The sequence below is a fragment of the Xiphias gladius genome, chromosome 15 (assembly GCF_016859285.1).
Source record: "Xiphias gladius isolate SHS-SW01 ecotype Sanya breed wild chromosome 15, ASM1685928v1, whole genome shotgun sequence".
Taxonomy (NCBI): Eukaryota; Metazoa; Chordata; class Actinopteri; order Istiophoriformes; family Xiphiidae; genus Xiphias; species Xiphias gladius.
In genome coordinates, this window is record NC_053414.1 from 24,643,776 (window position 1) to 24,715,057 (window position 71,282).

Genomic DNA, 71,282 nt, shown 5'->3' on the forward strand with positions numbered 1-71,282 from the left:
TTCCATATCAAGGAATGGGCCGAGCTTTCATACTGATGTGTTTACAGTATGTCTGACTTTAATACTATGAAGTGGTAAAAGCTATGAAACAGTGGCTTTGGCATTACGCTTGGGGGAAAGAAAAGTGAATCCGATCTATGAAAACAGGAGTGGTTTTGTTTTTATTCCTGTTTGGGAGGAAAAAAGTGGAAGAAACAACACTTGGATGTCACTCTCATTAAAAAGTTAGCTCTCATGTTTAAGATGGGATCAGTTTAGGCAGGGCTTTCATACCAACATGTGACTGTCCTCAGATCAGTGTTGAAGACTGTGTCGAGGGGAGGGCGACTGGGACGGTTGTTATCAGAACTCTGGCAGATGTGTGTGCCGTTCAGTTTCCTGTTGACTAGTGAGTGGAAGTGGCATGCTGCACGCATTTGCACATGTGCATGACAACGCACGCATACACACACACACACACACATACTGTAGGCATCTTTCTCCCCCCTCTTCGTGCCCCTGAGCCTGACAGCCTGGACATGGGAGATATCAGAGAGAAGGAGAGGCATGAAAACACAGACCCAGCCTGTGAGTTAGATCAGTGTATAGCTGTGAAAGTGCATTAGTAGGTGACAAAATGGCGATGTCAGAACAGCTAGAAACAGAAGAAGGTAAGTTTTTCTTGCCAACCTTTTCCTTTTTGTCTTTCTCTCTCGTTGTTCATATACAAAAACCAAGAGGTCAAACAAAACACAACAGCTGAAAAAAGAAAATATTGTTTTTATGTATCTCTTGGTTTGTTGATGTCCAGAGAAATGCTGTACAAGTCTGGCCCCATCCTTCTTTTACTGACTTTGACAAAGGTGAATTGAACAAGTTGCACTTGTAGGTTTAAGTGTAAGCTTAGTGAAAACATCACGCTGTGCACTTTAGGGAGTTTATTCAGCCACTGCACGCTCCAGCTTTAATCACGTATTATACATGGATTTATGGCTTTAGGTGTGAATGTGTGACTGCAAGTGGGGAAATGAGGCAAGCTGGTGAAGTGAAGGTTAGGCGGCGGTGTGTGTGTACTATGTGTGAATGTGCGTGTGCGTGTGCGTGCGTGTGTGTGTGTGTCTCACTGGTTGGGGTGCTGGTTGAAGATAAGGCCTGCCCTATGCCTGAGAGCAAAAGAGCCGGTGTGTGTAAGCCCTTCAAGCCTTATCCTGACACACCTCCCACCCCCAACTCCTCTCCATCACCCCACCACACACACACACACACACACACACACACACACACACACACACAACCACACACACGCGTGCACTAGGGATTAACCCCGTCATGTACCATTTCAATGGGCTGGCTTTGGAGACACACACACACACACACACACACACACACACACACACACACACACACACACACACACACACACACACACACACAGGATTAACCCTTGTGTGTCCATTTCCATGGATGATTCTTAGCCTCTCTCTGGTTGTGACAGCATTGACTGCTCGTGTTGCCATGGCTACAGAGGCCAGTGAATGCAAGATAGGCAAATCCACATAAGTCACCCACAACAGACACTCTAAGCTACTACTGACTACACCTCCCCCTGGTACTAGACACACAAAGATGCTGCCAAAAGACTGACAGGAGCCTCGTGAGCTGTGAAGTGCTCATGCCACAGGCTTTACCATGGTCAAACCAATATACATAAACTCAATCCGAGCATCTTTGTTGCTGGTCGGGTGAGAGACAGGCCTTAGAGAGGCTTATCCTCTCTTTAAATGTCTGGCTCTGGGAGAACCAGCACTTCACCATACTCCAGATTTCATACATCAGAGTCCGCAAAGAGGTCCGAATTTGAGTTGCCATCTGCAGTTTGTTATGTTGAGTTGTGTTCAGAGAGTGCATATCCAGACACAAAATATCCGCAAATGTGTCAGAACAGAGTGACTCCCTCTGTCACAAGATAGCGGGAAAGTACAGCAGACATAGCTGGAAAAAGACATGTGCAATGAAGGGTCATTACACCTGGCTTCACTGAGTCAAAAATGTCAGAATATTGGCGATGATGGAGCAAACGGTTTGATTATGAGGCCGATGAATAAACAATATAGTATAAATTGGAATGGCGGATGTAGGAATGACATAATCAGATCAATAAGTTGGTTTCCATTATGGATATTAACTTTGATACAGCTGAAATGTTAACTTTAATTGATGATGATGATGAGGACCATAAGGATGATGATGATGATGATATATAGTTCAATGTAGGCAATCAGAAATTCATCTTGTGCACTTTTGGAATAAAGAACATAAAAATCCCAATATATCAGGCTCACAATATTGGAATCCTCAGCTGCAACACCTAGTGGAACTGATGCTTGAAATGAACCCCGGACCATCTTGTTCTGCACAGTAGAAATATTTGACGACTTCACAGCTATAAAATCCATTTTGTTTTAAGCTGTCTTGGATCATGATTCTCCTTGCAATCACTGTGGACCACACATTTTTGAATTAGAACAAGACTTACATATACATTAGTATACATGCTCTATCTCTGGGTCGCACTGTTTAAAGTTGTGCTCCTTCAAAATAATTCGACTTAAACCAAAATAATATTGAATTATGTTGTAACTGTATTACCTATCTGCACCAGTATTTAGTTGTACAACAGCCTCTGCGAAAACCTGTTAGCTTTCCACAGAGCGGCTCACAAGAGCAGCTTGATTAGTGAATAAATCATTTATGAAACACTGTGTTTTCACTCCCTGTGTACATGAGGAGTGTATAAATCAGAACCATGTACATGCTGGTGGCTTCAACATCTTTAAATAATCAGAGGCCGGGGAAGGTACTTCAGTGTTTGAAAGGCAAGGATTTTTCAAAGTATGGGATCATCTGTCAAAAATGTTAGAAACTGCACTCATTTCTTTCCTTTGGGGATGACTATGTCAAATTAGCAAATATTATGACATACACTTGCAAATTATATGAAAAAAAACCCTCCTGACCTAATACAACTTGTTCTTTTTATATCCCAACTTTGGCCATATGGGTGAGTCCTTGCTGGCTGTGATCTGAATATCTGATTATAATTTGAGGCGATTTAAGCAGATTTAGAGGCCTATGGGATTCTCCTTTTGGCTTAGGGCTTCCTGTGTGTTTGTGTGCGTGTGTTTATGTGTGTGCGCACAGAGAGAGAAACAGGGACAGAGGCAGAGATTCCCAGTGGTAATGAATTTACTGGCCTGCCTTGGGGACGGTTCAGTGTAGAAACTGAAAGACACAAATTAAATGTAAACAACTCCAGTCTGTTGTCCTTACATGAAAGTTCATTTACAAGATCTTAATCTACTTCTGTCTGATCAGGCGTGTGTGCATCACACTGCATTAACCCACTGTATATGTTGCATATGACCAGGGTCTTGGCTGTCACTGTCTGAGTTCAGTGGTTTGCAGCAAGCTGATGTGCTCTAATTAGGCATCATGAAAACCACTTTGCAGTCAGCGTGATCGTTGTTTCCACACACATTTCCACTCGGCTGCATTAGGCCAATTCTCATCTGTGTCAGTTACAAGGAAAGGATGGGATGCAGGGAGGAGGAAGGAAAAAAAAAATGCTTACCAGACAACCTTTATGTGCAATTGTGCATTAGTGGGGGAGGAGGAGTAGGGGGGAGAGGGCGGCTGGCGGTGCTGGGCAGAGGAGAGAGGAGCAAATGCATTGCGGAGGAGGAGGAGGAGGAGGAGGAGGAGGAGGAGGGCCTACAGCTATTGTTCATGTCCTCCCGTGAACAAAGAGCTCATCGGGGTCCGTATGTAAACCCACAGCAGGCTTCAGCCCACGGACAAGGCCTCATGCGGGACAAAACACAACCGACCGACTCCCGTAATTTAGGCCTTATTCTGTTTCAGTCTCGGGGTTTGAGGAGATTTCTTTATTGATCCTATTCAGGGGGACGTATTGTGTTGGTACGTTGCGTCCAGCCAACCGCCGTCTAGCGGGCCTATCCGTTTTTACGCACGGAGCGTACACACGGTCTATCATCACGGATCTGTAAACATCAATTTTCTGATTGGACTTCTTTGCAGGTAAAGGGTCGTTTTTTCGCAAGCACACACTTTGACCTCAATGTCTAGCTACTGTAGCGATTAAATGTGGTTGACGAGCTGCGGCGGTTGTAATTTGGCGTTTTATTTTCGGTCATTTCTCGTTGAAAATTGATTTAACGCTAAGGCGTTAGCAAGACGGCTAACGCCAGCTAACTGGTTACTAACTGGGTTCTGGCTTGCTAATGTTAGCTTGCCCTGCAGGCCTACTAGACAGTGTTGTAACGTTACACAGTCAACGTTTTGGTGGTTGAATATGTCGAGGTCATTTATCGTGTTTAGTCTATTTACATGGTCGTCTTGCTTGTTAAAAGGACTGATGGTTGGCATCATGTAGGGAAGTCCACTCGCGTCCCGAAATCACCTGTTTAATGTTTCAGCCTAGCTAACAGCTACGTGTTAGCATTATGCGCTTGCTGCCTCTAATTGCCTTTGTAACCAGACAACTCCACGTTAAATGTGCTTTGACTGCTAAAGTTATGAACTACACAGATGTTTTAAAGGGCATTTAAAGTGTATCTTCATTTTAAAAAAAACAAAAAACCTTTCAGATTCAAGTCGTTTTTTGTAAAAAAAGTTTGCTAACGTAGGTCAGTGCTTCTGTATAGCCTAGCTATCCACTATATCCCATTTGGGTAGTTACTTGTCCCTCTAGTAGAAATCATGGTGGCAGTCTGGAAAGCTACAAAACCACGACAGGTTAATCGTATATAGGGGAGACTTGGTAATGCTGGATAGACTCTGGAGTTCATGTAATATCCAATGTTAACACAGTATTTGGCTTCCATCACTTCCAACATTTCAGATAAGATTTGCTCTGAAGTGTTTGCCGACCGTTACTCAAGTCAGGAAGATATGTGCACGTATAATGTGTGTATGTATATAGTGTACGGTGTCTGCTTATAAGGGAGAGGAGAACATGATTCCCACTGGAGGAAGTGGAGTCCAGCTGATGTGATTGTGACTGCCTGTCATTAACCGCTAACAGGAGAGGAGAGGAGCTAATGGAGCTCTCAACAACTAATGGACACATAAACATCGATTATTTATTTATTTATCAACCCCATTTGTTTTCCTCTGGTGCTGCATCCACCCCATAGCATAGTGTTGATGCTGGCTCACCCAGTAAACAACTTTTTTTTTTTTTTCCCCAACACAAATTGAAGGCAGGGTTTCAAATTGATACAGGTTTTATGCTCCCCCACCATGTACAAGATGCAGATCTTGTTTTGATGATCTGTGCCCTTCATTGAAAACTTCTTGTTGTTGTTTATTTTACCTCCAGGTATGTTAGAGCTATAATAGGCTATGTGGCTGCTGTTATACACATTAGAAACCAGTAGTGATGTTACTGCTCTTATTGACGATAGGATTGATTTTAAATGTATACCCGCATTAATGACTTATTTAGTAACACCAACTTGATATGTATGGCTGTCTCCTCGAAGGTTAGTCTTGGGCTGGGCTGTGTGTCCATCTCTCAACAGTGTATCCGTTGATACCTGCATGTCTGTTTCTCATAAAGAAGCGGTTGTTATAGTATTCAATTGTTTTTCACTGTATACCTTAATTATATTTCACATCTCTGCTGTGGTTTCAAGTCATAATGTCCCCTGTTTAAAAACATCCGGTTAGAACAATTTAAGCTTATTTCTCACTGTTTATGCCTCTAGATATACATCTCTTTTTAATACACACACACACAGTCAGAGAGATGTTTAATATGCAGAGACAAGACAGAGAGACATAAATGAGGCGGGGCTTCACCATGGTGACGGTAGGGGTCGTGACCTAGAGGCCCCTACGCCTGGATGGCCTTTATGGGAGAGCTGGGCAATTAGACTACAACAAGGGCTTGAGGTGTGTGTGTGTGAGAGAGAGAGAGATTCATCTTTTTTTTTGTGTTTGTGAATGGAGTCAGTATTGGTCCTTTGGTGTTTGGTATTTGATAGTTATTTAGGAAGAACAGATGAAAGGCAGTAGGAGTGTAAAAGGAGCGCAGTGTTTACGGGAGACTTCCTGTTCGTCATGTTGTTGTTTTACATCTTCATGTGACGAGTTTGTTGTATTGGGGATGACCTGTGAATGAGTGCAGCCAACTTAAAAATGGGTCATACTGGCCAGTTTAGGCTGCATGTGCCCCCAAACCCACGATACACTAAATTTTTGTCAGTGTCACTCTGAAAGTCAATAACTAACATTAAAAATACCACTGTAGTTTCAAAGGGTGAAGCAACTTCAGACACTATCTTCATTGTTCTTTCTTTTATGTACTTTATTTTTTTGGCTTATAATTTAGATCTTTATTTGCAGCTCCAGCTGATCTAATGTTCTATATGTGTTGAAAGGGTTGCAGTGTCGTTTATTAATTTTGTGGATTAATAAATACAGATGTTGTTCCCAATTTTGACACAATAATCATGTTAGGTCTGCTTTAACTTTCACACCAGAGTTTTCTTTTGCCATTATCTGGAAGCCCTAATAACTACCCCTTTTAAGTAACCTCTGAAGCTATAATATAAGCATTACACATTACATTTATGTTCTAATAGTTTTCCTCACCTCTCCTCCAGGCTGTTCCTCCAAGTCATTCAAGCTGTACTCCCCCAAGGAGCCCCCCAACGGTAGCACTTTCCCCCCTTTCCACCCCGGCACCATGCTGGACAGAGATGTGGGGTGAGTTTTATGTCTGCGTCTTCTGTGTGTTTAGAAGTCTACTCTGGATGAGGAGCTCGCAGTTTTAGCATTTTAACAACCTCTACATGTGTTTGTATTATTGCGTACCATTTTTACACAGCTTTGTAAAGTATCACAAGATCAGTTTCTGGAGAAAGATGTTTGTCTGGAAAACATCCACTGATAATTGATTCAGCTTGGCAGCTGGCAGGCTGACCAATCAACAAACTGTAGGAAGTGGTTTAGAGGACAGTCAATGAGAAACACTGTATTGTGAACTTGAATAGTACAGAGAGTGACTGATTGTATTTGTTCAGGAGATTCACAAACTTCCTGAACAAATACTCAAGATGTTTAGCTGTACATTATGTTTTGGAAGCTGCACAGCCTGTTTCTCTTTTCAATCTTACCAAGAAACTGATTTCAGTGAATAGTTTAGGTAAAGGTTGATTGTTTTCACAACAGCTGCTATGTTTTACCAGTTAGAAACCTGAGGTAAAATCCAGGTACAGCTGAAGTAGTATTGGGTTTTTCCAGTCGGGTGCACTTGGCTGCAGGAAGGTTTATTGGTGATATAGTAGCAAAGGTGGGCCCCTTGTCAGTCTTTTGTCAGTTGGTGTAAAGCTGATCTCACAGCCTGTGTAATGGTCTACTAACACCACCCATTATCCAGGTAAATGCCTGTTGAGCTATAATGTCTAAAGTGAAGATAGTAGACCAGCTTAGAGAGGCTAATGTTTAATGGTAAAATTGATTTAGCTTGACTTGTGTGGCTGGGTAAGGTTAGGGATTGTGCCTGTATAGAACTGTGTGCAGTATTTCACAGCTTGTCTTTATGCAATAAACGTATCCGCTACAGTTGATGTATGTGTATTTGAGAAGTGTTGTTCTTTACTGTCTCCTTGTATTATCTAATTTGTGCCATGTTTGGCTTGCGTCCCAGTGCCATAAAGACAGACTAGCTTCACGAGGAGGTTATATTAGCACCGTAGCTGAATGTAGTAATCTCTCTTTCTCTTGTTTGTCTAGTCCCACCCCAATGTATCCTCCTACATACCTGGAGCCAGGAATAGGGTAAGAGACTGCATTATTCCCCATTATCTCCAGCTGCTGTGAAAACGGCAATAATCACACAAGTATAGATAAGGTCATGGGCAGTTATGTTCTTATCTCGCTTAAATAGAGCTTTTGCATTTAGTCTGTGACAAGGTTCAACTAGGTGGTGAAACGGCCCTAAAAGTACAGAAGCCATGACAGTCTTACCCTCAGAGTAATCAGGATGTTTTTCTTTAACTGACATAAGTCTTTCATGATAACATTGACTAAATGTTCTCAACCCCTGTCCTGCTTTTTTTCCCTCTTCCCTCTGTCTTTTTATGGTTTTCCAGGAGGCACACACCATATGGCAACCAGACAGACTACAGAATATTTGAACTTAACAAACGGCTACAGAACTGGACAGAGGTTCGTGGGCACACACACAACCACATGTTGTATGCACTCACAAAAACAATCCACAAAAAATAGTGTTGGTAACTGATCATTTTTCTCCTCCTCACCCCGTAGGAGTGTGATAACCTGTGGTGGGATGCATTTACTACAGAGTTCTTTGAAGATGATGCCATGTTGACCATTACTTTCTGTCTGGAGGATGGACCCAAACGTTACAGTAAGAATTCACATGAACATATTGTCTCTCTGTTCCTGTTTCGTATTATCCCCTTAGTCCTATTTAAGTCCCATAGTCATAAATGGACTGTACAATGTGCCAATGCTCTAGCTTGCTTTTTATAATTTTAAAATTATTTTAACCCCTTGTCTTTTCTCGCACCTCACCAGCAATTGGCCGGACGTTGATTCCACGGTACTTCCGGAGTATATTTGAGGGCGGTGCCACTGAACTCTACTATGTGCTGAAACATCCCAAGGAGTCCTTCCACAATAACTTTGTCTCCCTTGACTGTGATCAGTGCACCATGGTCACTCAGAATGGAAAGCCCATGTTCACACAGGTGTGTGGTTGTTTGTGCATAATGACTGGACACATAAGAGAAACCCCTTTTTTTTTAAAAAAAAAAAAAAAACGTGACAAAATAATATTTTTCTGCATGGCATTTAATTGCTCTGCATTATATTAGACAGGTGTTTCCTGAAATATGTACGTCCCCTGTATGTTTGTGTATTTCTTGATTTAATAATATGACAGAAAACCTCTCTGTATTACATAGATGGCATCAAATAAATATCAGATGCAAACTGCAAAGAAATAGGAAACAATACTTTTTGAAGAGATGACCATGGGGTTGTCAAAAGTTTTAGCTTGTCAGTCTTGAAGTGAAGCGATGCACACTGTCAACTCCTCATAGCCTGCAATGAGATGAACAGTTAAGACGAAGAATGGTTTGATGTAATTTTCTAAGCAACCCCTGGGGCCTACAATATTTACCTTTTTCACAAGAACAAAGCAAAGAAACCTTGTTTGAAACAAAACGAGTGCAAAAAGAAAGTTTTAAAACCCAAACACTCAATGTAAATGGTTATTAACTTTCCTTCCATGTTCGGAGGTTTCAAGCCACTTGAAAGAATAACAATCTTGTAATCAGTCTCTGTAATGCAAAAAAAATGAACCCCTACTGTTAAAGGATGGGTTCACATGATTTAAAGTGTATCTTGATATAATACTCATATGCCCATAGCTTCAGCTGTAACTTTTGCCTTAAATCTGTGTGCAGAGATGCAGTTTGTCCGTTCCCTGCATAGATATCAGGGCTCTCCTGCTGTATCCTGACCTCAGTCCTCTGTATTTCTGTAGGTGTGTGTAGAGGGGCGCTTGTACCTGGAGTTCATGTTTGACGACATGATGAGGATAAAGACATGGCACTTCAGCATCAGACAACACCGTGAACTCATCCCCCGCAGTATACTGGCCATGCATGTGAGTGAATCCACGTGGTGTGTTTTTTGTGTGCGCGGGTGCACACTCTATTTAAATAAACAAATAAATAAACTGTCTTCTATTGATGTCATAGGCCCAGGACCCACAGATGCTGGACCAGCTGTCCAAAAATATAACAAGATGTGGCCTGTCAAACTCCACCCTTAACTACCTCCGAGTAAGTCGAGCACACATGCCACATTGTACCTTCTTAGAATGACCTGTGTCTTGAAGGTTTTTCTCTTCCTTTCTTTTAATGTCGGGATCATGGTCAGGTCATAATTTAGTAAATCTTCTTACCTAGTACCCTGCTGGCTTTCAAACTGTAGCTGCACCTGACTCAAAATTTCAAAGTTGATTCTCATTTTGCAGTTTCATATGTTTCAATTACTCTTCATCGTCCAGCATAGATGTAATCCAAAACCTTGGTTTTAGGATTAAAATGTGTTGTAGTTGAGAGTAGGTGGTGTTTTCAGGACTTTTCCTGCTTTCAAGAGATAAACACACATCATGATTGTAATTACTGAGTATAATTCGGTACGTGCTGTCCACTACGATTGATTACCTACGAGCAAGTTTCAGGTCTGTGCAAGTTGCTCAGGTTTATAAATATTGGCATGGATTGTCTTTTAAGATGCGCAAAATGAGTCCAAATCGTGGACTTTTTATGTTTAGGCATCAAAAGATACTATCTATAGAGTTTCTGACCAATAGTGGTTCTATGGAGCAATGTTTTGATGAGTGCGTCCCCATTTTTCTTGTATCTCATGTTCATACACACACACCGAAGAGATCAAACTGGAACTGCAGGTCCAGTGTTCTGGTTTATGCTTACGAGTCACAACCACTTTTTGGCAAATGTAAAAGTTGTACCTATCATCTTTTCAAATTGGCCTCACTACTACAGAATATTGTCATATTCCTTAATGCTACCTGAAATTTCAAAAGTAATTCATTATATCATTATCTTGCATCTGCATCTTGTTAATTGCCATTTCATTAAACAGCTATGGCCTTTTTACTCTCCAAATAGTAGATTGCTTTTTGTCCCCTGCCTGACTGTTCGAATGATCACAATCGGCCATCTTTGTGACACCTGTTTAAGATACGTGGCAGTTCACAGTTGCTTGTTGCAAAACCAATTCAATCAGCACAATAGCAGCCGCAAACCTGGTGCATCTTGATTCAAAAACTAGATGAGAAACTGTGCGGCCAAAGGCTGCTGCTCAAAATGTAATTCAGACATATTGCCTCACACTGTACATTTTAAGGGCTGATACATCCAGATAACAGTCCCGCTTCTCTTAGAAAGCAATGTTTTAAATGTTCTGTTGGTATGGTAACAAAGGCCTTAGTGCTCACCAGATACTAGCTCTCCAAAATTACTGTCCACCTGTCTGCATCTGGAGTTGTACATGGTTCAGACGCATTCAGCAGCACCACCTCAAGTTCATGTGGGGACTAATTGGAACATAAAATTCTTCAGATGCTTCTGTCATGGAGATTTAGCCCAAATAATATGGCTGCGCAGTGAGAAGAGTCTTGTTTATTTCCTTTATGGTTTTTATGAACAGTGTTTCTAATCTGAGGATTTCAAGTCCCACAGGGATGTCATTTGTGCTGAACACCAGCCAATATTAATGGCGCTCGATCAATTGGAGCACCTCTAATAATCTTAAACAATGTGTGTAATCTAACCCGTTACCTCTCTCTGTTCCCTCCTCCAGCTGTGTGTGATTCTTGAGCCCATGCAGGAGCTGATGTCCAGACACAAGACATACAGCCTCAGCCCCAGAGACTGCCTCAAGACCTGCCTCTTCCAGAAATGGCAGAGGATGGTGGCACCACCAGGTAGTTGAACAACACACACTGACGCAGACATTAACACAGTTATTTGTAACTATGTGTATTTGTAACTCACTCTTTCTCTCTCCGCTGTAGCTGAGCCATCAAGACAGGCCCCTAACAAACGGCGGAAGCGCAAGATGTCAGGTGGTAGCACCATCAGCGGAGGAGGAGGAACTAATAATAACAACAACAACAAAAAGAAGAGCCCTGGCAGCGGCTTCCCTCTGTCCAGCCAAGTTCCAGTGAGTACATCACTGCCATCCAGTGTCAGCATTCTGCTACTACACCTATGATCATAGCTAAATTGCTCAATTGATTCATTCAAAAAAATAATGCTACAATAAAACAAATAAAGTTGAAACCTGATGCAGGGTTGAAATTGGGATCCATGCCAGTGCAGTTCGATGACAATATGTGATACAGTGCTGTGTATGAACAGTGCCTATAGCAAGTAGTCCCTCCTGGACTTTTTTTTTTAATTTAAAGTGAAAGCTAATCTTTACAAATATTAATAATGAGATATATTAATTACATCATAAATTACTAGTTAATCATCACTTTTGCAGCCACTTTTTAAAAGTCAGATAACGGAGATTTCCTGACTTTGATCAGGGTGTCACAAGTGATTTAGGGATTAATACAAGTTTACCAAGAAGCTCTAGCCGTTGGTCGGTCAGTGTCCTGTACATAAAGAAGACAAAGGCACAATATAAACAAAATAGGCACTGTACATACAATGTACACAAAAAGAGATCAGTTCACCCTCTCCTTATCACGACAGTTGTTACACCCGTTCCTCCCCACTCAAATAATGTATTAATTGTTCTGCCGCCATTTTGCATCTCTGCAGGATGTAATGGTGGTGGGAGAGCCCACGCTGATGGGAGGGGAGTTCGGTGATGAGGACGAGCGTCTGATCACACGGCTGGAGAACACACAGTTCGACGCGGCCAACGGCATCGACGACGAGGACAGCTTCAACAACTCTCCGGCGCTGGGGTCCAACTCGCCCTGGAACAACAAGGCCCCCTCCAGCCAGGAGAGCAAGAGCGACAACCCCACCTCACAGGCATCGCAGTAGAGCCCAGAGCCCCGCAACCTCAACACAAACCCCTGTCTGTCACTCCTCAGTCCCCGCCCCACCCCAACAGCCACAAGTGCAACAGCAAAAGTCCATCATCTGCTCTCCAACTGAGACATCACCGTAGAGCTCAGAGTCATCGCACACAGGTAGCCCGAGGGAGGTCAGTCTGTCCTCGTCAGACAGTTTCACCAAGCCAGAGGAAGTTTTTAAAAATGTCAATATTTAGGCACTGTGTCCCACCTCTGTCTCCCTTTTCCTCATGTCATACACAAAAAGTCCCATCTGCTCTCGCTAATTTTCAGTTTGGACAGTGACCAGGTAGATGTGACCAAGAAGGAGCGGCGATTTAATCTAGGGGAGAACTGTGCACACTGAACTATCCACACTGAAGTTTACATGTAGGAAGGGGGGGGGGGAATGGTGGCAGCGGGGCTTGGCGATGGTGGCGAGTTGCTTAGGGACGACTTGTCCACCTGTCCTCTAAACATGGCTCTCAGTTCTGGTCTGCTCAGTTCATGCACGTCACTCGTAATGTTTGTTAATAGAGTATATGTGTGTGCGTGCGTGCGTGCGTGTGAAATGTTTGAAGAGTGAAAAGAGGCAGTGTGAGCGTATTTGTGGCTTTGCTGAATCAAACAGACCAGAATTTAGAATCAGTGTAGAAAACCATTGAAATTCACACACTAATAGGAGAGCTGAAATGTGGCACTAGGGAAGCATCACACACATGCACAGACACACCCAGACAAACATAATGATTGAAGGAGTTTGAGTCCCGCAGTGCCCTAGCCATCTCTGATTAGACTACAGTGAATGCAGTCTTTCAAACAGAGAGCATTTACAACACACACATGCACATACACACAGTTACACATTTTAAGAGTTTTTATACAGTATATATTTCCCTAGAATGTTTTTTAATTTGTATTAAACGCCTTCATTTCAATTGTTACTTTTTTATTTTCTACCAATACTGAAAAGCTACAGACCAAGGAGCAACACAGGACTTTTATCCCTCCCCCCTCTAAAATATATTGTTTTTATCTTTTATGTTTATAAAAGAGAAATAATTTAGTGTGGATGTTTTTATTTTGTCTTTTTGTTCCTTTTTTGGAGATTTGAATTTTTGTGTATTTGTGCTTGTATATTTAAGGTAGTAGCAAAGTTCTGTCTGACTGTAATAAAATGTATTCTTACTTAGATTTACCTAAAGCCATCCCGATCTAATGTAAAGAAGCAAAAATAGGAAAAAGGAGAAAAAACAGTCATGAACCCGTCCCCTCTATCTTCCCACCTGCTCTCTTTCCCCCTCCCCTTTTTAAAAATTGTGTAAATTAAATTACAAAATCCCCAGGGGTACAGTGGCACCATGGAGAGATGATTTTACTGTTTCAGTTTTTTTTTTTTTTTTTTTTTTTTTTTTTCTAATTTATTTTGGCAGAAATTCATTCATGTTTTTCATCTACACAGGAAGTGATTTTCCACTTCCCATTCATCCGAATTTTGTGTACTGCAACTTTCAGCTTCGATGGCAAGTGAATGTGCTCACTGAATTTTAGTTAACCAGTGAATTTCATGTTTTGTCACTGGCTGCGACTGAAATTTTTCAAAATTAATTTTTGTCTATATTGGTCTTCGTTTGTATGATCTCTTTCATAACCAACAGAGTTAAACCATCAGTCATACACAGATCTTCTAAAACCAGCTTAACATTAAGTTCAGTCGGCATATTTGGTAGCAATTCTGAGTCTGAGTCTGACTAAAAGCAGCTGAAGCTCTGGTATTGTTTTGTACATTTCCATTTTGTTACAGTTTACTAAAGCAACAGTTATGATTGAGTTTGAATGGTGACTTGTACCTTCTCCAAACCCTGTAGAAAAATCATTGTTTGATATATATTTTTTGATTTGGTTAGTTTCTGCCCTTGATAATTAATGTATGGTACCAATAAAAAGATACATTTTCACTTTAAAAGATTCTGCGTATTTTTTTATTTTTCATTTTTTTATTTTATTTATTTATTTATTTTTGTTACTGGCTTCTGGTCATTTTTGAACAGTTGAAACCATGATTTTTAATTTTGCTATGTAGTTCTGATGCTTCACTGACTCCAAGGATAGGTTCACATTTTTTTCTGGTCTTCCAGTCTCGCCAAGTTCTCACATGAACACTGAAACAGGTTCTGCTTCAGCAGTGTGGAGTTAGACAATTCAAGTGGGTATCATCCATGGTTTTAGTCTTTAAGTACCAAATTCCCTATTTTTGTTTCCCCAGACAGGGTTTCTATGGTGGGAATGTTTCTAAAAAGGTTTCAACTTATTACCCACTTGACTTGTCTAACTCAGACAGCACAAGCCTCTTCTTATTAGCGCCAGCTGAACTTTGGAATTTATTTTTGCTCAGAACGAGGACGGTGGATTGGGTCCCCACCGCTTACGTTGACGTAACTCTAAGAAGGAATCTTTTTATTACAGAAAGCAAAACCTATTTCAATATAAACATAGGCACCTGACTGTTGTTTGAAGACAGGCTAGAAAAATGTGAATCTGTCCTTAAACTACTGGCATTGACAGGTATTTTCACTGTAGGAGAAAGCTGGAACACCGCATTATTAAGGGTTCCCTCTGCTCCTGGAAGTTCCAAGGATGAAGATTACAGCACTGTTGAGAAGCATGAGCATAAGAGCATGTCTACTGTCTGTGGATTCACATATTAAGAAAATTGAACTTATTTATTTCTGAAGGCAATATAAAGTCCTTTAAATACGAGAAGCATTAGTAACAGCGTGACTACTTTGCTTAAATGGCATAATTTGACCTTAAACCACCTGTACATAGGTGAATACTCCCACTTTTTAAAACTAAAACAGATACAGCGTTCTTTAAAGGGCTATATTGTATATTGTTCATAAAGTTGGTGGAGACGTGAGAGACGGTTAAAAACAGAAGAAAAAAGTGATGCAGCAGAGGCTGAGATAGAGTGACTCTTAGTTCCTAGTATGAGTCAAACTTAAAAAAATCCTTCAAATCCCATAATGCAACTCAACACCATCTCTTCATTATAGCCTCCATGCCTGATAAATGCCCATGTCTTTCTCCCTCCATAACCCCAGTTTGCAAAACATGGTTTTCATTAAAAAAGGTATAGTCTCCAAGCCAAAGCTGAGACCAAGTCTTAAATTGAGTGGTCCTGGTTATGACAAGTGAACTGATCTTGATGTGTAAAATCAGTGGAGCGCCTCTTGTAAAGTTGGAAACATTTACGTAAATACATCACCACTCACGGACAATTGGCATACAGCATATGACTGTTGTTCTCCCTGTGAAAGAAACCCCTCCTCGGTGTAGTCACATCCCTCTGCAGTCTGGCTGTTGTAACCCATCAGTGAAGTTGAACTATCAGGCAGGCTTGAGGCTGTGCTGCTGGGTATCCTAGTGCTCCTCAAATCTGGTCCTTGAGGCACACACACATGCCGATATTCTACTCCACCGGGCGGTTAATTTGATTTCACCGGTTGATCCAGGTCTACATCAGTCCTTGAAAAAGATAGCTACGATGAAAACACTAGGCAGAATGGGAAACCAAGAGCCCCAAGGGCCAGATTGAAAACCAGTGCTCCAAGGCCTTGCTTGTGGAACAGCTCTCACATTTACTAACGATGCTGCTCGTCTTCTCTATCTCCTTCTAAGATGGTGGGTTGTGAAAAACGTCTCGATGTCACAGCTGGTGCAGTTGGAGCGCGTAACTAACATTTCTGTCGTTGGCGTACAGCAAAAGTGTGGCCCGGTGTGTGTGGTGGCTGAATACGGAAGATGTTTTTGTGTGCAAGCAAGTAATGTTTTATTGTCTGTGCTTTGATTCTATGACAACCTGAAAAGCACAAAGGCCCTGGTTAGTAAAATTAGTCCAGGTGAGAGTCCAAATCCTTGATTAGGCACTTTGACACTGTGGTACATCCACTGCCTTCCATGCCAGCCTGCCTCACACATACATCCCACCTGCCAACTATCACACTTCCTCCTCAGGCATTTATTGAGCTCACTGTGTCAAGCTGTACCCGCGGAGCTGTAAGGGCTGTCAGGGAGAAGTAGCGCTTTAACCGCCTGATGTGAACTCCAGTCCATGAAAGAGACAGTCGTTGTCCTCATTCTTGCAATTTTTTGGGATTCAGCAATATTTCTTGAATCCCAAAGCGGGATTCTCAGAAAGGGAACGAAAGATAGCCTATGTTACGCCGTGGCTCTGTGCTCATCAGGCAATATATTTCTATTGTCTTCACACTTAAGTCTAATTGATGTGAAATCACCGCTTTAGAACTTGCTATTCCTACTATCCTTCCTCTATTTGCGATTCAGTCAGCTTCTTTGACAGACCAGAGGCCCTGAACACGCTTATGACAGTAGATGATGTGGTTGCAATAACCTCCTTCCAAACAGACTATGTACCACCTGAATCTGTCCACCTATTGTTATCAGCTGTTGGTTTCATAAAAATAAGCTAAAAAGAATACTGAGTCCACTTCCTGGTGGCCTTTTTATGTTTTAAATTGGATTTCCCTATATGCTGTGGTGGACAGTAACTGGACAGAAGCAAAGTACATATACTGAAGTACAGTACAGAAGTAAAGATTTCAGAAACTTGTACTTTACCTGAGGTTTTCATTTTTCTGCTATTCTCAGATAAAAGTGTTACTGTTTTGCATCAACTGCAGGCAGTTCTCTATAGTATCAAAAAACAAGTATTGACAAAATTATAAAGATAATTCTAATGGTTGTGTGAAAGATGGCAACAACAGAAACACCATAAGGCTAGTGCACACAAACATGTAGCACTTACACTCACGGTCCACATGTGCAGACAGAATTACTTATAAAGACACATATGCCATCGTGTGTTTCCAGGGATATCTCTGCCTGATGGTGGTCACAAGTTAAGTTTAACTTAGTACACCTGTGTGAAATCTAGTGGAATGCTGTCCTTCGAAGGTCACTATGTCTGCAGACACGTGACTCTGCAGAACGACTTAACTGTCAGGCCGTTCTGGCATTAAGCATTTTTGAACTCTCCAGAGCAGCGTCATACTTTGCTTACCCTCTACGCTCCCTGAGTCTGACCTGTTTCTGTTTTATCACAAAATAAAACATCAACAAGTTTAGATATTTTCAAGCTATTCACCACCGTATGCAAACTTTCCACCCACGGAAAAGTTAAAAAATGCAGCCTGGCTTGTGAATGTTTAGACTGTGTGTACATGTGTGCTTGTATGTACAAATGGTTAGTTTGTAACTTTGTCTACCTGCCCTTTTGTGTGTGTCAGTTAATGTTCTCTAACACTCCTCAACTGCTATTCATCTCTTCTATTTCTCTCTCGTTATATTCGTATTTTCTTCCCATCTCTTGCCTCATCTCCCTCTCTGTCTTATGACATGGTAAAAGCAGAGCTCTTCTCATTTATTCCGGAAATTGAGGTGCTCCACTTAGGCTCTACCGGACGGTTCAGGCAATTTATTATCTAAGTGCAGAGAAATGGGTCTACCACGGAAAGTTAGACACTTTTTCACATTCACAGATTTTGACAAATGTGAATCAACAATCTGCTGTAGTTAAAAAGCAGTTATGTACTTTTTTTTTTATCTGGCTGATTTATCTGATTTACTTTCTCTGGCTGATCAGGAATGAGTCTTGTATAAATGCCTGAAAACTGCCATTAAAACAGTAATTAGTGAAAAAATGAACATCTGGGAAGAAATTAAGCTCTGTCATTTTACTTTACTGAAGATATTTCAGGAAGGCAGGACTTCTGAGTGCATATGTGAGGAGGTGTGTGCTTCAAATCAGCAACAGGTGGCCACAGATTATGGAGACAATGGACCAGGACCTGTCAGTCCTTTGTCAGCTTCAATGTGTGCAGCCCCTCCATAATTTATATCTTGGAAACATTTTGTATACCCAGTACTGCCCTGTTGATTTTGTCTACATTGGGGTAAACATTGCACCAGTTAAAAGAGCAGATGCACCCTCTTCTCAATGCAACACAGATGGGTCATTACTATAATTTATTTTGAGGCTAAATTCTTCTCCGCTGGAATCAGCCAGTCCTCAATCACCAGTGTTAATGGTTATACAAAGTTCACAGCACTCTTCTCTATGAGGCCTGCTGCTGTCAAACATCCACGGGCAATCCTAGACACAAGCCAAAAACTCTCCTTCACAGGACGAGACCTTTCACCGATGACACATAGACAGTTTAATCACCTGAGGTCTGTATCTCCATAGAGATACAGATGCAGAATTGGCACACACCGCCATAGATTACAGATGAAGCACACACGCACTTGCTGATGCTCCGCCTGTCGGAGGAGGTACTGTGACATAGTGGTGGTCTACCTTAGCTATCAATGGAGTAGAAACAACAATCGTCCCAGTACACAACACTTAAAAACATATGGTTCGAAGCTCGAGTCAGTCTCTCCATGAGAACATGAATTTGTTTACATATTTTTCATTAGGCGAGAGACATTTAGAGAGAACTACATCAATCATGGCCCACGCTGCCCTTCAGTGAGGAGACATGCATGTTGCAGCCACCCATGTATCGCCTATAACTCTGTTTCTCTCTGCTGTACAATCAATTGCAAATCCCTCTGTTCCAATGTTTTATTAGTTTTCTAGTTTTCTTTTTGTCTTTAATTTTTTTTTGTAGTGGAACAACAAACATATAGACACCTATTTAAGACTACAGTACCAGTCTACATTTAGCAGCCCTTACTCTGTTCTTTCCCCCTCAAATTTGAATTTATTTTTTATTTATATTTATAAAAATTTAATGTGTGAATAATGTGTGAGGTTTTCAAACATGTATCTTAAATTAGAAATGTTATTGTGAAGTTTCTCATCTGTTATTATTATTTATTAGTATTTTATTTCATTTGAAAAGAAAGGACAGTTGTGACACACTCTCACCGAAGGCGATTCGACGCAATGAACAGCACATATTAAGATAAACATGTTATTATCTGTGGGGTGCTAAAACCACGAAGACCAGCAGGAGGCTACAGATTGCAGTATGCTAGCAGAGGCTAGTGTTGTCACAAGGATTCATGAACTACATTTACGACACAGATTTTAATACTTTAATTGAGGTAAGAAGAAAACTAAAAAAAAAAAACAACTAAACTGGGACCTGCCTAAATAATTGAAGACAGTAGTGTTGTCGATAAGCGCACCAAGACATTAGACAGCTAACGTTAAATCAGTGTTAACATCTTTGTCTGACAGGCTTTAGCTAGGTAGCGTTAGCTTTAGCTGCGAGGACTGGACATTTTAGTAGATTTACGTTTAGTGACCTAACTGCTCATAAAATAAGTGCTCATCTCTTGTCTACTGGACAACAATACCTGCTTGTTAACGTGAACGAGTTGCCGTTTGTCGTTTACTAGTTAAACCCAGATGGGTCAGTTAGCTAGTGCGAGCTAGCTTGCAGCCCATCCCAACATGCAGTGTAGGTTATATCATGTGCCATCAATTTTAGCAAATGTCAGCTGATAATTACTTAGCAAACCTAACAGCGCTTAGGCTAATGTACTAACGAGCTACGGATTATTATCCAAACGTTATTTATAAGCAGTTTCTCTGCTAACCTGACCTGAAGGTTTACCATCATTTGTTAATCATGTCACTTTGATTTAAGTGTTTCACCTGACTACAATTTAAGTACAGTTCTTTTCTGTCAGTCTGAGCAAAATAAGTCAGTAAAATAGTCATTAACAAAGATAGTTTAGCCCTTCAACAGGTGACAATGTTATGTAGTAAAGGGACTTTGTTTTCACTTATGAGCCGTCATGACAGCAGTGTCTACCTGTCTGTGAAGACAGCAGTAGACTGGCACAGCGGCTTGAGAGACTATACAGGCCAAAAGTTAATGTATTCAGTGAAAGAAAACATATTGTCATAGAGCAATATGGTGATATGACTTTGCTGCTGAGATGGCCCTCCGCTCCTGGAGGAAGCAAAACAGAAATTGCCAACAGACTGTATGAATGGAGCAACACCAACAATGAGCTGAAGCTACTGACAACTGTTGCCTGTGTAGCTTATTTCTTTGTGTCATAGTGTTAAAAAAAACATTAATGATCCATGTTGTTGCACTGGACTGACATATTTCTTCATAAAGAGGAACACAGGCACTGTATTTTATTTTGAGTAAACTCCATATACACTATCCTGCCTCTGTAAACAAGTCGCTTGAGCACCAAATCCATGGCTGAATAGTCCCTGTCAAATACACTATACTCCTGATTGAATAGCTTTTGCTACCAAAGGTTCCAGATGTTTAAGGAAATATTTTTCCCTTTTAAAAAAAATGAAAGTATTTATTTTTGACCCTTTTTATAAAGATTTAAGTCTTCAGAAATGAATGGGCTTGGAAATGAGATGCACAGACAGTTGGGGAAATAAGCAAGTTTTGAGATTGACCAACACATTGTTGGTTTTAGTGTTTTCATTTCATTACATTTGAATTTAAAAAAAAGTACAGAATATCACCGGCCTTCCCCTTTAAATAATCCATAGACTGTTGCCAAAGAAATCTTGGAGATTTACAACACCTTTTTACATTATTTACATACTTTTCTCACTCATTGTGTCTTTGTTTTCAGACTTAGTCATGTCTCAGGTGGAGAAGAAGGCAGGGCTGCTTAGGAGGACGTCGTCCTCTAAAAAACCCTTGAAAGAGAAGGTGGTGCTGATGTATGATGAGATTTTTGCAGTGAGTATCGCAGTGGAAAAATGTCAAGGGTGAAAGTTTAGAGAAATACATTTATCCTAACAATGTCTGGTCTGCTTTGTTTTAGAAAGAGGACCCAGCCAAAAACAACCCTCGCTTCTGGGACGAGCTGTTTCTCATGAAGGTACAGCAAAGAGCAAAGTACCTGAGTAGAAATGTGTTCAACATCACATCAAAATCTCTCATAGTACTGTGTGGGTGTGTGAAGTTGTAACAATGGTAGCAGTAATGCTGACTGAGACATACGGAAAACATCAATATGTATATACAATGTGCAAAAATCTGTTTATACATTAATGGGAGTGCCCTACCAGTGTTCAGAAAATGCAGTGAGGTGTTGTTGAACTGGAAAAAATATAAAAATTGTAGATAGTATGCTCAGAGCATGTAAATACTAAAAGTTTAGCTTATTAAAAACTCCACACAGAGGCATCATCCTACATCTACGTAAAAATGACATTTGTGACCATATGCACTTTCAGCCCCATAATCATGAGTCATGACATATTTGTAGCTGTAGATGGCACGCTGTATACAGAGAAGAAGAAGAAGTACTGATGTGCAAAAATCACATACAGTCCAAAGAAATACTGCTGCTGTTTTAACAGAAGAGTGCCGTGAAATTGTCAACTGGATATGACCTAACAACTTTGGTCCTGCAATTATCCTCAGCTGTTAGGCATTTTCACAACATCTACCATCTTTTTTTTTTTTTTTTAATTTCTGTCCTTCTATCTTGTTGCAGGTGAACCTAGAGTACCTGGAGTCTAAATTGGAGAGTGTAGATGGGGAAGAAGTTCAGCGCATTCAAGACAACATCAACTCTCTTTTCCACCACTGTGTTCAGGCTCTAGGAGAGGAGCACCAGATCAAAGTGGTCAATGCCCTGCAGGTAACCACAGCTCAGGAGGGTCACCCAGATTTTCAGCTGCGCTAGTATCACATCAGATGCATCCTAACTATGACAATAAGACTGTAACTGTAGACAAATGATTCTTGGCTTGTCTTGTCTGAGTATGATTAGAATTTATTCTCTCTTTGTCTGTTTAAGTCTTGTTTTCTCTCCTTCTCTTCCCAGACTCTGTGCGCACTTTTCCGAGGGGTTCATCAGAAGAACAAGTCAGCGTCCGGCTTTGACATCATCAACATGCTCATGGGGTTTGACAAGGCTGAGCAAAGGATGAAGGTATGTAGGGAAAATACCTAAAGAGGGGATGGAAAGAGCGAAACCGAGTCAATGAAGGGGTAAAGGAAAAGACCGTTTGAGTTTTCTTTTGCGTTCATTCACATCATTTTTTCATGTTTGTGTCTCCCGCAGGACCTGATGGAGAGACTGGACAGCCTTCTTTGTGGAGACGGGTCAGAGAGTCTGAAGAGCCTTTGTCTCAAACTGCTGCTGTGTCTGGTGACGGTGAGAAATGACACAACAAAAAATTATTATTATAAATTATAAGGTGAAGGACTGTGGAGAAAATATGTGAAAATGTGTTCACAGGTAACAGACAATATTAGTCAGAACACCATACTGGAATATGTGATGATCAACAGCATCTTTGAAGCCATTCTACAAGTAAGTGATTCAGGGAAAACTGTCTCTAACGTACTTCCGGGATTTTTATTTTATTGTGTGTGTGTGTGTGTGTATGTATGTATGTATGAATGTATTTAAAAAAATATATATATATATTTATTTATTTATTTTAAATCTTTCCTCCCATCTCTGCTCTCCCTCTCTCTTCTCCTCAGATTCTGTCAGATGTCTCCAGTAGAGGGCAGCATGGTTATGATGCTGTTGTCCTTCTGGCCCTCCTGGTCAACTACAGGAAATATGAGGTGTATATAATGTGCATATGCTGACTGGTGACTGTACTTGTTTTTCTTGATGTATAGCCTTTTAAGCAGCAGGGAGGAGTGATAAGCATAAACTCATAAGAATAAACCCCGGTATAAAGCCTGCTTAGGAGTTAGTGAATAGAGACTGACTGTGCCTCCAAAAGCTCCAGAGATCAGCCGTCCTTACCTCCACTGTCTTTTCTGCTGACTTGGAAGCTGATATATGTGCTGCTCTAATGTCTCACCAGTAGGAGATACAATAGAAGCAACTCCCGAAGACTCTTATTAGTACAAGATGTGCAGTATTGGTGTGTAATCTCTGGGAGATCTTTTCAGTTCAGGGTTGCACCATGACCAAAGGGAAATGAGGGAATAATAGGGGAGGAAGATTTTTTCTTTGTGTGGATTTGTTTCCCACAAAAGGAATGTTGCTAGAGGCAGATTATTAAAATCAGTGTAGTCAGAGAGAAAGAAACATTAATTCATGATAAACATCAACAGCATGGCTGTGCAGGTGGAATATGAACATACCATTTCTATGTTGCACCGGATATGCATAAAAACCTTGACTCGGGTTTTGTCAGGTATCAAAGGGTCACCTGTCCTACATTTCAGTGACAGAGAAGCAAACATGCTGTCAGAAACGGCTTTCTATTTGCTTCCCTCTCCAGTCATTTCCTGGAAGGATAAGAGAGTGGAGTAAAGAAGTTAGTTTTTGCGTGGATCCTTATACTGTATGCAAGCAAAGAGGGCAACAACACAAGGAGCTCTCTTCGCATTTACTGTAGTAAAATGTGTACTCCAAAATATGTAAGACAAGGCTAAGTTCTGCTGCAACACTCTGCACTCTAGATATGGCAACATTTTCCTGCAGCACGAAGGATACTGCTAAAAATTCAGCTAATAGAGATGGATTTTCGTATGATCCAGAATCACACAGACGTTGCTTTCCTGTTTGGCCTAGCAGTTGATAACCTCCGACTAGAGCCAGAAAAGCTGATCTGCATATATTTTATATTTGCATTATTGTACCTGGCATGGAATATGTAAGGGGTCTTTAGCCTGACGGGCCGTCCATTAATCAGCTGATTATTTTCTTGATTAATTGATTAATTGTTTGGTCCGTAAACTGTTAGAAAATAAGCCCCTTTAGCTGGAGGACAAAATGAAAAGAGAATTGCCCTTAAATTACTTAGCATCAATATCTGTGTCAAATAGGTACAAATCTCTCTGTTTTCTCTCCTAGTCTGTGAATCCATACATTGTGAAGCTTTCCATTGTGGATGATGAGCCAACACTAGATGTAAGTATGTTGTCACTTATGTTGCTTCTTACCTGCAGAATAATAAATAGCCACTTTGATGTAGGCCCTGGCCTCCAGATCAAGTACTTGCTCAAAGGTTTGATTGAAACTCTGGATGTTTTCTTTCCCAGGGGATGGGTATGGTTGTCCACCAAGCTCTGACAGAATATAACAGGTGAGATCTAAAACTGTCCATGTGTCAAAAAAGTGTTTTTAATTAACCACTGCATGGTGTTCTGAGGCCGCTGGCGTCAGCATCTTAGTTTGATGTCTCCAACAAATGTTCTATTTCTATTCTCCTGGAAACAAAAAGCTCTTTATTCTTTTAGCTATTTATATTTGACAGTTTTCTTTGGCAGCCAGTAATGTTTTTTGGATGAGGCAAGGTTTGGAAATTAAAATGCTGTTGGGGAAGGAGGTCTGTGTGCATAGACAGACGCATCAAAGTGATGGATGACGGCTCTATACAGTTCATTGTATTTGTGTATAAACTGAATACCCCATAGATAATAAATTGCAGGAAAGAGACAGAGATGTTAGGTAAATAAATGCGTGTTAGGTTACAAATGCTGTGTTTGAGTGAAAATTTACATCTCTACCTCTGCTGTTGTGTGGCCCTCTCTGTCTTTAGTTTATTTGTCATTCTCTTCACTTTTTCATGACTTCTTACTTTATGTCCATCTTGTCTTTTCCTCTTGTCTCTTTCCCCACCTTTTAGGCAGTACAAAGACAAGGAGGAGGAGAACCAGGGTGGGTTCTTCTCTACCCTAACTAGTATGGTAAGATCTTTTTCTCACTCACATTTTAATAATAGATATGTCCTAAGTTGATTCATATTTATTCCATTAGGACATATTTTGTATTTAAAGAGTTTGATATGATGCCTTGTACAGGGGTGTTTGCCGTTTTATTCTATTTATTTATTTGTTTTACTGATAACTTGATCGTTCTTTTGTCCTCAGGTGGGCAGTATGTTTATAGCAGATGCTGATGAGAAACTCTCTGTGCAGTAAGTACAAAGTGATTTAAGTTCTTACCCATCAGTCAACTTTAATTACATTGCTCTCCACACTTTCAATGAGAGAATCCATTACAACTGCAGTTTTTTCTTCTGGCCCTTTAAATCATAGTTTAAATGAACTTAATACCACAGTGGGCACACTAAATTTTTATAACCCGAATGTTTTTGAAGAATACTAAAAAAAAGGCATGGCTCGAGGCATGATTTCATCATTTGTTTGGGTCAACATTTACACGTCAATCACGGCCATATGGCAGTAAGAAAAAATATTAAAATTTTTTGAGAGGGACGCTCAGACGCTCACACAATCTAGACTCTCCTAGCATTTTCACTCAAAAGTTGGTTGTTGATTGCTGCCTTTGTCCTGTTCTTTAGTTGCGGGTGACAGCCAATTATTTGTATCTGTAAACAAGGCTTACTGCTGTTCCACATGGTTAATTTCACTACATTTATCATCATTAAAATTTCATGTAAAGAAATTTGGCAGATGATTTATTAGTAGGTACAAACATTACGCTGTAGTTAATGAGACGGAAGATTAAAAAAAAGTGACCTGCTGACAGATGAAGTCATTGTTAATAAACTTTTAACACTAGATTGCCCCTCCCCTTGTTCCTTGAGCTTGACTGGATCAAAGCCTAAAGCTATTTCCTGCTCAGTCTAATGTTATGTGAAGATTTTGAGATTTTACTTCATAAGTGAAAGAGCTCAGTCTAACCAACAACGTCCCTGTCATGTCAAGGACAAATGAGGCGATTCTGCTGGCACTCTACGAGGCTGTGCACCTTAACCGCAACTTCATCACTGTATTAGCACAGGTAAGATGCATTACTTTTTCTCCTATTCTGTCTGTATGTGTGCTCACCTGTTTTTAATGTTATTAAAAATGCTAACAGAGGCTCAGTTGGAGCTTACAGTTTTCATCTCTTTTATTGTATAGAGGCCTCTGTACCTGCATTGTCAGCCAATAGTAAGGAGCAAGCTGAGATTTATCTGGTGAAAATGTATTTTTTGCTGAGATGATATTTCTGGGTTTTTAAGCGAGATTGCAGGTTTTGTAAAGGTCTGCATAGTCTGACAATAGGCCAGGCTAAAAAAAAACAATGAAAAATTTGAATTAAAAATTTAGGAATATCCTAATATATATCCTAAAATATATATCTTAATTTCTCACTTTCTTAAAATCCACAGTTAAAATTGGTATATTTTTTTCTGTCCTTATCCTGGGGCTTTGAAAAATTGGCAAAAGGTTTTCTATTCCTTTGCCTTCTAATCTTCTGGCAGTCATGGTGTCTGCAATGTGATTTGTGACTATTTGTATTTCTTCAAAGGTGTGCTAGATGTAAAATCACTTCTCCACCATCATTCAGGCCAATCTGTTTCTTTGACCGTGTTGATCCCTGCAGGGACATTCATACTCAGTGTGTAAACCATCTTAACTAGCTAACTACTGTAAGTTAATAGTGAAGACAGGTCAAATGCTGTTAGGATGGCAGACGCAGGACAGTGTCACAGGACTAACTACCATTCTGAGGCCACTGAACAATTGTGCTGCTTTTTGCAAGGCTGTAGCTGGATACACATCTTGAGATAAATGAGCAGCGGTGATCAATGTACTGTTGTTTGTCACTGTTTTTGCACTAGTAAAAGGAAACAGCCCTCTTCCTGCTCCTTTCTGTTTGTCCTCATTTTAGTCTCCTGTCCAGCCGACATTTTTTTTTTCAGTACATTACTGGACACAAGGGACAGCTATTCACTATTAAAAACAAATCCTATGTGTTTTCTGTCTTTCAACAGAGCCACCCTGAGATTGACATCGCAGCCGCACCTACTGCCCCTGCTCCAACGACACCAACAACACCACTTGGCACAACGCCGCCCTCCCTAGACAGTATGCCATACATGTTTTCATATTTTTATCCAGACAGATAGAGACTCAGAAAGTGAAAATATGGTGTCTGTGATATTGCCCACTGGTTTCTGAAGGGAAGTCTGCCTCTCACTGCCTTCATATTAGTGTTTGGAACCATATTTTGTTCAGCAAAGAGGAACAGAGGTGAAGCTAGAAAGCAGCGATCACAGGAAATTGCAGATCCCAGCAGGGTTATGAGGCTCTTGATTTGGCCTGTCATATTGAAGGAATGGGTTTAGGCAGTGTAGTAAAAATGATATGTTTAAGTGCAGGTCGTTATGGTTAAGTGTTAAGTTGAAATTGGTTTTGACCTCAAGCTCACCCCTTTTACCCAAACACATTTAGAGTCAACAATGTCAAAACTTTCACCTAGAATCACAAATTCAGTAATTCGTGAAACCCTAGCTTCTATGCCTTTTTGAGAAAGAAATGTCCAACGTATTTATATTTTTAGTCTTTTTTGTATGACATCAGAGCTTGTAGGTGAGGAGAGCAAACTTGTTTTGCCAGTTCTGTGTTTACAGATGCTTCATACCAATTCCTCACCTGTAAACAAAATGGAACTATCCTGAAAATACTGATGCCTTCAAAACACCTGGAGAGATGGAGAAAGGAGCTGAGGCTTTTTAAAACTTTTTGCTTCTTTGCCCTTATTCAGTCTCAACAGTGTTTTTATGTATCTTTTTGATACCCCCCCCCCCCCGAACACGACGACTCTCATTCACTGCAGCCTTGAGCAGAAACTCTCAGACACACACATGCACCTACACCAGCAACCTTTTCAAATATTCACCAGTTTTTTGATTTTATCTGGAAGAAGTGAGTTGTTGACTTCTAATGCGGGTTTATTACAGTTTAATGAGAAGCTTATTACACTATTCGAAGTACTTACTAATCTCTTGTTGAAACTGAGTGCATGGCTGTCACTTCAGATTTTTGTGTCGCTTACATTGTTGCTAGAACATTCAAAAGCAGGTCATTTAGCATGCACACACGCTGTAACTGTTAAAAGGTGCATGTTTCTATCTCTGGCTAGCTCTCCCTCCATTGCTTTGAACCTGAGAGCCATTTTCTATATAAAATATTAACCTCCAGCTTCAAATACAGATGAATGTTTCACATGCAGCGTGCGTTATGCCCTGTCATGGGAGCCTCAGCACTTACAGGTTCCTCTACTTAGGCCAGAAACAGTTGCACACACACACGTGCCTGCAATCACATGTCAGGTATATACCATTTCCTTCCACAGTTTTGCCCCATGTGATGATATGTTTCTTGACAGTGTGAAATCTTTCCACTGTGCCTGCAGTGATCTGAGGAAGAAGGAAACAAATGAGGGTCTGGGGGTAGGAGGGAAGATAGAAATGACCGGCTCATCATTTATCCATGAAACAAACTGTATGTTTTAGCGTACAGAGATTTTTAAAGGGATGAAAATGCATGTTTAGATAACACAGCAAGCTACAGTAGCCACAGTAATCGGAGAAAGATATACTTTTTTGTAACACTGTTATTTGCTTGAACGAGCACTCCGTCCTCCCAAACAAAGGAGATGGCGCTTGTCATACTCTCTTTTAGAAAGTAGACTTTATTTATTTAGGCTTCGTGTTTTTGGGCCGTTATTATTTATGAAATAACTGATTTGTGTATCCCTGTACAGGTTTTTTGGTTTATCATTATTATGTTCTCACTGTTTAGTTTGTATATATACCCTGTTTCTCCACAAGATTAAAAAAAAATATTGGAGAGAATTTTAACTGCAGTGATTATGTTTGATTGAAGTTTTATTTGTACATATACTTTGTAGTGATGAACAACCCAGAACTGCCTCTGGATCCCAACCTGCAGACCAGCAACCTTCTCATCACCTTCCTCAAGTATGCCTCTATTGTAATGCAGGATACTAAAGGTAAACATAAACCTTCACGTCCTCTTCCTCTTTGTCTCTTACACCTATAATTCTTCATTTTATTACATTTTATCCATCTCTGTCCTGAAGTGCTCCTATATAGTTGTCCTCGACACCAGTAGCAAATAAATTTTGTACTCTTCTATTCCCCTGTAGTTATCACACTTATATATTTATAACATCCATTTGTTTCAGTTTTTCCATCTGTTCAGAGTCTCATATTTGTGTTTCCAGATGAGCATCGACTCAACAGTGCCAGACTGTGCCTAATAATCCTCACCTGCATAGCTGAGGTATGAGCAGTTCATCCCTCCACATCCTCCAACACTCTTGACTATCTCTGACATTGTCTTTGTTCTCAACCCACCTCTGTGCCTGATAGGACCAGTATGCTGATGCCTTTCTTCATGATGACAATATGAACTTCAGAGTCAATCTCCACAGAATGGTGAGTTGATTTTTTTTTGTAAGTGAGTGAAAGTGAGCAAGGAAATTCTAAAACGTATGCAAATGCTTTCAGCTTTCAGCATTTAAGGTACAAAAGGGCCATAATACTTTATTATATTTAACTATGCGACATGCATCTAGAAAAAATCAACCAGATGCTTTCAATAAAAATGTTATTGTCCCATAAATGATTGCTTATTAAAGCTGATATAAGCCAATACTGGTAGTATGCCGATACACTCACTGATTGCCTGTACGTGTACAGTATCATGAATGTATCCTCATATACATATTGCGCACAGGGTCCACTTTCTGGCAAACCTTTAGAGCTTTCAGCCACATCTCATGGCTTTCATTAGCACTTAGATCTTTCTTAGTTGTCATGGAGACTGTTGTTGGATAGTTGTTTATTATGGACTTTTGATCATGTGATGAAGAGACATTGGTTAATGTACCTCCCATATATGAGCACCTGTTATGCACCTTAATGCGGAATATTAGTCAGGTGATAAATACTGAACCATCTCCATGGTAGCTGAGGAAAATCCACTGACAAAGGCTACAAGATGTGGCTGGAGGCGCTGTAAAATGTCCAGTGAGTGGACCTTGTGCTATTTACAAAGTAAACAATGAACCTTCAAGCTCAGACTCCTCCTGTATCTTTTTCAGCCCATGAGGCACAGAAAAAAAGCAGTGGACAAGAACATCCCTTCACGGCCGCTGGTGTGTGCTGTTCTAGGTATGAGGAGCATTTAGAACTGTAGTTTAGTGTGCACTCACACTGGTAGTGACTCTGATGTTTGATATTTCTGAAGACCGGTTAGTTAGCTACAACCTCTGCTCTACTTTTCAAATCTATGTCATTTCCAATGGTAACTTGCTTCTCAGCAAACCAGATGTTTTTATATTAAAGATGAGGAATGAGGACACAGTGTAAATTACTTTAAGTTCTATTTATAGATTGTCTACATTTTTCGACTCCATTTTAATCCCTTATGCCAGTCTGGGCAGCAATATTTGTCAGAGTATTGTTGTCTAAAAAGACCCTTGGAACCAAATTTTATTGTGAAGTTGTCAAAGATAAATATTATGAACACATTTATTTACCGCTGCTGCTGCTTTTTAACATTGCAGAAAATGTTTTTTTCCTGCAGTGTTTACTGGCATTTTTTTTCTGGATAGAGCCCTTTTTAAAGCTTTGTTTGCATTTGCTTTGCAGCTTCACACACTATAACTTCTACTTCCTAGAAAGATGTTGTATTCTTCTTGTTTAATTTCTCTTTCCATTGACATCGCATGCATTATTACAGCCAATGTGATGTTTGAGGTTAAAGCTTTGGCAATTTAATCCTCTCCGCTTGTATCTTTCTAACATTTATTTTTTTCTCCTTCTCTGTCTCTCCTGTACCCCTTTGTGCAGACCTGATGGTGGAGTTTATTGTTACTCATATGATGAAGGATTTCCCCATGGATTTATACTTGTGAGAACACATGCACATTACACACACACACATAATTATAGTCTCATACAGAACATCATTCAGCTTTGTTAACCACAGTTTTGTGTTTATTTCTTGTGCAGGCGCTGTGTGCAGATCATCCACAAACTCCTGTGCTACCAGAAGAAATGCAGAATCAGATTACACTACACCTGGAGAGAGCTCTGGTCAGGTAAAGATACCTCCCTTTCTCTCGTTTCAGATTTGTCGGAATTGGCTGTTATCTTTTAGTAAACTGAAGCGCCACCAGCAGAGTAATGAGTATGTATCAATTGTAATGGTCGATGTTGATTCTCACACTTATTTATGAGATCTTTGCAAACAGTGTAAAATAAATCGTGTTTTGGAAGATTTGTCACAGGATGTGTTTATAACTTAATTTTTCAAATTAAGCTTCAAGAAACCACATATGCATAATATAAATCTCTAGAATTTTTTTTATTTTCCTGGGAATCACCTCAAGAGTTGAGTAAATGGTTGCTGCTTTTGCAAAACAAATCCAATTTCTTTTTGAAGTCATTAGGTGTATTATTTTGGAAATGTATTGCATCACTGAGATTGGATAATGAGTCTCATAAGAAAGCACAATCCATCCTGGTGGCCTTGCTTCAGCCCGGTCAACACATAATAGGATAACATTTCAGCTTGTAATGGCCCAAATTGCACTCTCGAGTGTCTCATTAGAATTCAGATTTGTCTAATCAGACCAATAATCTACTTAATTCCCTGAATAACCCCAACCCTCTCCCCCTGGTGGTGATAATGGCATACCATGAAATAAGACTAGAGTGAAAAAAATGAGCCAAATTAAAGCAATAGATGTGTGGGTTGTTGCACCGGCTTGTGTTGGGGCTTGTTAAAAGCTTTTTTTTGTGTGTACACATTGTAGTTCTTATGGGCTTTGTTTTCCTCAATAAAAGCTTGGTGTGGAAAGGTTTGCCCCCCCTCCTGTGTTTCCATGATCTACCTTTATAAAGATGCACATTGACGAAGGCAGACTGCTGCCATATGCTTCTCTGGTAGACGACTATCAGCACTCAGGATTATTTCATTAATGCGAGTATATCTTCCCCTGCACAGCTCTCATCAACCTGCTGAAGTTCCTGCTGTCAAATGAGACCACACTGCTGGCCAAGCACAACATCTTTCATCTGGCCTTACTGGTGAGAAACACCACACTCGCACATACAGATACGCACACACATGCACACTCGCAGAACATGCCGACAGGAGCCTGACAGAGTACGGTCCACAATGGAAATTATCTTCAGGGAGATATGTGTATTCTCTTGTAGTAAGAGGAGAACCAGATGCTGTAACAGTGGTGCTGCTTGTAGTCCAGCTGTGCATATCTCTGAAATCACACACACACTAGAGTTTAAATGCCTTTTTATTATTCTTTTTTTTTTAAGAGGAGAGGAAAAAGCAAAACAGTATGCATTGGCAAAAACCAGTGCAGTATGAATTTAATTTCCCTTCGGCAGTCCTAATTTTAGTTTGTTTTTCTCGTGTTGGGTCTTATCTGTTTGAGAGAGAATGTGTCATTGATATATTCAGACTTAGTGTGTGTCTCCTTATCCAGGTAGTGAACCTGTTCAACATGTTCATAACATATGGCGACACGTTCCTGCCAACCTCCAACAGCTACGACGAGCTGTACTACGAAATTGTACGAATGCACCAGGTCTTCGACAACCTTTATTGTATGGGTACGTTAGCAGACACTGCAGTATTTAACATGACTAAAGCTGAAATTATTCCTGTAAAATTGCATATAAAAGCTGCTCTTTAAAGCAAATATAATCACTATATTTATCTCATAGCAATGGATCAAAATGATGTCATCATGAAGAAATGTGAAATATGAAAGGGGTCGGTAGTAGTGACAAACACAGAATTATCACAGACTCTACAGTTCCCCTCATTACTACAGAGCTTTATATTTTCTTTTAGCTCTTTGGCCCTCAACTTTATTTTTTTTGGTTCACTCTCCCCGTTCTCATTGCATTGTTTTCGGCTGCAGAAGGCAGCTGTTTTCTGTGAAAAAGCTCCAATAAACTCACTGTAGACTACCTGCTCAGCGCCAAACAACTGACAGACACAGTTAGCGACTAGCTGGTGAACTCAGGGGAGCATTTAGCAGGTGTAAACCCAGATATATTTCTCAGGAGTTATTTGAGACCAAAAACAGAGCTAAAGAGAGAGTGAATATTGGACTTACATGCCACGTATTGCAGATTTAAATAATAATTAAAAGTAATAGCCAGGTCGAGGCCAGTATAAACAAATCAAGGCTGGTTAAGAAAACATTGAGTTGGTTGTAATTATCTGTAACCTTCTAGAGTGGTTCAGCATAATGTAATTTGTTCTGTTTCTTTTTTTCTTTTTTTTTCAACAGAAATACAACTTTCATTCACCAGTTAGTTCCAGTCCTTTAACTTTGCCAATTTCCCCATTGATTTTAAGCTAATGTCAAAGAAACTCAACAATTCCTTCAGATTTTTCACATCAAAGTCTCCCAGCTTAGTGAATTAGTAATTAGAGAATGAAAGCAGTACTTTGGTTAGAGAAGAGGAAATGAGAGCAACAGGAGACAACAGGTTAACATGGAGGAAGTTTTGAGTTTGCGATAACTGGAGAACAGAGGAAATTAACAATAAAAGCCTGTCTCTATTATAAGGTCAATAAAGGCCACTGTATGAGAATCCGAGGTATTTGATTGACAGAAAATGTATCGCATTATTTGATCAAAATGAACTATTTTGATAATGGATTATTTCTTTAAGTCATTTATCAAGCAAAAACACAAAATTTTCTTTAATTCCAGCTTCTCAATTGTGAGAATTTGCTACTTTTTTTCATTTTATATTATGGTAAATTGAATATCTTTGGATTTTTGACTGTTTGTTGGACAAATAAAGACATCTGAAGATGTCCCATTGGGCCCTGCGAAACTCTGGACATTTACTTTCTGGCATTTAATAGACCAAACCATCAATTGGTTAATAGAGAGAATAAATAGAGACAATTTATCTGAAATAATTTTCAGATAAATTGACAGTGAAAATAATTATTAGTTTCAGCCTTAAAGCTGAGAGGGGAAAAGAGACATGTACAAGTGTGGCTGCACATGTATCTGATGCTGTTTGCTTCTGTCATTCTCTACCTTCCAGTTTTGAGAGTATCAACAAACACGGGCCAGTGGAAGGAGGCAGCCAGCAAAGTCACGCATGCCCTTGTCAACGTTAGGTAAAAACACACCCACACTCTTAACACACAAATACGGATTGCTAAGAGGGAGAAAAGAGTCCTATTGGATTGAAGGGAAATGCAAACTAGAATGTGAAGGAGGAAGGTCAAAATAAAGTGAATGAAGTTAAGTCTTTCAGACTGTAATTTGGGTTCTCCGTCCCCAGCCTGTTCCCTTTTTTTTTCGTCCCCTAGGCTCCTCTATTCGATAATTTTTAAGCCTTTATCTCCTTCACCCCAACCCTGCTACACACACACACTGTACTTTGTTTCTCCTTCAACATTTTCCCGTGTAATCCCTCTTTCCTCCTCCATCTTCTCTGAGGAAATGATCCTCTGAGGTCATCCTGGCTTGGAGGCTCGTGAGGGCACCCGAACGAGCGGGATACTCCCCATGGATTCAGCCACTCCACTGGTCTCCTGATGGAGTAGACTTCTCTGCTTAAATAGGCAGTCACGAGGGTTGAAGGGAAGGCAGGGAGAAAGGAGTCTGAAAAAATAATATTTGAAAGAACCGATGAATAAATAAAGGCACAGAGGTATAAAGAACTCAGAGAGACTGTGCTAAAATAAATTCAAATGAAGGGGCCGATTCCATTTCACTCCATCAGTTTTATCCTCTATACACTGGCTTCCCACCCTGAAATGACAGCAGAATTATCACTATGGAGAATTCTCTGCATTTTTGTCACTATAATTTATTTGATATATTATGCTTTCTAACCCAGTACAAAATAAGCCATTTCATCTTGCAGCTGTGCTTATTGCATCGGCTTATATTTGTTCTATAAAGAAGTTTATTTCTTATAACTGAATTCTGATACTAGAAAATATTGCCTCTGAATTTACATCTGAAATTCCCTCGTGGGCTCAAACAATATGAAGGAGGCACTGAGACAGTATTGAATAGGAATGAATAGAAATGAGTTTCGGTGTTAAACAGGCTGTGTCTAACTGGTATTGGTAAAAACTTTGCTTGTCAAAGATCTTGTCAAAATTGATCATCGCAAACATTCATACCTTGAATACTATTATTTTTTTTATATATTATTATTTTTTTATGATGGAAGGCGATGGTACACTACGTATAGGCCAAAAGTATGTAGACAGTACTTTTGGTCTTGGATTGTTTCTCAAGTTTTGTGCCAGGACCCTTGGTTCCAACGAGGCGAAATCTACAGCACTGAACAACATTTTAGACTACGTCCATGCTAAGCCATCTAATTCTCATTTACAGATTTTTCTGTTTCTGTCATTAGAGAGCAGAACAATTTTGAAATATTATTTGATTGTGACTCATCAATACTGCCTGCTAATCAAATTCATATCTGCCATTTCTTGGCTGCTGGGCTGCAGTGCTGATCAGATCGTTATTTTTTAACCGGGACATCGTCTGAGAAATAAACATAAATACAGAACAGTTTTGCTGTGAAAGTAACAGGCCACAAAAGATTGTCTATTTACTTTACTGCTACACAATCCCAAAATGTGACCGGGCAGTCTTACGTAATGTTTTGTTAAAGCTCAGTTTTCCCAAAACACACTAAACCACCAAATTGGCGTCTTAAGATTTATCCACTTTAGAGCTTTGCAAAAAACAGTCTCCTTTTTTTTGGTGAGAACCTGACCTCAACCCCATCCAACACCTTTGGGATGACCTGGAACATCGAGTATGAGCCAGGTCATATTACCCAACAGCTATGTTCGAGTCACTGATGTTCTTGTGACTGAAGGGGACAAAATCCCTGCAGCCATGTTCCAAATTCTTGCGGAAATTCTCCCCAGAAGAGTGGAGACCGTTGTAGCAGCAGATAAATGCAATTGGTTTTGGAATGAGATATTGGAACCGTATCTAAGTGTCCACATACTCTTGGCGATGTAGCGTACATCCTTGACTTTAGAGGAAAACGTCAATTCTGTATCATTTCAAAAGGGCTTGTATTTTTGTCTTTTAAGGGCCATCATCAACCATTTTAACCCCAAGATTGAATCGTACGCTGCCGTGAACCACATCTCCCAGCTGTCAGAGGAACAGGTAAACACAACACACTATGCCTCCTCTTACACTCTGACTAGAAGATGCTTGCAAATAATAAAGAACTTCAGTAGCATCTTGGGGCCCTTTGGGCTGATCTCTACTGAAACATCACTCTTGTCATTTCAAAAGTAAATCTTATGAATTTTTTAGTGCACAATGGAAAACACTCGGTACCTTGAAGTGTTTGTGAAGGGGTTTGCTGCATTTTATTTTCATCAAGAAGTAGTTAGAGCTCTCTGGCAGAGATGAATGACTCAGACATTGGTTATTGTGATGAGACAACTAGAAAAGAAGTTATCATCTCACACACCACTGAGTTTAAAACTCATCACAGCTGATTCATTGCGCACAGTTCAGGCAGGTAGGAGGACCCTGTTCACAACACATATTTTAACACTGTTCATGAAAGATGGTGACAAAGATTTTTGGTCGTTGTCAATTCTGGAGAAACTGAAATGCAAAAACTTTTATACATTTCTACTAAATGTATACAGTATTCCCCTCTTACTGTACTTTCATTACCCTAAAAGGAGAGCCTTAATTATTCTGATTATAGATTTTTTTGTGTATATTTAAAGTACAGTGAATGTTGCAGTTTCTCTGATGTCTGCAGCCACCCCTGTAGAAATAATGATAATTTATCTATGCGATAAGAGCCCCACCGCAAACACAAACACAGTGTGAGAATTGAGTCATTAAGCAAAGGGACAGCTTTTGAAATGCTGAGTTATTCCTTCATCATTAGTGGAAAAACTTGAGCCTGGACTGGAAGGAAACCGAACTGATATGAGTGTTGCGAGCTCCATTTAAGACTTATCCTTTATGTCAAAATGGTGAGGATGGGGAAAAGGGCTGTGAGTCCTTTTTTTAACAAGCTGATAAGAGTGTGATGGATTTGGTCATTATAATGCCCAATTACCTCTCTGCTTTTATCTGCTAGATTTATTCACAACAAAGAGGGAAGGCAGAAGCTAGCTTTGGTGTCAATGAGCTGCCAGTGGTTTTTTATGATTTTTCCTTCTGTGTTATTAACACCTTTCCTATTAGATAAAGTGTCTTCATTTTTTTGAGAGTTGGTCGGTTCCAGCAGTTTTCGTTAACATTAGTACTGGTCTTCGTGCAGCTTATGTAATTTGATCACTGTCATCAAAGTTAGTGATAACACAAAAGTTGTGACCTTGTATGGAAGAAAATGGTTTAAAAATGCATTTAACAATCAAATAGCACTAGCTGGACTAGGAGCTCTGCTTTGTAAATAATGCATTAAACAAGGTGAATGCATTTTCCTGGTAGCATATTATTGTAACAATGTTTCAGCCCATTATCCAAGGGGTATGAAATGAAGAATAAAGTGGAAAAAACTTTTTTTTTTGTTTGTAAGTAGTTTAGCTTACGACAGTTTAGCTGGAAGTACTCATAATGTCAAATTAAAGATGGATTAACCATCTCCAAGTTGAATACTTCAGTCAGATGTGCCTTGCAAGATTTTGTACCTATTGGTATCAGCTACGGTATATAAAGCCAGATTTATTTCCAATCCTTTGTCAATCATGTGTAAGGCAAGGCAATAAATCAATATTATCATTGACTGACTTTCAGTGGAATCACCAGCAACTGCATTAACCATTTAGGAATTACAGCCATTTTTATACATAGCACCTCATTTTCAGAGGCTCAAAAGTAAATCAGTTTCATGGCCATGTGTGGCCTATTTCCTCGTTATTTCATGAAAAGTTGAGCAGAAAAAAAGGTCTGGAGTTGATTCCAAGTGTTGTATTTGCATTTGGTAGCTGTTCATGGAAACTCCCGATATGCGGTCTAAAGAGGTGTTGATGCAAAGAAGGAACAGTTTGGTACATTCTAAAAAGAAGGAATGCACTGACGAGCTCAGTAACACCGAACGGCCTAGAAGACCACGGGAGACCGCTAAAGTGGATGATCAAAGAATTCTTTCCTTTTAGTAGAGGAAAAAACCCTCACAACATCTAACCAGGTCAAGAACACTCTCGAGGAGACAGGCGTATCATTGACAAAGTCTAGAATCAAGAGACGCCTTCATGAATGTAAATGTAGAGGGTTCACCACAAGGTGCAAACCACTGGTAATACTCAAGAAAAGAAAGGCCAGATTAGACTTTGCCAGAAACCGTCTAAAAAATCCTGCCCAGTTCTGGAACAAGTTTTTTGGACATGTGAAACCAGGAGTAACTTGTACCAGAATGATGGGAAGGGAAGTGTATGGAGAAGGAAAGGAACGGCTCATGATCCAAAGCAGCCACATCATCTGTCAAACATGGACGAGGCAGTGATATGGCATGGGCATGTATGGCTGCCAATGGAAATGGCTCACTTGTGTTTATTACCTTCGCCAAGGAGGTTATGTGATCACCCGTGTTTGTCTGTTTGTTTTTTGTCAGCAGGATTATGCAAAAACTACTGAACTGATTTGCACCGAACTTGGTGGAGAGATGGGGCATGGGCCAGGAAATAACCCATTAAACCCATTATAACCCATTAAATTTTGGGACAGATCCAGATTATTTAGTGTGGTGTATGTTGTTTGACATTGGCTTTGTTGGAGGTCTGTACTCTATTGAGCACATTTTCTAGTTGATGATGTAGCTGCTGATAGAAGTAGCAGGATGAATTCTGAAGTGTACAGGGCTACACTATCTGCTCAGATTCAGCCAAATGCTGCAAAAGTGACAGGACGGTGCTTCACAGTCCAGATGGATAATGACCCAGTACTTACTGCAAAGAACTGGAATATTTTTCAATGGCCAAGTCAGTCCCCTGACCTTAACCCAACTAAATATGCTTTTCACTTACTGAAGACAAAACTGAGGGCAGAAAGACCCACAAACAAGCAGCAAACTGAAGGCTGCTGCTGTAAAGGCCTGGCAAAGCAGCTCAAGGGAGGAAACTCAGCATTTGGTGATGTCCATGGGTTCCAGACTTCAGGCAGCCATTGACTGCAAAGGATTTTCATTCAAGTCTTAAAAATAATCCTCATATTTATAATTGTGTTGGTTTGTCCAATTACTTTTGAGCCTCTGAAAATTAGGGACTATGTATATACATGGCTGTGATCCCTAAACGCTTAATGCGATATTTTTGTTAAACCCCTTGAACTAAAAGTGAAAGTCTACACTTCAATCACATCTTGATGGCTCTGTTTCAAATCAATTGTGGTGGTGAACAGAGGCCAAATTACAAAAATTGTGTATCTGTCTAAATACTTACGTTTCTTTTATTTCTAAAATATGGATGTTACATAGTTAGTAACAGTTCTCATGCAAGCAATCATTTTTATGGTTATAAATGAAAAAATACACTTGTTTTTAAACATTTAGGATTCATAAAATGTTGGTGAAATTTAAAAAAAAAAATAATGCAAGATTAAATGGAGTGAACAAAGCAAAAACAAAAGACAAGTTACATCTTCCCTCTGGCTGAACAAAACAGTGCTCTCAGCAAACGGACACACACAAAAAGACGTAAAATCATCCAAAAAAAAACAGCCTCTCGCTTCTCGTATCCCACTGATCGTGGACTCAAACCTGCATTGACATGCAATAATCAACACACACGCATTCTAAAACACATTAACCACCTGCAATCCCTCAGCCTGGAGTGTTTTCATTCCCAACAGTGACACAAGAAGATGGATGATCCTCAGAAACACACAGCATTAAAATGAGCTGGTGTAGTCTGTCTGTTACACACTGAATACAATATTAGCGTCAAAAAACACTACAGCACACAAGGCTGCTTTTGTATCGAGGATTCAAGATAAATACGATGAAAACTCCATGCACATATTCATATCTGCCAAGCGATGCAGAAAGAAAACACCCTAAAACAGCACATGATCAAGGCTTTTCTTTCATTCTCTATTTGCTTTCCGCTATCTAAATCTTTTGCTTCTAGCCAGTTTGATATAGCCCACACTTTCTCCGCATTTCCCCCCTCCTCTTTTTTCACCTTTCCTATCCTTTGCATTTGCTGCTAGTGAGTAACAAACTTTAAGACACATTAGCTGAGGTTACAATTCAAACCAGCCTCCACATTTCCACAGAAAGGGGAGGGTAATGGAGAGCTGTGAGGGAGGAGGAGTCAGAGAGAGAGAGAGAGAGAGAGATGGGTATGAATTTTTCATCAGTGTTGAATAAAAACAGCAGCACTTTTTTCCGAGCAGTGCTTTAGATTTATTAGAGAAAAACAAGAATGTTTTCGTACTCTTATCCCTCTGTTAATAAATTTAAAAATGATGATTCAGCTGTACAAAAGAGATACTGCCAGGGCTAAAGGAGGATGTGATTGTGCTGTGTGTGCATAAATGCAATAAGACCTACATGTAAGTTAACATCTGTATGTTTCTGTGGATAAAAGAGGGGTGTGTTTGAGAGGAGTGTGTGTTTATAGAGCTTCTGTGGGAAGCATTATACAATATGGCTCATGCATCTCGCTGTAAGTGTTTCATGCTGTGTGGAGTGTTGCAGGGGCATTAATAAAATAATGAAAAAGTCTGGTTAGGGGCTATTTCATGGCTGAATGGTGGAATGGCAGGGGTGCAAGTGTGGAGAATCTCTGCATAATTACCTCTGATTTCAGCCCACCTTCTTATCTCAGCTGGACTTTACTCTAGGCAGGTGTGTCCTGTGCGCTTGTGAGCATAGTACACACACACACACACACACACACACACACACACACACACACACACACACACACACACACACACACACACACACACTTACTGTCCTATATTATACATTGCTTGATTGTATTTGTACTCTGCCCTTACAATGATGAAGTGAGTCTTTTTTAAAATTACCCTTTGATGCAAAAATGCCCTTATATTTGGGACAAAACAAACCAGGAACAAAGCAAATGAAATATGAGAAATCCATCAAGTTGTAGATCATGTCCCTCTTTGCTAAATGACCAATCATATCTCCGATAACAGTTGACGGTTTCTGATGGTTAGCAGTGAGTGACCGGAAATAACCAGATGTGATGCTACAGTACTGCAACCCTCCACATGATCTCATGAATAAAAATGTTGTAATAAAGTATTAAACATTAATTAATATTTGACTGTTTGGGTTAAGTTCACTGTAAGATGCACTAACAACTCTGTGTGTTGTGGAGTTGGAAATTATGCAACACTAGATAATTTTCATTTTCCCATTAGGTGTTGGAGGTGGTACGATCCAACTATGACACACTGACCCTCAAACTGCAGGATGGTTTGGACCAGTTTGAGAGATACTCAGAGCAGCCCAAAGAGGCTGCTTTCTTCAAGGAGCTGGTAAGCAGCATAAATAACCAGCAGTGCAGCAGTACATTGTGGGTGTTGAGTTTCAGGTTTTTTCTGACCCAACCCACTGTGTCGCTCTGCATAAAGTCAGGCTCACACTGTGGAGGACACTGTATCAAAAGGGAGGGTAGTCCCTTACTTTTTTTAAAAGGAGCAAATTGGTTTTTACCCAGATTTGATGTCTCTACACACCTAAAAGTGGTTTTGTTTGCTGCCGAAACAGGTCACTGATCACTGCAGTTTACAGTATACAGGGTCTTCTTGCAAAGTTGACAGCTGAGGAAATGCATCCAGTAATAGAAAGGGAAGAGAAATTAAATGCTGAGTGTGAACACCGAGTGAGTAAAAAAACAAAACAAAGAAACAACAAAAAAACACAGAACTCTTAAACTATAGTGTCTGCGCTGCAAATTTTATTTTTAAAATAACACTTTTACCCTGCCTTTTGTATTATTGATTATTGGTTTATAGGATTTTCACTTTTTCTGGATTAATTAAGCGCTGATAATCTCCAGAATTTATTTTGCAAAACATGAGCTGGTAACAGTGAAGTATCAGGTAAACAGTGAGATACACTCGAAACACACCACCAGCAGGAAACTATAGTGATTGACACATTACTAGTAAATGCAGAACATCTCCCAAAACAATGAACGTGTTACAGTAAAATGGTGTATTCTCTTGTTAAAGGGGTATGCCACCAATTTTGTATTGCTCTTCCATAAAGTTAGGAGCCTTGTGAGACAAAGATTAAAAAAGAGGGGTCAAGATTAATGCAGCGCAATCCCTGGTAATCAAACTTTTAGTTCCCAATATCATTGAACCTAACCTCTAAAGATGTGAGATCCTACACTTCCCATAATGCAGCTCAACAGAGACTTACCTCCTTGACTGGTTAATGTACACTCTACCCTCCCTGTTTGTATCACAGGCTTTCTATCAACAGTGTACAGTCTCAGGGCTGAATTGAAACGACCTGATGCCATCATCGGGGTTATATCCTCAGACTTGTTTATGATTTTTGTTTTTGAAACCCACAATACAAAATAAGCAGAAAAAAGAAAAATGTTGCCCAGGTTTTAGTGGAAGACAAAAATAGAAATTGATAAACTGGCCAGACTGAACTTTAAATTGTAAGACGTTTTCTGCGATTTCTGGCACATCTGCCGGCATTTAGAGTTTGTGGAGTGGGATTAAAAAAAACAGACTCGCTAACAGAGGGTTTTGCATTCTTCTGCAGCTACATTTGAATTGATTTGGGACTGCCTTTAATGTGGCGGCCCCTCAACATCAGCAAACAACCATAAGCAGAGTGGATGTGGTGAGGTTGCTGCGACTGGGAGGGGATTAAACCTCAGTCTCTCAGCACTGGACCTGTAATAAATGTCTCTGTCTGTCTCCAGGTGCGCTCCATCAGTCTGAATGTGAGGAAGAATGTCTCCTTGAACACACTGAGTCAGGACGTCCTGCTCAAAGAGTTCTCCTCTATCTCCTGAGACACGCACCCCCCACCCCAACCTTCACCTCCCTTCAGATGGACATTGCATTTTATGTGCGTGTGGACATGTACACACACTTTAACAGACAAACACAAACCAGTGCAATCCTCGATTGTTCTTTCCATCTGTCATCTTGATTTCTCATCCTCTGCCTCCTGTGAACTGAAAATGGAAACCCACAGAGACGGACACACTGACAGGCTGGATGCGCCGTAAGGAAAAACCTGCTAACTTTCCAGACTTGCTTCTTTTGTGGTCGCTCACGTGTGTCTGTGTGATTCTTTAAGAAAGTGCCGGTATTGAACCCGTATATTGGTTCCTCGTGTGCAATCTGCAGTATTGGCTAAACTGTTACCTGACACATGAAAGTTTGGATTTTAGATCGTTCAAGTCTTTTTAACCCTTATCTTCATCTCCACCTTTTCTGCCACTGATGATGTTGTAAGTAGCTTCCGCTGTCGGACTGATTTATCTCTCCAGTAATTACAGTATTTCAGAAGATTTAGGCTTTGAGTGAAACATTATGTTCTTCCTAACAGCATTGGTAATGGTGATCCTGAGCCTTTTTTGAGTTTGAATCTCACTCTAAATCCTCTTGGATTAGAGCCTTAACTTTTTTTTCTCATCTGAATGCTTGTTGTGTGAATGTTAACATAATTCTCTACATGTTCAAAACAAACAAGTATTTTGTATTTACGTATTTGCTAAGGGGTAGAACATTTGAGTAACTGAGTTGAAGATGCTCTGAAGTGATAAAAACCTTTTTGTTTTTGTTGCAAACCTTTGTTTTTGAACAAAGCCATGATTAACATTCACTACTGTATATCACATAAGTAATTTCTAAATTAGTTTAACAAATTAATCCGAATGTGTTGAAGTGAGTGGCCAGTTTAGAGGGTAAACTTTTCACACAATGGTTTAGCATTATGAGTTATAAAAGTGATCATTGCTGATTTGTGTCAGTTTGGTAAAGGAAAAAGATCCATACATGCATCCATTTGAAATTTTCCTTGCTCTCTCTCGTTGATTTGAAACTTTTAACATGATTATTTTTTGACTGGAAGCAGATTTGAATTATGCAATTTCTTCAAGTGTAGGTTCGCCTGTCTTTCATCTCTAATTCCTGTAGCTATATTTATGTTTCTTTTTTAAATAAAGGTTGGTTTCCTACTACTCTACTAGTGTTTCCTCTTTTAACTTTTTAGTCAAGACACATTAAGAAAAGCGTACTCTTATATCTGTAACATCACAATTATTTTTCTTACACACTTTGTACATAAACTTAACAACAGCTGTCCTTGTAAATCTAATCACACACATAAACACACTGTCGTCTGCTGAAATTGCGGAGCAAGTCTGATTCTGATACATTAGGCGTCAGTTGGAGGCTTAAAATCCCCACATGCTGCAGAGGTAAAAGGCGACTTCATTCGATCAATATGGTCTCTGATAACAAATGTTTTTGTCTCACATCATTTTCTTTATTTCTTGTCCCCCGTCGAGCATGTATCAAGTGAGTTATGACTTGGTGACTAAAAAGTCGAGCAGCTTACATTTGATTGATTATGTTTTCCCCAGTATGATGATTGCAGAATTTTGGCCGCACACAAAGACCCAATGATTTTTTTTTCTTTACAGTAGTTTTGATCAAACTCAATTGTCAGATACAGCCTGTATTTACACACGCAATCTGGTGGCAAACTACAACCAGTGATGTTGTTAACAAGTTCATCAGTTACTCAACGGAGAGAAAAAAGTACATTAAAGCTACATCAATTTATTTTTTGGCCACTTGGCGGCAGCAAACAATCTAAACACAACACTAACATATTATTACCTTCTAAGGTTGTTGTGGCGTTCATGTTAGCTAACAGTTGACTATTTACACGTCCAACAGACGGAATAATAATTGCAATATTTGAAGTCGTATCTTGTCACCTGGAAAATGTAAGTGCAATATTCACTCTCATTTTAGCTCTGCTTTGGTCTCGACTTGAAACTCCAGAGGGAAATATCTGGCTTTTCAGCTGCTAAATGCTCTGCTTTGTTCACCAGCTAGTTGCTAAATTTGTTTGTCACCTGTTTGGTGCTGGGCAGAAAATGTACAGTGGAGTTACCAGAGGCTTTTCACTGATGCAGCTTCCTGCTGCAGCTGGAAAAAACACAGATAAGAGCAGAGAGAGTGAACCAAAACAGTAAAATTGCGGGCCATAAAACCAAAACAACAATACGAGTTACCCCCTTTCACATTACGCAGTCATTTGTCCCATTGTTTATATAAAAATATTGATCATAGCAGCTGTAAATATATACTGTAAACACACCAACTGGGTGCAATCTGCAGTCAGTGTTCAACACATTAAAAGGTACAATTATTTGTTGAAGAAATACATAAACCCAAATATCCACGCATACTATATGTGACAACAGGAAGCAACGTTACAGCAATGCCTGTTATGTATGTATGTTCAAACATCTCAACATAAAGCCCCTGCACAGTCATGGTCCACCCACACAGCTACCTGATTAGAGCTCTTCTCAGGACTGTTTGCAGACTGTGTTTGATTGACATCTCTGCTAGCTTGTTGTATCTGTCAGGGCGGGACAACTCGTAATTGGCAAATTGACTTTGATGACCATGTTTTTTTTTTGTGTTTTTTTAAGCCTAGCTAAATCGGTCTAATCAGACTGAATAACTGACAACACCTGTTTGGGTGTACAGGGCCTTTAAGAAGGCAATCTAAAAGTAAGGGACTGTATTCATGGCCATTACAAGAAATATTATGTAAATTGGAGCTTTGGATCAATGAATTAATAAAACAAGTATAGGATACCTTAAAAACAATAAATTTGAAGATTTTCATTATTTCATTACAAGGGTGAGTAAGGGGAACAGGAGATATTAATGGTTCTCTTTGATGCTTAACTTCATATTTACTGCACATTGATACTACCACAAAATTGCCGCTTATAATGAGTACTATTTGAAAAAAGCTGAGGAATCTAGTTATTCCTTGCCCACTTACTCACCTGTTTCCAGTTACCTCATTATCCCAGTCGCTATTTAAACTAACTCTGTCTCTTACTCTTTGCCAGTTTATCTGTGTATTCTCCCTCATGTTCTTCTCGTGCTGTTTCCTGTGTCAATTCCTGAGTTTGTCCCTTGTACCTGCTATCTGTGTTTATTTCCCCGTTGTTTGTACCTGGATACCTGCCTGTTCTCATTTATGAAAAGCCCTTTCACTGCATCAGCCTGCCCGTGTGTCTGCCTTTGGGTCCACTCTGCCTGTGATGCTTCCGTCAGCGGTGACACATTATCATCTTTGTCTTTTAAAAAACAAGCAGTAATAAAGAAGTCTACAAGTCCAGCCTGGAGGATTGTGGGTAAAACTGTTGAGGGCGCAAACACAAGGGGGGAATTCAATTCAGTATTCTGCTCCTTACTTACTGCAAGTGCACCTTGGCTAAATATTTGAATCAATAAATTCACCATTTATCTGAGAAGTGAATAAATGGGAACTGTCAGTGTCAGGTCATTGTTGCTGATAAGGTGATTTTGCTCTGAGAAAGTGGAACCTATCCTTTTTTCTCTTCTGTTGTCATCCCTCAGTCTTGCTGTTCCTCCATGCACCCCCCTCGCCCCCCATGTTATGTGAAAGCAATTAGCCAGTGTCTCTGATAAAACCTTGTCCTCCAGCTACTTCCTAGTGATCGCCTCACCCTCAGGCACACACAAACACCAAACAAGTCTTTTGTTTGTTAGAAGTTGCTGAAAATAACCTGATCTCGTGGATGGAGGATATATATACAACCAGAGGTCAGAAAGGAGGATAGAAAAAATTGTGATGATGGGAATAAACTGAAACAGAGGTAAATAAAGCTGGACAGGGAAAGAGGGAGAGGTTAAAAAAAATATTAGAAAATGTGAAGAGAGGAGAATGTGCAATCAAACTCAAGGTAGAAGACTGATTTTGGACAAATCAGTGACAAAAGTGCCTGATTAACAATGGTAGATCTCCATTTTCTTCAGCTAGTTTCACTTTAGGTAATAAAAAGTCAAGTTCATTCTGAAACAATTCACGTAGGTTTGGAAGGGGAAAGATTCCTCATTGATTTTCATTTTCCCATTGAAAAAAGTCACTGGGTTTTTGTGGTAGATAAACGTGCATCGTCATCATACAGCACTAACGGCCCATGACTACACCTTGACAAACTTTGCTGATTATAAGTGTTTGTGATAGTCCTTTGATTTCAAACTGTGAAAACTGTAATAGTCATCATATACATTATCATTTCCGCCGATTTACACAAACACTCTGACACAATGAATCTGAACATGCAACAGAAGGGTTTCAACTAATGCTAAATTGCCATTGATCACTTAAAGAACTCAGCATGCAGCATTTACTCTAAAATCTGATCTGAATCACTTGGAGTTGGAGCAACTTTCAACAAAACTTTGATTAGAAGTGACATTTTAATTGTCCGAATCTGTTTAATGGATTTAAATTTAAATTTCTTTAATGTCTATGGAACTGCAGGATAAGGACAAAAGGGAAAATGCCAGTAGTTTCAGAAATCCTGATTATCAATCAGAGAACTGCAATACATCAGATGGTTTACAAAAGTAGATACAAATTCAGAAGGAGCTGAGATGGAGACCCTGCAACATATTTGAGCCAAAAATTAAACAACCTGGAAGAACTTGTTGATTCTTTTGAGTACAAGTTACGATAGCAAGGACTACTTGCCATTAACTCTAAAACCAAGACATCTGAGAGAGGTAGCGTTTACCACTTAGGATGAATCTAATGTTCACCTATGTGGAATGGTGACCCCAGTGCATCTTGATTACTGCCCGACAAACGGAGACTTGATCTATCAGGTGTTTCCACGAGAGACGACAAATGTGTGTAAAAGAACAGACCACTTGCTCGACATTTTTTTTTCTTTAGGGTAAAGGTAATACATTTCTCTGACCAATCCACTCACAGTAAAACTGTGCTGTTCACCAGTCGGCCCTCAAGTCCGTAAGCAACTTGAATGCACCAGCAAGGAACCCTTTTCAAAGGAGCATCTCCTCATGAGCGCATTAACTTTAACAATAACGAGTACTTGTTCATTCATTCGTAGTCGATGGGTTACGTCAGGCTGAGCCACCTGTCGGCTCCATTAATGCAGCAGCAGTTGGACCATAGACATTAATTCCCATCTTTTTCCTTCTTTTTCTCTTTATTTCCTTTTGTATTTCTCCATCTCTCACACACTTAAAAGCTGTGTGTATATCTGCTGTATAAAATTACACTGATAACCTCTAATGGACATACAAGACATCATGTTAGTGCTAAAACCCTGTTCCAGAGATGATGATGTACGTTTGTACAGACTGGGGATAATGCTGTGGCATGGAAAGTGGACTGTGTGTGTGTGTGTGTGTGTGTGTGTGTGTGTGTGGGTGTGTTTGCTTTTGTGTGTGTTACAGAAAAAAGTGTGAGAGAGTGTTAGCGTTTTTTTGGAGATCACTTTGCGCAATATCTTTTTAATACGGTAGATCTCAATCCCTGATATGAATCTAGTCCAAATTGTCTAATTTTGTTGGCAGTATTGTATATTGGGCAGTATATTAACTCCCTGATATAATCTTTGCAATCTGTGTGTTCATGTGTGTGTGCTGACAACAGCTTAGATGCTCAGACGGAGCCAGGCCCGGGTATTTTACTGTGACAACCTATTAATGCTGCTGCGTATTTATAATGTTTCATTTAAGCATATCAGCCTTCTCATCAAATATTCATTTGAGGGGAAATTGCCTACTTTGTCTCGGCTGAACCTCCCCTTCCCTCCGTCATCCCTTCACCCCTGCATTTCTTTATCTGTGTCCTCGCCTGCATCTGTGTCTGCAGGGAATATGAAAAAACCAAATCAGCTCAAACTGCCTCTTTCCAAGGATACACATAAACAGAAACACACCTCCTGAGGACTTGGCACTATTTTTATGTCTTTTACTGAACATTATCTTCTGAAATGCCTGTGCCAGCTCACGTGTCTGTGTACACTTCTACTGCATCTATCTGTGTCTGTGTTATTTGTCACCTGTATCATCGCCCTACACTATGTATAACTTCAGGCATCAATCAGAGCCCATTATTGGTTATCCGTCAGCTTCATTTTCCAGCCTACGGCAACAGTATACTTCTCTGTAAACCCCTGTGGGAGATAAACACCATCAATACTGAGATTTAACCATCCCGAGGCACATTATACATTCAGATACCTCTCCACTGTGCTCCCTCTGTCTTCTTCTATTTCTCTTTGAGTTTTCTTCTTTTTCTTTCACAGATTTGCTTCACTCTCATCTTCAGATGCGCCACTATCCCACTCTTTGATTTTTTTTTTTTTCATGCCTCTGTGCCGGCAACAGCTTTGGCCGTAGGTGTTATATTTTCTGGTTGTCTGTCCGTCTGTCCCATTCTCGTTAACACGATTTCGAAGGAACGCCTGGAGGGAATTTCTTCAAATTTGGTACAAACGTTCATTATTTATCTTTTCTTGGCAAAATGAGTCCCCTTTTCTCCTATGTGACAGTTAGAGATTTTAATTTAAAGGCTGGCATATAATACCACTCTTTATGGCTGATATTATATTTCCTTTGCCATGGGTTTTATGGTGCACATTTTTTCAAGGGATTTGTTACACTCACTGAATAATAAATTTGAGTAGGGTCAAAATTTGGGTTTTGAGCTGGGATTTAAGGGGCACTCCAGCAATTTTACACGTCAAAGTCAATTTACAAATCATGGGTAGGACTCTGCAGCCTGGGAAAACACTTGTATAAATTGGTCTGTTGGTCAGTCCACCACACTGGTTCAGACTGAAATCCCAACAATTATGGGATAGATTGCCATGAAATTTTGTATAAATATTTATGATCACCAGAGGATGAGTCGTACTGACTTTGGTGATCCCTGACTTTTCATCTAGTGACACCAGGAGATCAGAGTTTTTACCTATCTTGTGTAATATCTCAACATCTACTAGGATTAGCACAAAGGTTTGTAGATGCATTTGTGGTTCTCAAACAATGTGGCCAAATGACAAATGACTTCTCCTCTAGCACTGCCCTGAGGTTGACATTTGTGCTTTTGAATGGAATGTCTTGACAGCTTTGGATAAATTGTCATGAAATCTGATACACATACTGTATAAAGGTTTCCCTCTCAATGAATTGTAATAACGCATCTACCTTGATTTGCCTCCAGTTATTTCTCCTTTTGCTTCTCGTGGGTTTTCCACTTTACTGAAAATATCATTTTCTTTGCAAAGAAAAGTCTTAAACTTGAGGGAGAAAGGCAGTCTTGGTCAATATACAACAGGAAAAGCTCTTAGAAGGAATTGCAAAGAGAAGACTTTAGGATGTTGAGTCCAAAAGCCGGGGCCACTGTGGCAACCTGACTGTAAGAACCAACCCTATCAGTTTGGTGATGACCATTGTTTCTTTGAAAGCAACGTTATAATTAATGTCTATCCCAAAGAATTATACATTACAAAAAGTTGAAGTTAAAGTAGAATTAGGCCACTGATTCTACAATGTACTCAAATAAGGAATTAGATATAGCCTAGATCAAAAAGCTGCTCAGTTACACCCTTACTTTAAACCTTGATGATGTCTCAAAAGTATCACATATTAGGGTTTAAAACGGAAGTTTCTGATGGGAAACAAAACTGCTGAAGTCTTACGTATATCCCATAAACCAGCCTGTGACCTCCCCTGTCTCCATCTAGCTTCTGGTGTATATTTATGGATATACTATTCAAATTATTTTTTTTCTAATCACAGCCTAGCTGCTTACATTCTCTGAAATATGAGGGTCATCCGTTAACTCTGCTCAACCAGCTCAAGGATGTGGAGCTGACAAGGTATTGATCTGCAGGTATTACTTCTTCCTACTGAGCCAAAGCTGCTCAAGTCCTGAGCCAAGGTGAGACCATCTATCAGTGAAGCATTAGATCATTAGATATACAGTGCATTCAGAAAATATTAGGACCCCTCTTTTTTTCACATTTTGTTATGTTGCTGCCTTATGCTAAAATTGTTGAAATTCATTTTTTCCCTCATCAGTTTACTCTCAATAGTCCATAATGTCAAAGAGAAAACAGAATTTTAGAAATCTAAAAGCGATTGGAGTCTTCTTGGGTGTGACGCGAAAAGCTTTGCACACCCGGATTTGGGGACTTTCTGCCATTCTTCCTGCAGACCCTCTCAAGCTCTTTCAGGGTGGATGGGGACCGCTGGTGAACGGCCATTTTCAGGTCTCTCCAGAGATGTTCGACTGGGTTCAAGACAGGACTCTGGCTGGGAAGCTCAAGCACATCCACAGAGCTGTCCCTAAGCCACTGCTGCATTGTCTTGACTGTGTGCTTCGGGTCATTGTCCTGTTGGAAGGTGAACCCTCAGCCCATTCTGAGGTCCTGGCGCTCTGGACCAGGTTTTCATTAAGGATATCTCTGTACTTTGCTCCACCCAGATTTCCCTCAACCCTGACCAGTCTCCCTGTCCCTGCCGCTGAAAAACACCCCCACAGCATGATGCTGCCACCACCATGCTTCCCCGCTGGGACGGTACTGGGCAGGTGATGATCGGTACCTGGTTTCCTCCAGACATGACGCTTAGAATTGAGGCCAAAAAGTTCAATCTTGGTTTAGTCAGACCAGTAAGTCTTGTTTCTCATAGTCTGAGAGTCCTTTTGGTGCTTTTTTGCAATATCCAAGCAGCTTTCATGGTTCTTTCACTGAGGAGAGGCTGCTGTCTGGACATCTATCTTGGCCACCTCTCTTATCAGGCCCTTCTCCCCAAATTGCTCAGGTTGGCCGGGCGGACAACTCTGGGAAGAGTCCTGGTTGGTCCAGACTTCTTCCATTGAAGAATTTCGGAGTCCACTGGGCTCTAGGGAACATTCCATGTAGCTGAATTTTTTTTGTAGCCTTCCCCAGATCTGTGCCTCGACACAATCCTGTCTCTGAGCTTTGCAGTTCCTTTGACCTCATGGCTTTAAGTGTCAAAGCAAAGGATTCTTATGTCAATGTGATATTTCATGTTTTCCTTTTTAATACATTTGGAAGAATTTCTAAAATTCGTCATTATGGGGTACTGAGTGTAGACTGATGAAGGAAAATTTTTTTTTTTTTTTTTAATTTTAGCATAAGGCTGCAACATCACAAAATGTGGAAAAAGTGAAGGGGTCTGAAGACTTTCTGCAGTGTATGCTTTGTATACACACATATATACACTCTCACATCCCTATGTCTGTCTGGCTGTCTGTAGCACTCCATCTCTTGCTTCATCACCGCTCTCAGCTGTGAAGGGTTGTGTCTCCTCTCTTTCTCTCTCTCTCTCTCTCTCTCTTCCGGTCCTCGTCTCACAGCTGGACAGATGCAGATGCTCCAGCTGTCAGGCGGATTCTTTGTCATTTTTGGATGTTTGGCGAGTCAGCAGGGTAAAGTTAACGGGTATTCTCCGAAGCAGCTTCTGTGTATCTTCATTAGAGTTGAACCTTAAACCCACAGAAGCCCCTCAGAGTGACTCACATCCACAGATCACTCTCCCTGTGGATGTGAGTGCGCACTGATGCTGAGCGGGAATTGAGTGTGGATAGAGGGGAACAGAGGGACGCGCTTTGCACGGACTTTTCCTCCTTCTCCTCCTCTGCTTTTAGCCCACACAGGCTGATGCTTGAAGAGAAGTGACATGCACACAGGAGCGAAGGCGCCCAAGGCGTAGATGAGCTGCGGCTCCGACGCACGCACAGATCCTGCAGGCTCAGCTCGGTGGTCTGGTAAGGGCTGAGAGAACATGAAATCCAGGAGTCAGGACCAGAGTTTTTCAGACTCCAGAGAGCTGGACAGGTCTTACGACCCACTCACAGGTAGGTGGAAGCTTCTCATCCTGTCGTTGGTTCGCTGCTGTTTGCTGACCTGACTTAAATCTCCAGTCGCTGGGCGCGGATGGAAGTTTGCATTGGCGTTTCAAGAGTGTCTGTTAAACTGCTGTAAGCAGGAGACAACTTAGGCCGATTGATAAGTAAATAGTGTTTGACTATGGGACTTGAAGGGGTTTTAATGCACCACAATCCTGTCCTATCCTATATCAATATTTTATTGATATATAATATTTAAAATTGCAGGTAATGATACTGACAAGTAAATCAAGGGGGAGAACAGGTTTATACCTAATATAACATTCACTCAGTAAATGTGTGTGAATGTGGACACTCAACGCTACAGCTGCTCCAAACAGCAGCTTCATTTGCCTTTTCTTAGTAATTTGAGTCTGATATTAGAGGGACTTTATCTCAACATGATCTGTACATCATTGTCTTTCAACTGCAAACCGTTTTAAATAAGAGTATGTGTTCAAACCTGCCAGGTTAGCGTGATCAGAACTTGAGGTCTCCCGGAAAACTTCCAGGACATAAAAACAAGAAGTGAGTTCGATTCAGAGGACGCTGCAGAGAGAACATGTTGTTTCAATATGATTCTGGGTATAAAGTCATAACCACATAAAGGATTGAATCTGCAGTGTGATTGATTGTAAATAAGGCAAGGGATGGTTAAAGAATGTCCGTGGTGTTATTCGATAGTCTAGTAACTTTATTTTCAGGCTGAAAATATATTGTATCACTATCTCTCTGTTAGTTTCTTTACAGAAAATGAACTGGAAGCAATAATAATGACTTGTTTAAAAAATGTATCGAGCAAAGAATCCAAATCATTTCCGATGATTTGCTCCTTTTCTCTGTTTTTAATCATTGTAAACTTGAATATCTTTGGGTCTTGAACTCAACAGAAGCAATTTGAAGATGTCACCGTCACATTTCTTGTTGTCATGGACATTTTATAGACTAAATGAGTAACAGATTGATTGTAAAGGAATTCAAAGCTTGATGAATAATGAAAAAATCATTAGTTGCAGCTGTAAATAACATATCAATACCATTAATGTTGGTCATATCATATGTGTTTGTTTTCATCCAATCAGCCCTGAAAAATGCAGTGCAAATGACACCGAAAGGAAGGGGTAAGAAAAACAACTTCAAAGCTAATGTGCCTGACAAAGATTTGAGAAAAACTTCATAGTATCACAAAAAGTCATAGATTTGCTCATCACTGCTGTCATCAACATGGAGATCAAATGTTCAAATAAATACACTCAAATTCAGTTAGTCCCGAAGAAGAGAGGAGGGAGAAGAAAACAGAAACACATGAGAAGAGTCTCGTTCATCTCTCGCCATCTAAAATTATACCTGTCAGTGTGCGTTTAAATCTAATTAGATCAGTGAGGCTCCTCCTTTTGTCAGACTTTTTCAGGCTTATTATTTTCCTCTTGAGTGCTTGCAAAGGCAAGCTTCTTCAGTAGACACACACACGCATGGACATACACACACACTTTGCGCTTTGTGAGGCTGGTCTGTCATTTTTGTAACAACTTCCTGAAATAGATTCTTTTCCTTTAAAATAACTAAATAAATGTGTAAAAATAACCCCTTTAATATTACACAAAGAGAAACACAGTGTTGTCTCCAGTGCGTTTTCAGGACATTTCTTAAGTACTGTGTTTTAAATGGATGGATGGACAGCTAGAAGGTAGCTGTTCAGAGGAAGCTTTATTTAATGGCTGATAGTTGTTGCTGGCACAATAGCCGGTTTGATACTCGTTCAGCAGCAGGTTAAACAAACAGTGAACAGGTGCACGAACACAGAGGCTTAAAGGGGGCCGTTCCATTTTATTAAAGAGTGAAGCTCAGTGAGCCTCGTGGTGCTCAACAGCCCGAGGCATAAAACTGTGTAACTACAGCCAGTACTGTTCAACTCTACCGTATCTGTCAAACGCTGAAGAGTTCTGTCAAACAAACTGATAAAGGAACCAACAACCAGCGCTTATGGAAAAAGTCAAAATGCAGGATTCATCGGCTGTATCTAAAAAACACTCAAACTACAAACAAAATGGTCTTTACGTCCAGCTGCTCTGCTGTAAAGCAGCTGAAAACCTCATGTTGTTTACTTCATACATCATAGATACTGGATACTTGCCAAGTCATCATTTTCTACGCTACACTTCACAGGTTGAAAAATGACCCGGACTTACGGCTGCCGTGGTTCAGCTGAACCACGATGTCATGTGGACAAACTGCTTTTGTTGTTTTTAAAAGGAACAGATTAACACTTTGGGAAATATGGTTATTTGCTTTCTCGTCGAGAAGATCGATACCACTCTCAGATGTGTATGGTGAATATGAAGCAGCGATTTAGCTTAGCTTAGCATAAAGACTGGAAACAGGGAGCCCGGCTCTGTCTGAGGTTTAGAGGTGCGGCTAAGTGGATTTTGTTACTTTTGGACAGAGCCAGGCTACCTTTCCCCCTGTTTGCAGTCTTTATGCTGAGCTAAGGTAACTGGCTGCTCATTGTTTCATACACAGACAATAGAGTGGCATCAGTCTCCTCATCTAAGTCTCACCAAGGATGCGAATTTCCCAAAACTATTTCTTTAACATTCATGTTTTTCATACTAATTTGGGGTCGCGCATTGAATCTCATGGGATTTCCAAACGGATGCTGTATTCAGTGTTTTGACAATCTCCACTTGTACAGTACACATTGTAGGATCACGTCCTATGCACCTGCATAAGTCTGCTTTTTCTGTATTTAGTTTGTATGGAAAAGGTGCAGTGGCTGGAGAATACCCTTTCACTTAAAAAGTAACAACACCACAGTGTATAAATAATCAGTTACAAGTAAAAGTCATGCATTCCAAATTTTACTAGAAGTGAAAGTGTAGAAGTATTAGTATCAATATAAACTCACTGTACTAATAGTAGAAGTACAGATTTTTCAGAATTTCCCATTTCAAAATCATATATATTATATTATTGGATTAGAACTATGGATACATTAATGTGTAAGTATTACTTAAAATTTGCAGCTTGTAAAGATGAGACTAATCTTTAAAGTAACTAAAGCTGTCACACAAATGTAGTGGAGTCAAAATACAATACTGCCTTCTGAACTTACTTCAAAACTGTACCTAAGAACAGTACTTGAGTGAATGTACTTTCCACCACTGATCATTATTTCATTAATCAACTAATCATTTCAGCAGTTATAGAAACACAGTATGATTTCAGAGTAACGTTATACTCATTATATTACAGTTACTTTCCACCACAGGAAAGCTGATAACACTTTCATACGTTTTAAGTCATAACATTTTTGTAGCGCGCTCTGGTTTCTTTTTCTTTTTTTTTCCAGATCCATCAAAAAATCAGTACTGATAGCATGAAAATTACATTTATATAATGTAGTGATATAGCTTATTTCAAAATAAAAACCCATCAGACCTAAAAATTTTCCATGCTGTAGGTGCCAAATGGAAATGGCTTTAATCTGGACTGATGAATCATGTTGTATGAAGATCATTGTTATGTAACAAAAAAATCAAAGCTGATCCTACGCAACTCATTAGATGATGTCTGTCTCTGTGAGAGGGCACAGGAGGTAACAGGCACTGATGTAAACCTCAGTAACAATCACTGGGAGCTCATGATGTCAGTAGGAAGAAAAGGAGTCTGCTATTTTAAGTATTTTTTGTGTGTGTGTGTGTGTTCATGGTTGTATGAAATGGACGTCTATAATCTGAACCATGTCCTTCTGAAGGATTATGGTAAATACAGAGGCTGTTTCCTGAGCAACATTAGCTTACAAACATTTATTTAGCACTGCATGACCCTCCTTAAGCTGCCGCGACCTCCCAGAGTAAACACGAAATGCTGCCAATGGGCTGACACACACAGAGGGAGGACAGGACATCACCAGCTTAACCAGTTTTATAAGCAGTTACAGTTTTTTTACCAATTATTATTTGGTTAATAAATCATTTATTATAACTTCACAGATTAATAATAATACCATACAATGGATTGACAAGAAACAAAGGTTTCTTTCTTTACTTGCTTTTAATTTTTAGCTTGGAGTCAGGAAGCAAAATTAACTTTTGGGAAGAAAATGTTGTCTTTCTTTAGGGCCATAGAAGACACTGAGGTCATGGCCTCTGTAGCTTCTCTGTGGATTGGTGGTTTTAGTGAGAAATTTGTCTGAATATTTGAGCGTAAGAAAGCGTGATCTTACTAGTAGGTCACCAAGAAAAAAACACTCAATATGCACAAAACACATACATGCAGCTGCCACTTTGGAAGGCTTTGATCCTTCGAATTGTGATTCATTTTATCTTCCAAGTCAATATTTGCAAGTAGGTTAACTTCTTTTCCCTTGCCTCTCTGATTCAGCCCCTCTAAAGCCCATTGATTAAGCTCACTTCAGAAGTTTGAGGTTTGGAATTAGCAACAGATATCTTGACTGCCCTCAAAATGAACTAAAATGCAATGATTTAGGCTTCACGGTCTGCTGAGGGGGTTTGGGACTTTACAAAGTCCTTAATAAGTAATTATAAACCCTTTATAAGTATAACCTGTGACCCTCAGAACCTTTTCACCTGTTTCCGCTAATGAATTTCTTTCAGTGGCTCTTCCACAGTATAAGTACTTTCAGCGTGAGTTGCATGCACCAGTAGCTAAAAGAGTCTTTAAATGTGCTAATACCGGCAGGGAAGACTGTATTGATCTGCCTCAGGGGGGCTGCATTTGTTCACATTGATTCACACAATCAAAGTCACCCAGAGGAACTCCAGAGCGGAGGATAGGCTGCTGGATAGTCTGAAATCTCATCACCTTCTGAATAACTGGCGAGTGAGTGTCATTCATCAACATCTCAGTCAAACCCCTGCTGGTGTGCACTGTTCATTTTGTGCTGTGGGACAGTTCTAAGGTTTCTTTTCAAGCACTTTATTAGTAAGTCATCCTAGAAGCAGGAAGTGCCTACACAGAGTTTAATTAGACAAGTAAATTGCATTTGCTCGCCCTGTCACATCGTGAACAGTCTGAACAGAATCCGAGTGGCATGCATTTTTACCTTCTGTCCAGCCAAGGTTTATGATCTTATGTAACTCATACAAGCAGATGGAATAATGCTTCAGCAGAGTTAGACACGCATAAGCTGCGTTGTCTCTCTAAGAGCAACCTCTCAGCCCGTTATTGATGGACTTCAGTGCAAACAAGTCACTTAGAAAATACCTGTGATGCCCTGTGCCCTGTCACGTCTAAAAATGTCAGCTAGAAAGAAAGAGTACAGCATCTCTGTCTCTGCAAAATGGTTCTCCAGTTTATTTATTTATTTACTTTTACAATTTTAGTCTCCTGCATCACAAGGCTGCGGCGTTTTTGTGTTGCCTGTGTGTGTGTGTGAGGCCCTAGAAAGCTTTGTTTGCTTTTCCATGGTCGTGCAGCTGCAGTGTCTGATAGTTTGACTGACATGTCCTCAACTACCACTGACAGTTATGCCCATGATAAGTAGACTTACAGGTTTCACTTACTGTGGAATAAAAAATGAACAATAAATGAAGATCAATATAAAACTTGTAAGGATGCCAAATATCAGATATAACACAGGAGTGAAAGGCAGGGTAGTAGAATAAAATGAGATTAATAATTTATGCTTATCTATAGTAGCTATATGCACATCTTTGTCAGATTTGAATGTCATTTTTCCGTGTATAACATAAAGGATAAAGTGAGAAGCTTGGCTTTTTTTTTTTTTTTTTTTAGTAACTGAACTGCACTAATATGTGCCCGTGAGCAAAGTATTTCATCCCTGTCTTTCCATAATCATTCTATGTGAGTGTAAAAAAAAAAGTTTAGAATAAATGTTAAAATGTACTTGAGATAAGTAATGCATCGGATCAAACATTATATCACTTCCGTTTAACGAAATCAGCTGCAAGCGGTGACTAACATTCTGGATTTGAGAGTTGGCGTTTTGTGCAGGACTGTACCTGTGAGACATTTTAGTTCCTCGTGGCGGTGAATGAAAGTCTTAGAGGTCACACTCTCAGCTGCCTCTCTATTTCTGCTGAGCTACGTTGTCAGAAAATCAAGACAGGCTCGCAGGTTTTCTCCCCGGACTGTAGTCACAGTTGGAGGTGTATCATCAGCTCTACGCTTAAAACTTCCAACAGCTTTTTTTCACCTCCCTGTTGTGGTCTCCTACCGTGCTCATGATTGCCTCCCGCCTTTATATGTGTTTGACTTTTCTCTGAACTGGAGACCTTACACGGTTGAGTGTAATCTGATGGAAGTTCAACACTGTCCTCTGGTGGCAGGAAGGACACACGAACATCTGGAAAAACACCTTCTAATGGACAAGTGGGGATTATATGCACTCTCTTTGAAGGAATAGCTGTTGTAGATTCATCCTCGTGGTTGGCTGAATGATGATAAGAGTAGAGAAGGAAGTTGACAGTAAGCAACTCTACTTTGTTTACTGGAGAGACACAGACTAAATCTGAGAAAAAGGTGATGACACAAAAGTTGAGAGGTAGAGAAGATAGACGAAGACAATAGCTGGTTTTGTCCAGCACCTTACATCTACAGTATTTTTCTGTTCTTTGGTTGTTTTGGGTCATTATAAAGTCTCCGTGTCTGGCTTTGGTTAAGAGAGACTGCACAGCAGGATGCCTTTAAGAACCTGAGGCATCAGGGACCCTGAAAAAGAACACAAAGAGAATTGAGGAGCAGGCAAAGCCTCAGAATAGGCAATGGAAAGGATGAGGGGGAGGTTTGCTGCTCCTGCTAGAGGAGGGGAAAAGAGGAGCTGGGATGGGGAAGGGAAAATGTTCTTCTATTTTATTGGATCATCAGCTTGACGAATATGGGAAGATAGATTGTAATCCGTCATAAGATCACCGAACATGCAGAACAAGTTATCATCTGGCAAAGTCTAAAGAAAACAACTTTGGATTCAAAAAGCGAGGAAGGACAAAAGAGAAAAAGAACAGCAAAGGAGTCTTAGAGCTCAACATCAAGAATCAAAACCCAAAGAATAAGTTGACAGAACCATTTGACTACTACAGACAAAGAGAGAGAAGCTCATCAAATGCACTATGGAGATAATTGAAAACAGATCTCAGAGCAGAGGAAAAAGAGACAGTCCTCAAATGCATTCAGCAAGGACCAGAGACAAAGGAAATCTCATAGCCTGTTGAAGATGGGCAGATGTGTCTTTAGCTGTAATACTGGCCCCCTCGCAACAGGTACTTAGTTAGAGGGAAGAGTTAACAAGAGAAAAGTGCTTCTTTCATTTTCCTCTAAATATAGACTAAGTTGTGTCATCTCATCCTGCTCCATGCAGCCTGCAAAGATATTTGACTGATAAAATGTCTCTGTAACTGAGATTATGCATAATGTATGATATTTAGTGGGTGAAGGTTTGCATATTCTGTTAGATAAATAATGGAGAGAGAACATCTTAGTTAGTTAATCAACGATAATTTAGGAGTCCCAGTGTGTGCCCAATATACAATACAGCCAATAAAATTAGACAATTTGGACTAGATTCATATCAGGGATTGAGATCTACCGTATTAAAAAGATATTGCGCAAAGTGATCTCCAAAAAAAACGCTAACACTCTCTCACACTTTTTTCTGTAACACACACAAAAGCAAACACACCCACACACACACACACACACACACACACACACACACACACACACACACACACACACACACACACACACACACACACACACACACACACACACACACACACACACACACACACACAGTCCACTTTCCATGCCACAGCATTATCCCCAGTCTGTACAAACGTACATCATCATCTCTGGAACAGGGTTTTAGCACTAACATGATGTCTTGTATGTCCATTAGAGGTTATCAGTGTAATTTTATACAGCAGATATACACACAGCTTTAATTAAGTGTGAGAGATAGAGAAATACAAAAGGAAATAAAGAGAAAAAGAAGGAAAAAGATGGGAATTAATGTCTATGGTCCAACTGCTGCTGCATTAATGGAGCCGACAGGTGGCTCAGCCTGACGTAACCCATCGACTACGAATGAATGAACAAGTACTCGTTATTGTTAAAGTTAATGCGCTCATGAGGAGATGCTCCTTTGAAAAGGGTTCCTTGCTGGTGCATTCAAGTTGCTTACGGACTTGAGGGCCGACTGGTGAACAGCACAGTTTTACTGTGAGTGGATTGGTCAGAGAAATGTATTACCTTTACCCTAAAGAAAAAAAATGTCGAGCAAGTGGTCTGTTCTTTTACACACATTTGTCGTCTCTCGTGGAAACACCTGATAGATCAAGTCTCCGTTTGTCGGGCAGTAATCAAGATGCACTGGGGTCACCATTCCACATAGGTGAACATTAGATTCATCCTAAGTGGTAAACGCCATGTGGTAGCCTCTGCAAAGGCCAGTGGACGATGATGGTGGGTGTCTGGTCTCTTTATAGCAACAACTTCATACAGTGCAGGCAAACACCTCACAAAAATTCATTCTGAATTCTAGAGGAGATCCCAAAGCTTCCAAAGACACAATTGTGTCACACTGAATCTTTAGGGAATGTGTATAAAATGACGTCCGCGCATCTGATTTCCACTTGATAGAATGGGGCAGAAAAACTGGGTTTGATTATTTTACTCAGTGTAAACATCATATAGCTTCAATGAAGAGTTGGAACAAGATGATAAATAATATACATGAAACTGCCAGTGTGAAATAAGGTGAAGAAATTATTTTAAAATCCATTAAATTATTAAGCAGAAAATAAGGGGAAAAACTGTATATTATGGGAGTTGCATGCAGTCTGGCTGTTGGTCTGTTGGTCCACCACTTTGGTCTGGACTGAATTATTTCAACAAATATTGGATGGATTGCCATGTAGAAATCACATTAAATGTAGTAGAGAAAAAAATCATGTTGACACAGCCACTGAAATACCAGCATTTCCACCCGATTTGACTGAAAGAGGCTGCTGTTCTTCGACTGATTGAGTTTCAATCATGTGTTTTAAAAAACACAATTTCTTTCCATAGTAAAAACGAAGAAAGCAAACAGCTTGAAACCTGAATATTATCAGACATTTAAAATGACACCCCGTGCGACCACAGTATCACAGACTGCCTCAGTCATGTGTCATTTCACTTAGCCCGCACATGCCGATGCTCTCCCAACAGTTTTGATCTGATGGGTCACACTGGTTTACACTGGAGTCGAGTTCGGCTCATGCTTTATCCATTTAACATGATGTTCACTGTGTGGGCCACTCGATCTGCCTCTAATCTTTGCTGTGATTGGTTGTTTCCAGGTAATCCTCCAACCAGACCCAATAAAAAGACCATAAAACAGCGGTTCCTCAAACTGCTCCCCTGCTGTCGCTCTGGCTCCAGCCCTTCCATTAATCAAAGCAAGTGTCAGGACACACACTCTGTCATCACTCACATTCCCCCTGATATACATTAGTCACTAAGTCACAAGAACACTAGATCCTTTTATACATCAACTTCATTTTTGTCACTTTTTCTTTTCCCCCTTTATTTCCTGCACTTTTATCTTTTCCTCTGGACACAGCACTTCGAGGACGCTGGTGTAGCTCAGGGAGTAACTATTTCATTTCTCTCTCCATCCCTCTGTGGCAGGAAGTATAGCTGATGACGGTGAACTGTCAACAGTGTGTTACAGACCGGAGGGGCTCGACCGCCTCGTACAGCAGACCAACTTCAGCAAGAAAGAGCTGCAGCTCCTTTACCGGGGGTTTAAAAACGTCAGTCAAAGCTTCCCGTGAATCATTGATTCTTGACTCTTGGATAACCCTGTATATGAATGTGCAATAATAGAAGACCGTAGATCAGTCTCCGTGCATGAGACAGTGTGTTTGTGTGAGCATGTATGTGTTTTTCTGTGTTGACACGATAGTTTTCTAATTTCCACAGGAGTGTCCCAGCGGTGTGGTGAATGAGGAGACCTTTAAAAGCATCTACTCCCAGTTCTTCCCTCAGGGAGGTCAGTCAGACTCATTTCCTTTCAGCCACCTAGTTCATCATTTGTTTTACCAACAGTTTTCTAGTACCAAATATTAAGAGTCTGAATGAAGGGTCACACAAGGGAGAGAGATAAGATTTAAACTCGTGAAAGGATGTTTAAAAATAAATTTCAAAGCCCGTGTATTGTATATCACCCTTTGTAAACCTGTAAAAAAAATTGTATAGAAAATTATAGATTTATAGTTATAGAAAAATTTTGACTGCAGAAAAGTGCAGAGAAAACTCTACTTTTACAGCTAAAACCAGGGCCAAAGTTTATACTTCTAACATAAATGTTAGAAGTATGTTGCCATACTTTATGTGAACTTTGTGTGCTGAGTTTCATACAGAGTGTCTGTTTTTTTAAAAATATAATTCATACACAAATTTTGTTCTGTTCCACAAATTCACAAACAAGAATTTTTCAGGTTTATGAAGGATGATATAAAAACACAGAAAATTATGTCCGGACATAATTTCACAAACTCAAGATCCTATTGACTCTTTGAGCCCATCAATACCTGCAGGACATGTGATTGCACGTCTCTGTTGTTTAGAGTCTGATGTACAGTATCTAAATCATATTCTCATTTACTGTACTTATTTGCCCTCAGGACTAATCGTTTTTTGTCAGTTTAGGCAATAATCACATACAAGTGACTGTACTGTATGTTAGTGTAGTGACCGCACAGAAACACTGAGATATTTCAGCGGTCACTTTGTTTTCTCTTCCTCATAGATTCAACTATGTATGCACATTTCCTTTTTGAAGCCTTTGACACCCACAACAACGGAGCGGTCAGCTTTGAGGTGAGGACCACATTCCCATACCAGAACCACATGATTAGCCAAGATTGGATTTGAAACAGGAACAGTACTAAAACATTATGTGGTATATACTGTACCGGTAAACATACAGTATTCTTTTTCTCTCTTGTACTTCCCTCTTTATCTTGTTTTCATTCTTACCTTTTGACTCTCTCCCACTGATGATAAAATCTATTACCTGATCTCAGTCATGCCTAAATGTTCTTCTCCCTGCTGTAGGACTTTGTCTTAAGTCTGTCCATCATCTTGAGAGGCTCCATCACTGATAAACTCAACTGGGCCTTTAATCTGTACGATCTCAACAAAGACGGCTGCATCACCAGAGAGGTACTCGTATCATTCCCTGTTTGTGTGAACTGTCTAGTGTTATGTTGTCAGCTCATGTTATTTTTCCCTCCCTTCTTTTTGTCCAGGAGATGACAGACATCATGCACTCCATCTATGACATGATGGGGAAGTATACCTACCCCAGCATGAAGGACAGTGCTCCCAAGGATCACGTCGACAGCTTCTTCCAGGTAAAACGCAGAAATGAGCAAACCAATACACTCTACATCTCCCAACACTAAACTCAAAGTGAGTCAAAGAGTTTGTTCAGAACAACAAACGGTCCATGCAGGCTTGATTGATTTCGTTTTGCAATGTTTCACTTGGCATTTGCTTTAAATTTTGTTTTAACTTTAAATTGTGCTTTAACATTTTTTGTATGTATTCTAAGAGTTCAGCCGTGTTTCATCAAACCCACTCAGCTGAGGTTTTTCAAGTAAATCTCACGTAAAGAGCAGGTTCACCGTGTTTAATGTACTACTCGTCTACATGGGCTGTAAATAGAAAATAAACACTTAAAACACTCTATGTTGTTTGGGTTACGTAAACGTAGCCTGTTGAGTTTTTGACCACTAGTAGCATTATAGAGCAATGTTTTTAGGAGCGGGTCCCCAATTTGTTTGTATCTCTTGTAATTGCTAGTTAGCAAACATGAATGTTAACAATGTAGATTTCAAAATACCTAAAAACTGGCTTTATAAATGTCTTATGAGAAAGGAAATGCAGTCAACACGCCTGTTAGGCCTCAAGGATGTATACAATGTGATTTGGTGAGAACGTAAACAATTTTATTTGTTTAAAAAAAACTCCCAAGGGCACCTTTAAGTTGCCCTTTGAAACATCTGTGATTATGTGTTGCTTTTTTTCCAGAAAATGGACAAGAACAATGACGGGGTGGTCACCATTGAGGAGTTCCTGGAGACATGCCAAAAGGTCATTTGAAACTGAATTATAGCAACCATGTGTCAAACAGACATTTAATGATGTGACTAATGGAAACTGCACTTCCTTTTGCGGCTATTGAAATAATTGAACTTTTCTCCCTTTTTGTTTCTCTTGTCCAGGATGAAAACATCATGCAGTCCATGCACATGTTTGATAATGTCATCTAAAGCTGTCAGACACAGACACAGATGAGATTTCCCGTCTGCTTGGAGCTCCTCTGTAGTACAGTTCCTCAGCCCCAGAGTGGTTGGTGTTTCTGGGCCTAAACAGAGTTGTGGCCTGAGGATATATACCCCAAACCACCTTTTCTTAAATTATGTAAATGAACGGATTGGGCAGAATGAATGAGGTGAAGTCTCGCTCCAAAATGACTCAACTCATGTGAAATGGAATTTCAGAATTTTTTAATAGTAAGTGAAGGCATTAAAAGGTGGATTCTGGTGTTTTAAGATTACAATTGATATTTAAAGCTGTACAAGAACAGCTCAATAAACTACTATGGCACTCAGTAGAGCGCATACCTCCACCAAGGCCAAATTTTGATGACAATGTCGAAAAATGTCCTATCTGGCAATGTTCAAGAAAGTGATAAACAAAATTCCTGGATCCGCCCCTTTAACTGGATCCGCAACTAAATTGAATCAGTTCTTCCCTGGCCCATGCCCCCATAATCCTGCTGACAAACAAACCAACAAGCAGACATAGGTGAAAACATAACCTCATAACCTCCTTGGCAGAGATAACAATAAGCATCAGTGAACAGACGCATCAAGAAAACGGCAGATACTGTATGCACATCAGGAGACTGCAGTTTCAACGTCCTATGACTTCTTCACTCATAGAAACAATGATTATTTCTCTATTGCATGTATGATACACACGAGAGAGAGAGACAAAGACTGCATGAGCAAACATATGGAACAAATGGAATAATGCTCAAACTGTTGTAGAGTATTGCACCCTTTCTATACTCACAGTTATACTACAGCAAGGGACAACTCTAACTATGGGAAGTCTGAATTTTAGCAATAATCCTAAAGTAACATGTTATCAAATCTTCTCCTCAGTGTTCTTATGGAGCTCACCTCTCACATCTATTATATTACTGTATATTGTCTCTGCATGACTTGTCTGTTTTGACCAGCCATTGAAATGTTTAATGAAAGTGTGACTATATTTTCTATATGGACATGGTAACAATGAGGATGAAATTGAATAAAACCACACCCTTGCTATGCAAAAGCGTATAATTAGTATTATTATTGACCAGCTGGAATATTACGCCTACTGACGTCACAGTCCTCCTTGACTGCTTCTTCTTCTTGCAGATTTTTCAGCCACAGGTTCAGAGGGCCGCCCTTAGCATTTTATAGTTTTTTCTTTTGCAGAGATGAATGAACACTCCCGAGGGGGTTTTGCTTATGTGCAGTGCCAAAGAAAGTCTATTTATCTCAGTAAGTAGCAAAGGGGAAATTTCATACTGGACATCAGAGCTGCAATAGGACTGGAGGAGATTCTCCCTTAACTGGTTTACTGATTTCAGTAATTCGCACTTAATTTATGTTTCTCCCCGTCTTGCATTTTGCTGTCAGGGTTTTCATGACTAATTGATTCTAATTAGAACAGTACGAACAATCTCCTTATTCAGCCTCCAACATGTCAGATTCTTGTCACCTCCTTGTGTTGGGTTGATTTGCTATGAAAAAGAGGTAAAATTTGGAGGATAAAAATGGAAATTTCAGCAACTGAAAAGGATAGAGAGACATTTTTTTTTCTTATTTAAATCATTTGAATGCCAAACAAATATCCAGCAGAGCCACAGAGGCAGCGTGGAGTAAAGAAAGAGGAGAGCTGGGGAGCATAATGATGCTTTGAACTGAGGTCTGGCCACTATTAGAGAAAAAATAAACACATTTGTCTTTTAGACCGAGCAGAAAAGCAACAAAATAAATACTCAAAAAATAGTGAGATGGACAAAGAAGACGCCGCAAGAAACAGATCTGAAAACTAGAAAAATACAGAGACGGAAACTGATTGAGCCGCCACGAACGTCTGAGGTGAAGAGCAAACTGATGATAGAAAACAAGGAGATGAAGAGGAGGAACAGACAGAGCTAAAGTCAATAACCTAAACTAAATAGGATAAAATTCTACCCAGCTTAAGCTGCATCACATAAGCAAGAAAAAATTATCTTTCAAGAAGAAAGAAACACCAATCTGGTGAAAATGGGGAATGGAGAGATGGAGGATACCGAGCCTCAGTAGAGATGGAAAAAGGTCTGAAGTAAGCAATAGGACAGTTAACGGCACGTGCTGTAGGTGAACACGACTCTCTCTTAGCTTTAGAGTCTGGGTGTGTCATTTAAAGACCCATTCAACTCCCCACCAAAAATAAACTGACGCAGGAGAAAAGGGTTTATGTTCACTAAATTTAGTTTCATCTTATCCAGACTTGTAGCAACATGATTTTCAAAGATAAAGCAAAAAATGTATTTGTGTGGTTTTAAGTGTAAATATGTTTGATTCAATTCATCAGATCATAGAATCCAAAAGAACCTGTTCCAGGACTAAAGTTGAACTTAACTGCATCACATCTGTGGGATGTATGAGCCAGTAATATTTTCTTACGGATACATTGTATGATTTTTTTATTTTATTTTTTACTCAGCCCTTTTGATGAGCTGTTCCACCCAAGGATAGAGTGAAGCAATTGGCCCTAGTGTAAATCTGCACTTTTTTTTTTTTTTTTTTTTTAAACCAAACACTCAATCAACACAATCCTAAACTACTGATTAGGGAGATGGCTAAATGTTTTCATGTACCTATGCACAGATTTCACCATTAAGACTTACAGTACAGAATCTGATAAATGCTACAGTAAAGAATGTTGGATAGTAAACAGACCACAGGAGTCCTGATGGACAGTTGTTCTTATTATGGGATTTATCTCAGACACCAAACATATAAAAATGTGCATTTTTAGCTTTCATTATAGGTATAATAACTGTTTCAACAATCATTTTAATAGATTTAACCTGTTACTAGACATCCCCATCCCCCAACCTGGAAATAATGTACCCAAAATAAAAAGGTTACTGTTCCTCAACTCTTAATTCCAGTCATAACCCTGGTCTTCTTTGAAAGGTAACTCATTAAATTTTACAACCAAAAGTCAGAACGAGTATAAGGGACACCAAACCAAAGTTTTTTTTGGCATAAAAAAAGGGAACACAAGGCCGGTCGTAGGACCTTTTGTGTTGAAAACACTCCCGGAGCTGTAGCCATGAGTCTGAACCAATTCTGTGTCAACAGCTGCTGCAGTGTTATGTGGATCCTAAAATGCTTTGCACAGATAGAATCAGGAGCCTTAGAGCTTTCAGACAAGTTTTGTCAAGGTTGTGTTAAGATTGAGTCCAGCACAGACCAAAACACACCTAAAGTAGTACCGTGTGGCACGGTGTATTTTAAAAGGTTAAAAACAGGTAGATTTCTGATCTGTAAATCAATAAACATGGACACCGCAATACGTTTAATATATACTTTATTTTTATTAAACAAAATTTCAGTAAAAACTCTTATTAAGTAGAAAGACAAATTTCCCTGTCAGTAGTTTGCTCTAGCTGTAGGGCCGTCTCCAACTACATTATCTAATGTGTTGACCAACGAATTAGTCAATCTGTTGAACAAATCTGTAAAACTGTTTTACCCACGCTGTTGTTCTCCTGCACGTTATTCTAGTCACATATGATCTTCTCTTTAAGTTCAGTTTCTAATCAAAGGAATTGTTGTTAATATTCTGGTAATTCGGGATAATGTGAACCTTTCCCAGTAAATAACTTATAAAAGGTGAGAAACAATTCATAAAAACAGACAATCATCTTGTTCACCTACACTGCTTATAATCCACATGTCAGCTGATTATATAAGAGGGGGGGCAGCCCTCCACATCTCCCCGTTTGTTCACTCCTACTGAATTAGTGCAGAGAGAAAGAATGAGTCCGTGTTAACTAACTCTTCACAGACTCTTGGGTCACAGCGAGAGAAAGTTGACAGAATATAGTGTCAAAACTACAGCATAGACAGCAGTGTCTGTTACAAAGGCGTTAAGAAAGAAAGAGCGGTGAACAGGTGCACCGTGCACGTTGAGCCACCTCTGGCAGTGTTTTCAACTATTATTCTCCTTTTTTTTTGTTTCTTTTTCTTAAAAAAAAAAAAAAAAAAAAAGAAAAGAAAAAAAAAAAGAGGAAGCTACACGATTATCATCACAAAATAAAATCTCTTTGGCATAGAATACCCACCCAAAAGCACAAACACACACACACATACTCACATGCACACACACTCTTATAAGGTTCTCTAACAGAAACCTACAAGCATTGTCCTTGTCATAATTATAATCAGCAAAATTAGGCTATAAAACAAAGTTGAGCCCTGTTAAGATTAGGAGTCCTGTAGTTGCTGATAATTGCATATATTACATCAGGCTAAGAGTAGAGGGAATAATCTCTACAGATGACTATATTCTCTTGTTTGTCCCATTACGTCCAACTTCAGCTCCTCTGCCTCCTCTTCCACTTCTCCTCTGGGTCTATAAGAAGAAGAAAAAGACATGATCAGAAAAAGAAAAATCCACAGAATCGATCACTGCAGGATCACAAACCTTCAGCTTGCTTCAGACTTTAAATGCACTGAAAACCTGCTTCCTCAATCAGCTTCTCAGTATGAGTGATGGGACTCATACACGAAATGAAATTTTCTGTTTGGACACTTTTAACAGTTTTGGTTATTTCACGTGCCACACTGTCCTCCTTGTGTTTTAATCTGCGTCCTTCTTGCTGGTTTGAAGTTGGCTGGACTTGGCAGAAAAAGTTGATGTCACATACTTCACTACACCAATCTGAATGAGAGTCACTGATGTTTTTTTGGAGGATAGACCATCCGCATTGCTTTTGAATGACATCAGCGTGTGTTCTTGTTGTGTACCTAATGTGCAACATGCACTTCATTGTTGAACAAAGTTTTCTTCAAAAAAACAAACAAACATTTGAATCTAAACGCAATGACAGTGAAGGGGTTGTGTGTATGTTTCCCGGCCACTGTCAGTCAAATCTGATCAAACCACACCTGCACATTCCTGATGAAGCTGAATGTTAAACTCCCAATATATAACTTCAGATGGTTTTTTAAACTTGAGTGGCCGCTTATTTTGTCATCAATATTTAATGTTATCGAGAAAAATGCAAGATCAGAAACAAAGACTTCAGGGGCTTTAAATTATGGCCCACATATCCTGATCCGCTGAGGTAACATAAGCATGTACTGACCTTTAATAATGCTCATGGTACGATTGTCTTTCGTAGGCCGTGCTGCCTGTGTAGTCGTCACGCATCATATTTCCCTCCATGCCCTCTAGTGCGATTTCAGCTGGATATCCGTAGGCTTGGAAAGGAGCATCCAGCTCTGCAAGAGACATTTGTTTTTTTTGTTTTTACTGGTTACACACAGGACTAACAGATATAAGTCATTTAGCTTCCCTTGTACTCCTAGGGTTTATTTACAGTGGAGAAAAATGAAAAAGCTAGTGGAAATCATTAACTTTTTCCACATTTTAGGCACATTTCTGGAACACTGTGATCACAGAGAGAAGACAAGCTGATCCCTTTTCTCTCTGAGTCTTGCTGCTCAGGGTAAGAGACTGAAAATACCAATGCCATAAAAGGAGAAAAGTCAAGAGAAG

General features: G+C 39.8%; 4 protein-coding genes across 14 annotated transcripts in view; 3 read left to right on the forward strand and 1 right to left on the reverse strand.

Annotated features, from left to right (window-relative positions):
* The first annotated feature begins 526 nt into the window (after window positions 1-526).
* ldb1b (LIM-domain binding 1b) lies at window positions 527-14,612 on the forward strand. Its single transcript, XM_040146056.1, has 11 exons — window positions 527-650; window positions 6,669-6,771; window positions 7,801-7,845; window positions 8,160-8,235; window positions 8,338-8,440; window positions 8,611-8,783; window positions 9,584-9,706; window positions 9,801-9,884; window positions 11,434-11,557; window positions 11,648-11,796; window positions 12,405-14,612. The coding sequence occupies exons 1-11, from the start codon at window positions 617-619 to the stop codon at window positions 12,633-12,635; spliced, it is 1,245 nt and encodes a 414-aa protein (XP_040001990.1). The 5' UTR covers window positions 527-616; the 3' UTR covers window positions 12,636-14,612.
* Window positions 14,613-19,619: 5,007 nt separating this feature from the next.
* armh3 (armadillo like helical domain containing 3) lies at window positions 19,620-44,633 on the forward strand. 2 transcript variants are annotated; one of them, XM_040146098.1, is made up of 26 exons: window positions 19,620-19,780; window positions 21,296-21,405; window positions 21,491-21,547; window positions 22,169-22,315; window positions 22,502-22,609; window positions 22,742-22,834; window positions 22,919-22,993; window positions 23,170-23,256; window positions 24,503-24,559; window positions 24,691-24,734; window positions 25,278-25,338; window positions 25,522-25,568; window positions 26,323-26,398; window positions 27,378-27,471; window positions 29,300-29,401; window positions 29,636-29,694; window positions 29,784-29,849; window positions 30,518-30,587; window positions 31,269-31,329; window positions 31,431-31,519; window positions 32,428-32,510; window positions 32,930-33,056; window positions 34,521-34,596; window positions 36,553-36,631; window positions 41,831-41,947; window positions 43,197-43,347. In XM_040146098.1, exons 2-26 carry the CDS (start codon window positions 21,304-21,306, stop codon window positions 43,209-43,211), a joined length of 1,992 nt encoding a protein of 663 aa, XP_040002032.1. In that variant the 5' UTR covers window positions 19,620-19,780; window positions 21,296-21,303; the 3' UTR covers window positions 43,212-43,347. The 2 variants fall into 2 exon arrangements, with proteins under 2 accessions (XP_040002032.1, XP_040002031.1); XM_040146097.1 differs by lacking the exon at window positions 43,197-43,347 and adding an exon at window positions 43,360-44,633 and having other exon boundaries at window positions 19,621-19,780.
* Window positions 44,634-53,305: 8,672 nt separating this feature from the next.
* On the forward strand, window positions 53,306-65,741 carry LOC120800196 (Kv channel-interacting protein 2-like). Of its 5 annotated transcripts, XM_040146102.1 has the most exons (10): window positions 53,306-53,378; window positions 57,001-57,003; window positions 62,732-62,834; window positions 63,067-63,187; window positions 63,357-63,426; window positions 64,186-64,256; window positions 64,494-64,601; window positions 64,688-64,792; window positions 65,472-65,534; window positions 65,666-65,741. In XM_040146102.1, the coding sequence occupies exons 1-10, from the start codon at window positions 53,306-53,308 to the stop codon at window positions 65,711-65,713; spliced, it is 765 nt and encodes a 254-aa protein (XP_040002036.1). In that variant the 3' UTR covers window positions 65,714-65,741. The 5 variants fall into 5 exon arrangements, with proteins under 5 accessions (XP_040002036.1, XP_040002033.1, XP_040002035.1 ...); XM_040146099.1 differs by lacking the exon at window positions 57,001-57,003; XM_040146101.1 differs by lacking the exon at window positions 57,001-57,003 and having other exon boundaries at window positions 62,732-62,830; window positions 63,063-63,187.
* Window positions 65,742-68,278: 2,537 nt separating this feature from the next.
* Window positions 68,279-71,282, reverse strand: part of LOC120800165 (junction plakoglobin-like) — a 21,610-nt gene continuing 18,606 nt past the window's right edge. For all 6 annotated transcript variants that reach the window (XM_040146050.1, XM_040146047.1, XM_040146044.1 and 3 more), the window contains 2 exons: window positions 70,870-71,005; window positions 68,279-70,133 (listed from right to left, as the gene is read on the reverse strand). In XM_040146050.1, the coding sequence (XP_040001984.1) occupies window positions 70,872-71,005 (134 nt within the window). In that variant the 3' untranslated portion in view covers window positions 68,279-70,133; window positions 70,870-70,871. The remainder of the gene's footprint in view (window positions 70,134-70,869; window positions 71,006-71,282) is intronic.

Bases quoted from the DNA above. Each gene is read 5' to 3' on its own strand.
- LOC120800196 (XM_040146102.1), top strand. From the start codon at position 53,306: ATGAAATCCAGGAGTCAGGACCAGAGTTTTTCAGACTCCAGAGAGCTG. The intron at 62,835-63,066 runs GTGTCAGGACAC...TGTGGCAGGAAG, and splicing joins CCTTCCATTAATCAAAGCAA to TATAGCTGATGACGGTGAAC. The intron at 64,793-65,471 runs GTAAAACGCAGA...CTTTTTTTCCAG, and splicing joins ACGTCGACAGCTTCTTCCAG to AAAATGGACAAGAACAATGA.
- armh3 (XM_040146097.1), top strand. From the start codon at position 21,304: ATGTCTCAGGTGGAGAAGAAGGCAGGGCTGCTTAGGAGGACGTCGTCC. The intron at 25,339-25,521 runs GTAAGATCTTTT...TTTTGTCCTCAG, and splicing joins TCTCTACCCTAACTAGTATG to GTGGGCAGTATGTTTATAGC. The intron at 41,948-43,359 runs GTAAGCAGCATA...GTCTGTCTCCAG, and splicing joins CTGCTTTCTTCAAGGAGCTG to GTGCGCTCCATCAGTCTGAA.
- ldb1b (XM_040146056.1), top strand. From the start codon at position 617: ATGGCGATGTCAGAACAGCTAGAAACAGAAGAAG. The intron at 7,846-8,159 runs GTAAGAGACTGC...ATGGTTTTCCAG, and splicing joins TACCTGGAGCCAGGAATAGG to GAGGCACACACCATATGGCA. The intron at 11,797-12,404 runs GTGAGTACATCA...GCATCTCTGCAG, and splicing joins CTCTGTCCAGCCAAGTTCCA to GATGTAATGGTGGTGGGAGA.